Genomic DNA, 69,239 nt, shown 5'->3' on the forward strand with positions numbered 1-69,239 from the left:
TTTGTTTCTGATGCGGTCTTTTCGCTTTTTATGTCCAGTTTGGCTACGGTAAGGTGTGTCGTGAAGATGGCCAATATTAAGGCTCCAAAGGAAGGCAGTGGAAACCCATCTGCACACAGTCCCTGGATCCTCCTGATCACAGCCTGGCAGCCTCACCACTTTGTCTTTTCGGTTCTTCCATTTTTGTTTCATTATTTTGCCTGCGTTCGTGGGGCTCTGGCTACGAGTTCTAAGCCGAGGTGTGTGAGTGAGAGAGAGAGAGAGAAAGGATAAAACAGAAGGCCCTGAGATGAAGGGAAAGTAGAAGAAAGGGGGTAATTACTGCCTCTTTATCATGGCAATAGTAATGAAGTGGGAGAAAGGCCCGGAGACAATGGGCTTCAGGCAGGTGGACTATGGCTGTGTAAACTGCTTCCTGTCAGGGGCCATTCAGGCCTCACTTTTACTGACTAACAAGCCACCTCAATCCTGACAACAAAGGCTCCTCCATCAATCAAACCCCGAGTGTCCGCTGGGCCCAGACGGCCTTTTCCCAGGCTGGAAAGGGCAGCCAGAGCCGGACAACGACCCGGGACACCTCTCGCTCCCAAACTGCCTGGCACCCATCGGCTTTGGCCCTCAGCGGCCTTGGTGCCCAGTCTCCACGCTACCCACTGTCAAGACAGCTCCCAGGTGGTCCCTGTACGGTCAAGGCTCTAAGCTGGCTCCTAAGGCGAAGGACATTAACGTACATTAAGCAGCCGTTTGCTATTCCTGCCACTGGTCTGAGGAAGTTAAAAGCTCAGCAGTGTGAGTATCTGATCAGCAGAATCGCTGCAGCACATACAATCATGTATTATCAACCCACAGGACATGCAGTACATAACAACCGTAAAATGTGGGTAATGGCATAAAAATCATAATGAATGCATTCACCCAGACACTACTTGTTAAATTATTTATTCCTGGTAAATGTTGTAGTAGCCCTCATCCTATCCTGGAAGCAGCAGGGCACCAAATGAAATTATACCCTGGTCTGTGATGCCGGTCCATTGCAGGGTACTCACAGACACACAATATTTACAACCAGGGTTGAGAGCCCCGAGCTTATTCTTAGTTAATATAGAATTCTTACTTTCATTTTGTGTGTTATCTAGTGTGCCAGCGAACATCATATACAACAGAAATAAGGATGGATAGATAAGTGTAGAGGTTAGAGTGGTGGTGGTCATTAGCATTTGAGCTTCAAAGAAAAAAAAAGAAACAGGTTAATTTCATCCTGAGAATGAAAAGTGTGGAATTAACCTCAATTAAGAAATCTGCATCTGCATCTTTGAAATCATCCGTTATTTAAAGAAAGGCTTTACGGACAGAAATGTTGTGTTTAGTCTATTTCTCAGTGTGGAATCCACTTTTGCTAGATCATTTAAAGATTAATAGTTGTTTAAACAATTTATCAATGAAGCAACTGATATTTTAATGAAGGCGATGGTGATGGAGGGCAGACAGTCAGATTTTTGTACCAAATGGTCTCTAAATGACTTAATTGTACACACTGCCTGTTTAATTGATCACAGTTAAATTGTTCCAGGTCTTAAAGAATTGATGATTTACAAGGTACCCATACAGCCTGCTGGACTGGGATTTTGTGAGATCAGGGCTGGAGACCCCTGATTTAGAGACGCCAATTAATCTGGCTAACCTGTCTTTAGAAGATGACAGAAGGTATCTACACAGAAGGAATCCCATTCCAAAATCAAACTCAGGACCCAAGAAGTATGAGAACTATGAGCAGAGTAACCATATAGCCTACACAAATATATCACAAGATCAAATATGCACTTAATTCTGGGAATTTTTAGGAATTCTGCAGTTTTCTCACGGTGACTCAAAGTTAACACGAAAGACAATTTATCAAACGTTTAAATATAAATGTATACATTCATATACATTCATTTCCACAAAAGAGCTATGAGGAAGAGATGGCACATTAGTAAGGTCAAAATATTAAAGTGTTTTTATTCACTAATTTTTTAAAAATTAAAAATAACTGACATGCACTGCACTTATTTTACTTTAGAGACAAAATAATGCTCACACAGTTACTCATACTTCCCAGAATGTCCATATAGGATAGCACTAATAATAACGTTAGCTTCAAATGTAAATTCTCCTAGGTGTGAGGCTATGTACACATTAAATTTGTGTTTTTTGGTGCAATCACTAGTCTGTGTATAAATCTAATAAAAATATTGAACAGACAATTATTTTTTTAGACTTTAAATAATTTAAGAGATTTCAGTTTAGAATATGAAGCTGCCACAGAAGGTCTCTCTTTTTAGATTCTCAAGGCTGCTACAGTTTAGAGTCAGCCATACAGTACACATATAAATTGGAAATAAAGAGTCTTTAGGCAAACAGGAAAAACCAACAACAAAGCAGAGCAGTAAAAGTGTCTGTTTTCCATGTGCCACTCTGTAGTCTGCATTAACTGAAACGCCACTAGGGACAGTGTGGCTCACATGACTTCTTCAACCATGCAACACCAGGTTTCCAACAGAGCGGTGCAGTTCAACTGACCATTAAACTGAACACGTCCCATTAGCTAATCCTGTGTTACAAATGCGATTAGACTTTTTTTTCCCCACAAATCGGAAAAAAATGACAACATACTCACGCCTGGATTCTATTTCTCAATAAAAATAATTGGACAGCTCTTAGATCTAGATTTTTGACAAATAAAGTGACTTTAGGTCCCACTGCGAGTTACTAGCAAAAATACTTCTCCATGAATGAGGAAGAGCAGCAAGGCGATGCAGTGGTTAGCTTTGCTGCCTCGCAGTGCTAGGTGCTGGGTTCAATTCCTGACCTGGGGTGCTGTCTGTGTGGAGTTTGCATGTTCTCCCATGTTTGGGCAGGTTTCCTCCAGGTGCTCCAAATTTCCTCCAACAGTCTAAAGACACAGTGCGAAATTGGCCCCGTGTGAGTGTGTGTGTTTGTGTCTGTTCTCCCTGCCATGGACTGGCGTCCCGTCCAGGGTGTACCCTGCCTTGTGCCTGTTGCTTGCCTGGATAGGCTCCCACTTCCCTGTAACTCTGTATTGGACAAAGTGGTTAGAAAATGGATGGACGGGTGATTTAGGAATCCAGGCCCTAGCAGCGTGGACTCCAGCAGAGCCCATCTCGTGAAGAGGCTGCCTCACTGTCATGACCAGCGGCACACGGCTGGGCTCCGTGCACAAACAGCTCCACTGACACACGGTGAGTGACTGTGTGGTGCAGGGGGAGCGCAGATTTGGCTAAAGGGGCCTTGGAGAGGAGGGGGCCAGATTGCCAGGGGGATATATATTTATTGTCCTTTAATGAGAGTCTTTGATCTGACACTGTGGTTTAGTGTTTGTGCACCTGGGGGAGCAGGGCAGCTTTGCTGACTTGCTAGTGAAGGCAGGATCTCAGTTCTTCAGGTAACACTTGTCAATGAGCCGCCAGAGGCGTGGGAATGTTGTAAAAAACAAAACAGAAAGGGGGTCTTTTAAAACCCTTTTATTTACTGTCCACTACCCCAAGGTCCAAACACAAAACCACATGAGAAAGATATACTGTGTTTTTCTGAGGACACTGAGCCTCTTGAACAATGCCTATAAACACCCATGGCAAGAATGGACCAACTTAACAACAGAAGAAACAAATGTACAAAATGGCATGTCAATTTTTATTTTTTAAATTAGAAACTAACTGTTTTATGAAAAAAGTCCTATGCAAATGTTTGTTTGCTTTGTCCTTAACAAATGCAGTAATAATACATTTATGAAAATGCTAAATGTAAACCCAAAACACCAAAAACGTTTTAAACAATAAGAGAGCCCTGAGATCACACAAATGTATATAATCAGTTTGGATTAAATCTAGATTAAAGTTATTACTCTTTTCAAAAATGCATTTTAAAAGTTGGATGTAAATAAGATGGGTTGTGTCATCAATAGGTTGACTAGAAACATTATGCTAGGTAGGCTACACAAGTTACATCTTGGCTCTTGTCATAATTTAGTTTTTGTGGACTTTCGGTCATGAGTCAAATCTGGGTCACCCAACACCTTGACTTGTGCCCTCTTCACAGGGGCTCCAGGATTTTTGTATTTACAGGGAGGAGAGCCATCAGAAGAATTGTCACTGTACAGTTCAGTGTTCTGCTGCCAGTGATACTTAGAAACGCCAGACTTGTGCTATACATACCAGAGACTGAAGCTGAGTGAAAAAGGAGCTTGGCTCTTGACTTCCAGAACCTTGGATTCATTTAGAATAATTAGGAAGATATGCGCAGATGTGTCAGAGCGTCCTCCCTTGGGACTGCCCATCTTTGAATAGTTAACCGATCCCCCTGTCTTTTCACATGCCTGTGGCACCTCCAGCAGCCCCACTCCACACTATGTGTCGTCCCCCTTTTGCAGTATAATCAGTCCCTGGGTCTCACCTCTCACAGTCTTGACTTCAAAAGGGCAGTTACAGCCTGATGACTCACAGGTTTCAGGAAAACACATCTGCCTCTGGGCAGCTGAGACGGGCTTCAGTGCAGAGTAGATTTCTCCCACTCATCAGAAGCTGAGCGCTGAATGAGTTTGGTAGGTAGGACAGGGCCCTACTCTACTGCAGTACCTATACCAGCCTGTTGTTATAGTAGTGGGGTAGTAGCAATAAAACGATTTATTTATAAGCACTCTACAGCAACACACAGATAAGATACATAACAGAAGGTAAAAGCAATTAAACAGTAAAGTGATCAAATAAAAGTGAAAGTAGAACTATATACAGTATTTAAAACAAACTCTTAAAAATGTCAGTCTTAAAGATGCCAAATCTCTAACAGATCTGGGCACAAGAGAAGGCTATGTCACCCCCTGTGAGCCTGGATTTGGAAGATCTCAATGAGCAGATCTCAGCAGTTTAACTCTTCTCAATCAAACTGGTGTAGGAGGAGGATCTGATAGCTTAAAGACTATCCTTACAGGACACCCGATGTTCTTCAGAAGCCTGTAGACGACTAGTAAATGACTTTGAATCTTGTTTTTCAATTAAGAGTCCTAACCCTTGTGAATAACGAGGTTTCACTGTGCAGTAAGTGTGAACCGTGCACAATCCAGTGAATCTGTGATGCAGGGGTGGGTCAGTTTCTGTCCTTCCCCTGTCAAACAAAGACACCAGCAACACACAAAAGCAAAGCGGCAGCAGGCCCAGTAAAATGCCATCCCTGGACTGAGGATGTCCCTTTCCCCGTGAGCAGATCGCTGCCTTTGTCTGTTCCTCCACTGTATCCTGGCTCTGAGGATGTCCTCCAGAGACACAGCACCGAAGCCCAGTAGGCATTGTCCCGGACCAGGGGTGTCCAGTCCTGCGGCTGAAGGGCAGGTGTGTTCCTGCGGTCTGCAGGTGTTCTGGGATGAGCTGGTGAGCTGGGAGATGCTCTTGAAGTGGTTCAGTGAAGCCAGTGACCAGCTGGTTTAGCTCGTTAACAGCTGAGTGAGAATAAATAAATAAACTCAGACTCCTAAATTTCATTGAATCATCCTTAATCCACAGTTCAGAACACTGCAGAATGCTTGTTCATTGACAAGCAACATAGTGCTCAGCCTTGCTGCCTGATGTGTCTCTTCACACTGCTAACATAAGCCTACTGCATCAATGTGTGATTATAGCATTTGCAGAATTTAAATTCCCACAACCTGGGACACCAATCATCCCAGGGCAGAAAATGAAAGGGAGTCATGTGGAAGTAGTGCTGTGACTCTCCTCAGTGCATTCACACATGCAACATCTTCCACACAGTACCACCTTCATATGTAAAAAATGCAACGTCTGCCAATGTTAAACAGCAGTATTGTCAAACATTCGTGTTGTCTAGTGAAAAAGCAAAGCCTTCATTCTTGTGTCTCTCACTAGGCTGTGGACAAATCTCTATTTTAACAGCTAGAAAGTCTTGCCCCCAAATATTGTAGGCACGCATGTACACTTAAATATTAATAAAGCCTTCTTCTTTATTGTCTGTGAAAAACAGACACACTGCTGAACGGGTGACTCATAAATTTGTCCCCAATCCTAACTTCGAGCACCAAAAATCAAGCATCACAGAGAATGTCTGATTAAATAAACAAACAAAACAAAAAACTAAATTCCATCACAAGCACCGTCCCACACGTTTGTTTGTTTTTCTGTTTTCAGGAAGCTAGGAGCTGGGATGGAAGAAGCTGTGCCTGTTCTGACTGGACTTTTTCCTCACCTGCTGGGATCTGCTCACCTTTGCTGTGGAAAACCCACACCGACTGACAAAACAAAAGCGTGAGAACACACAGCCCCCGAGGAACAAAAATTACATCAGAGAGAGAAACTCAAGGAAGAAGGGCTATTACAGTACTTTATGCATGGCCTAGCATCCCCTCAGCTATGAACATAAAAACCAATTCAGGCTCTAATGCTACCCTGGTCAATCTCAAAGGTATGGTGTCTTAAGCAGTTTGCGTGATGTAGTTGTCTTTTGTGTAACATCCTGTGGGTGTGAAGGCAAATTTGCCTATCGAAAGTGCCAGGACTCGTTACAACAGTGAAAATGACTGAACACCTCAGGCCCACCTGTTGGTGGCTTTTCCAGGTTTCTGTTTTTCTTTGTTTTGCTGTTACCATGGTTTCTGCAGCACTCTTGACCACAGGGAGGCCTTGATTAACGTTTTGAAGCCTGTTAAATGTTAGAGCTATGTACGAGGGACACACCCACCCTGTTTTCAATAACAAATCAATCAACGATCGATGGTGAACTTCGTCTGAAAGTGCGGCACAAGACTGAGCCCTAATAAAGTTCTTCTGGGCAGCTGGGTTTCAAGCAAGTGACTTTAACACTGAAACAAAACATGGTGTGCATCAAGATTTACAAGCTATAAATTAAAATGTTGATCTGAAACTACAGGTGATATTACACTAATGTCTCCAGATATTATTGGATGCTTAAAATATAAACAAGGTCTTGATGTGTTTACAAACTGAGGAAAGGAAAGGAAAATTTTGAATTTTTAGTTTATAAAGAAAACTATAGTAACAAATTGTATAATTACTTCATTGTAAATTAAAATACAACAAACTTGTGCAAAGAAACGCTAAACTATTCCGTTACTATGCAACAATATGTAAATACAACTTGAGGCAATCTCCTCCTGCAGATCACACCTTGAGCCGTGTGAACGAACAACACAACCTGAGGAAAATTCTGGCAATCCCTTTCTGCTCAAGTTAAGACGTTTATTGTCAACAAATAAACATAGTTAAAGAGCAGAAAGGTTTTCTGAGACGTTTTCGTGGTCCTGTTCTCCAGCAGAAAGCTAGGCAAAAATGATTTTTTTTAAATGTCTTGTAATGCAGGATACCTTTCCTGTTTAGATGGACGCATCAGAACAAGCATCCTAAAACATGAAGTCAATCGAACAATTCACTAGGTCACTGAACATAATAATCATACTTTTCGGACCTATGCCCTTGCCTTGTAAAGAAATGTACTGTTAACAGAAATAACCCAACATTTTATTTCCCATTAGCAAAATAGGGAGTGACAATTATGGGGGGTATTTAGTTCATTTATTTTGAGCCCAGAGAATTGTGTAAGAATTGAGGTACAGTTCTCAGAAACGTTTCAAACACCTGATGACTCTGGCGGTCTCCTGTAAAAAAAACACCTAATTGAAACAAGCCAGTGTGTCATTCCACCTAGTTAAAAACATCATAGGCTTAGAGAAGGTCTCTGTCTCTCTTTCCCTCAGACTATTAAATGTTTAACAGCCATAAAGAGATACGAACTCGCCGGCTTCCCCGCTCTGGATATAAAATCTCTTGCCACCCATGCTGAGAAAACTCCTGTAATCCGGCCACTGTGCAACAGGGCCTAGCTCCTCTGTATCGATCTCCTGATACTAGAGGATTAGCCTCTTCTCTGGCCACCCTCCTGCTCTCGTTCCAGGATAAAGTTAATCATAACTTCCCAGCGCCAAAGTGCTTTGAGAATTAGCATGCCAAAAGGCTTCTTGCTCCATTGTGAGGCAGGGAACTACAAGGGGAAATGTTTGTCCCAGGACAATTAAAGTCGCTGCTAATTCTTTTTATCCCTTTCAAAGGTGCGGGTGATTAGAAAGGAAAGTTTGGATTTCCTGAACTTGAAATGGAAACACAAAAGTGACAGACGTCTCTGGGGGCCTCAATCCACATTGGGAGGAAGCCTGCTCTCCTGGTCTGGAGGCGACACACTGCTGCATTTCCCATAAGAAAGATTTTAAGGATGTAAGACAGGTTCCAGACGAAAGGAGGCCTCTTAGCCCCATGTAGCTCATTTAAACAAGCAGGAACTCCTTCAGGACTGAGGAGCTGTGGGTCTGTTTAATTTGATAACCAGAAGATGTTTAGTATAATCCTCCAGAATGCAAATGTTCATCAGAATGTTCATCTGAAACTAAATTCTTCAAAACCCAAATAGTGCCCAAATTTATGGCATTTTTCTAAGAGCCAAATTTGCTGTTGATTTACAATCCACGAGCTTCACAACCTGCATCAGAAAGAAGAAATGTTGATTGCATTAGAACATATTTAATTTATAATCCTGGTGGTGTAGATTTAAGCTTTACTGTCCCATTTTGAGCAGAAATGAAGAAGAAAAAAAAACAGTAGCAGCCCATGTTCAGAAAGGCGTCTCCCTGTGATGATTTGCTGTGCTCTGCAGTCAAGGGGCTCAGAGCTGCAGTCACAGGCTGTAGTTACCACCACTAAAGGACTGCCTGGGAGATAACATTAGCCACATAAAGATAAGCACAAGTCAGAATTTTATGATGCAAATGTTGAAGGTTTTTATCTTTAATTGCCTCTCCGAGGAACCACAGGGGCTCAAGAAAGTCATTAAACAAATTGCACATGACGCATGAGTTTGGATTTGGTCATGAAGAAAAGATAAGTAGGATGACCATGCAACTACAGTAAATCTATCGGGGCAGCTCTGTGGAAAAATCCTAAGGAAAATAAAACCTTAAAAGTGCTGAATATGTTTTATTTTGTAGTACACTTCTGTGCAGGTACATTTACAAAGCTTTCGCTAATTTCTAAAGAGTTTGAAGTGTATAGCTGAAGGATAGGACTGGGATAGCCCTTGGTTTAGTATGAAGAATGTTGTCAAGAAGGGACAAAAAGAATGTAAGATCGCTTACAAACGAGAGGAGCCTCAGGGACCATCAAGTCTGTTCAGCAGTTAGTAGTGTTTGATGGATCCACGGATCTCCTGTCGATATTTGTTGAAAGAAGCCAGAATATCGGCTTCAAAAACTTCAACAGGGAACTTGACTGAACAAGAAATTGTGCTTTTCTTCTAGAATGAATAGAATTAAAGTAAAATTTCATCATGGCGTAAGACATTCTAAGTGAACCTTGACAAAGAAAGTCATGATCACCAAAGTCTCGTGTTTTTTTTTTGCCCATAGCTATGAACCTTCGTATATATCTAACATAACGCATGACACCTTTGCCAAAGCACATTTCTCCAAGAGTACAGCAGGCTGGGCTCCTGTGGCCACAGAACTATTTAGTGACTCCAGCAAACCTGCTCCCAGATCACCCAGAATATGTCATGGCAAGTCATTTCCAAAAAACAGCCAGCAGTACTCAGCCCCCAAAGAATGTGGCCTGAGCTCAGCTCGGTTAATGTGCTGTAATGCACTGTAAGGACAAGATCAGCCTTTATCGGACATAGCAGGGGAGGCTGCGAAGACAGCCGAGGGAAATTCATACCATAAGGACGGCACAGGCATAACCTGCGTTTTCCGTGAGAAAGTGCTGAGACGGATTCGGCTGCCTTCCACCTTTTCCGTTTCAGAATGTTGAAACATTCTACTTTTTCTGTGGCCCTTCTCTCTGAGCTGATTGATTCATTCTCTTCTGCTTGTTTACTTCTTTAGGCCACAGGGATAGTCCTGTGGAAAATATGTAACGTCTTATAACTGTTTCCATTGTGAAATACCAGGGCTCTGCAGTATTTCACACCTAAGTGAGCGTATGCTGCTTCAGTAGGTGGGGTTTCTTAACTCTTAACCTCACGGACAGCATCTACAGAGAGCCCTCTCAAACAGCTGTCCACATAGTCGCACCCCCCCTTCATTTCCAGAGCGAAACCAATCTACTTGTTTCAAGTTACAAACTAGGGATCCCTTCATAATGCTGTTTTAGGAATAAATTACATGCAGTCAGATTTTCTTTATAGAAGTCTAGTATAATAACTGATTATAGAAAACTGATTGTCCAATTGCAATTGCAATAGGCACAGGCTAGTGGGGGCACAACATAGGATACACCCTGGACGGGACACCAGTCCATCTCAGGGCAGACACACACACTCACACACGCCAGGGCCAGCTGTCCCAGAAGTCAGTTAAACTACAAGTGGGCATTTTTATTGTGGCAGTAAACTCTAGAGCACCCAGAGGAAACCGACACAAACACTGGGAGAACATTCGATCCTCAACTTATCATGTGGATCGTTAGTTTTCTGACTAATAGAACATAAAATGTATTTAATAATGGGCTGGTGTCTGACCTTGTTTGTACTTCTACTGGTTCACCACAAGGCTGCGCTCTTTCTCCCCTCCTCTTAATCTTATATACTGATGACTGCCGGAGCAAGGGTAAATCATTCTATCATCACGTTTGCTGAGCACAGTGAATTAGTCTCTCTTTTCTAAAAGCGTGGACAAACACTTGGACCATATCTGGACAGACAAAGTGGTCAACTGGTGTGATACTTCTTACCTTGAGAAGAATGTGTCAAAAACAAAAGAAATGATTGTTGATTTTTAAAAAAACCCAAAACAATATAGTTTCTGCAACAATCCACAGTGAGTCTGATGGTTCACAGTAACAGATTTCTGGACACTGTGATGATAAGTTTAAATTCACTGAGAACACGGATGTCATTGTGAAGAAATTCCAGCAATGCTTTCATGGTCTGAGTTCTTGCGGAGTCCAAAAAAGAATTCTATCCACATGTTATAGGTCTTCTATCGGAAGTATTTGAACTTTTTCTATTTTCTGTGGGTTCACTTCACTCAAAGAGAGGAAATCCGCTTTTAAAATGTGGAAAACCTCCGCTCTAAAATCACAGGTGAGCCTTTAAGACCCCTGGCACAGCTGTATGTCCAGCAGATCCTGTGAAGACCCAGCTGATATCCCTCACCAGTCTTTTGAACTCTTGCCTTCAGGAAGATGGTTTTGCTGTCCACAGGGCAAGACAGATAGAAGAATATTTAGCTGTGCTCCAACAGCCTACAGGCTCTTAAACAATGAATGCAAAAAATGTTACCACTATGATGTCTATTAGATAGAGCCCATACTAAGGACATGCATGTACTTTACTCATGAATATTGCACACTGTTACTTTCATAATCATTTTATAGTCTGTTTGCTGTCTTTATGTGTATATATTGTCTTGGTAATGTTGTTTTACTTGGAAGGAGTTGTATCTTGTACAACTTGCTGCTTAAATTGCCCCCTTGGGGAAGTATATATGATTTTTCATTGAATTGGATACAAACTAAACACAGAAAGCACCCCAGTACTTAAACCCAGGGCCCCACCGCCACAAGGCAGCCATGCTACCACTGTTCCACTGTGCCACCCCAAATGGATGTCCCTTCAATCAAAAATAAACATACTGTGTGGCGTTTTTGTGTCATTCGAACAGGTAGAAATATAGACATATATAGTACAGCCATACGCCGGGCTCACTAGAGTGTTGCTGTTAGTTAGCCACTATCGGTCAAGGTACTGCTGTGTTTTGAAAATGTACATTAATTTAAATTATTTTCTCCCCTGGCAGAGTTTTTTTTTTTTAATTGAACTACAGGAAAGAAAAATGAAACTTCCTCAACCTATGTCAGAATTTCCGCGTGTTAACACTGTTTTCGGATGTGACTGTCCGACCCCTTGCTAACAGAGGAATATTACGCAGTAAGAGCTCTTGTAAGCACGCAGCAGGGTCTCTATAACTGGAGCACTTCGGCATCCATGCTGGCACTTTGTTTCATTTTTTTACCTCTTCACGCCTGGAAGTCTTCGGAGTGGCAAGGTTTAAGTATTGGAAGGGAGGGAAAAAAAACCCAACTCTTGGGATTATTGCCGATTGAAACGCTGTGGAAAACAGAGTCCTAAAGCAGCCGAATGTGCTCAGCTTCAAAAAGGGCCTACGTCCCACATAAAAACAGGAGGCTAGCCAGGGATGCCAAGGTGCGAGACCTCCTCTGCTTTGATTACCATGCAGCTGAACCGCAGGAAGTCTGGCTGTAAAGTGAGTCACGCTCCACAGCCCACACTCAAAACCAGGCTCAGCAAAGGGAGGAAAGACCAAACAGCCCCAAGAGTCCTGCACCCCAGAAAACCCAGCCCATTCCTGGCCAGCTCTCTGCAGTCCGCAGTAAAACGTAAAGACAAGTTCACATCTCTCCCCCCTCTCTGAAGGCACCCATGAATGAAGGCAATCATTTTCTGTACATGCTTTTAGAGGGCTGTTTCTTCTGGTTTTGAGCGCTGGGGGGATTATGATACAACAAGGCTCAGTAAAATAACACGGAAAGGATTAGAGAGTTCACAGGCAAATGAATCGAACATTCCAGTAAACAATTATTTAAATTACAGCACAATTATATACAATGTATTTAGAAACCGCAGCATGGTTTAAACACTGTGGAGAACTACAGTACAGTTCTTTATTGTGTTACATATGACGCGTAGCTGGGAGCACATTTTTTTCCAGTTAAATGCAGCAAGTTGAAAAATTGAGCTCTAGTAAAAAATTTAGATTAAAAAAAAAACCATGAATGCAGACGCTCGTTAGATCTTCCGTTTTGTTAGTTTCATGTCGGTTTTTCCTGGTGCACCTGCGAGAAGTTGCGCCACATCGGAGAAACGGACTTGAGGAAAACAAATTCTCGGTTTTCCAGCAAAGCGGGGCGCAGGTGGTTTCTCCGCCTCGATCGATCCAGGCAGACGTTCCTGCTCAGGAGAGGGAAAACGGCCCGGGCTAAATTAAATGATCAAAAAGAGTTTTAACGACCGTAAGGTCATTCGTCAAAAAAAATAAAGACGCACCGAGGCGTCCCCCCCCCGCAAAAATCGCATTAAGCTGCGAATCACTTGCTCAATAATTCTCCCGAGGAGGATGTGGAATTAATATAACAGAGGGCCCCATTAACGCAATTCACTTCACACTTGCTTCTTGTCAGGCACAGGAAAAGGGCGCTTCAGCCGCCGCTACATAATTGGGCTCCAGTAAACAGTAGATTTGTCACATGTGTATTTTGTACAACAAAAGATAAGTGATATTCGCAAATACACAACCGAGTTCAAAGGCGGCGCATACTTACGGAACTAGCTGCAGGGTTGTCGTTCATCCGCTTTAAAAGTTAAAATAACTACAACACTTTACCATATAAATGTTTCTAGGATTTTGCACGAAACACACTATTTTCAGCGCCCGAAGAAATCGAAAATGTCAGCCAAGTCAAAACGGTTTCTCTGTAACACCACTGATCTGCAAAAAAAGTGAAACTTTTAAAGCTTGTATTAAGATTTAAGTCTGGGAAAAAAAACCGAGAATGTGTCAGAGCGGAGCGAGCAGTTTAAAAGTGAAAAATAAACGAGTATTTTTTATACATTACAATACGTACATGTGACAATTAAAACACACTTCATTAATAATGCACTAATCCTACTTGGAATTGGATATTGTTCAAAATTCAAAAGTGCCGGTGCTGGAGTGTGAGCAACCGTCTTGAGAAAACAGTCTTGGGAATCGCAGAAGAAAATATAGTTTAGTTTCTTTTGCTATCGTGTTAGGAAATCTTTTCAGGGGGGAAAAAAAATATCATTTCTTGAAATGTCATTTGTTGAGTTCAAGGTGATTTTTTTTGTGTGTGTAGAACTAGTTTGGCAACGCGAGCAACGCCAAGGCCGACAGCACGAAATGAGAACTAAGCCGGGTGCCGTTCATACGTCTACGTCACAGAGGGGGATACAAGAGGACCCCCGTCGGCGTTCTTTGAGGCTGCTGTCTGAAGAGCCGACAGCCGACACCCGGCGGCCAGGGGGCGGCGACAGGACCGGACAGCCACACCCACATTTAGCGCGCACACCTTGATGGGCTTTAAAAATCGTGGCCTGTAAGGCCGGGCTGTCAGACTTCGCAGCCAAGAATCTGGAATCAGCCGGGGGGGAAAAAAAATAAAACCAACCAAACAAAAAAATACTTTGTGTGGTCTTCCAAGGAACTTTGTTCAGGGGTCTCTCGCCTCCCTCGGGAAATTATGACTTCCAGCAGCACAGACCAGCGCCTGGACCATCTCCTGAGCGCCGTGGAGAGCGAGTTCCAGAAGGGCAGCGAGAAAGGGGACGCTTCGGAGACGGATATAAAAGTCGGGTTGGAAGATGTGGATCTCTGGGCGAAGTTCAAGGAGCTGACGAACGAAATGATCGTAACCAAGACGGGAAGGTCGGCCGATTATTTGTTAACTTACCTAATTAACCTAATCGGATGAACCTGCCTGCGGGACTCTAGGTGTTGCTGTTCACTGAGACAACATACAAGACGCAGAATACGTGTATGCACGAAAAGGAAAACGGCAATGCATACATGTCCTCTGTAGAATGAAACTTCTCTAACGTTGGAAGGCTTATTTTTTGTTATCGCAGGGCTAACGTGTTAACATTACAATTTTATAAATATGTGCTCAGGCGTTTCACAGATCTAATATGATTTTGAAATGTGTATATAAAACAGTTTTGGTAGAGTGCAATTTTCAGATTGATAATAGTTCTCCAAAGAATGCAATATGTATTATTAAATGGGCATTAAATCCATATTAATATCTCGTGCGAAAGTTTTTAAATACCCATTCAATAGGACCTCGTAATTTATTAATAACTCAGGTGGGTAGCTGCGTCAGCATGCGTAGGCTGCAAAGGAACAAGTAATAGGTTTATTCCATGCTGAAAAAAAGAAGAAAGAACACAACGTTTCGGCCGTGGAGCCTTCTTCAGGTGTCAGACCTGAAGAAGTGCCAGAAGAACTTTCCTTCTTCAGTGCCACACCTGAAGAAGGCTCCACGGCCGAAACGTTGTGTTCTCTTTCTTCTTTTTTTTCAGCATGGAATAAACCTATTACTTGTTCATTTATTAATAACGTTCAAGTCACTCATTGAAGTACCCGTGCAAAGGTCTAATGTCGCAAGTTATGAATGCGAGGAGCGTCGGCGCACTTCAACAAAGATCGTTGTTATTCACATTCTACCTTATAAAAGACGACTAAAATAGGGCCTTCTTTTCCTGGAAAAACAGATCCAGCTGAAATATCTCTCAAGCCGTCTGCCGTGGGTTTCACGGCCATGTTAATAAGTGTTAAGTGTTTCTATTGTACCATGGAAACTAATTGCGTACAGGCTTTCCAACTGAAGTTTTAATCAATAATCAATACAGTTAAAACGGTCTTAGAGGGTTCCGTGTATTTTTCATAGCTACAGCAGCGGTCCTAAAGTCCAGTTCTGTTCGTGTTTCAGGAGAATGTTCCCAGTGCTCCGAGTCAACGTGGCGGGACTGGATCCCAACGCGATGTACTCCGTGCTGCTGGACTTTGTGGCGGCCGACAACAACCGGTGGAAGTACGTTAACGGAGAGTGGGTGCCCGGGGGCAAACCGGAGCCCCAGAGTCCCAGCTGCGTCTACATTCACCCGGACTCGCCCAATTTCGGGGCCCACTGGATGAAAGCGCCAGTATCCTTCAGCAAGGTGAAGCTGTCCAATAAACTCAACGGCGGGGGGCAGGTAAGACGCTCGGCTTAACCTTGTGCTTGTGGCACGAAATGCGTTTTAAACCCGTTTCTTTGCGATTCTCCGTAATGGGGTAACGTTTCTGCCCGTGTCCCTAATCAATCGGTTTTGCTCACGATGCCCTTTGCCGTTACTCGCTACCTAAACGTTATGCGAGTTTACAGATAAGCAGAGGACACCAACAGTAAAGACCTATGTAGTTTCTATAGCTGGCAATAGATAAATGATTCAGATCAATGCATGTTTTTTTTTTTAATCTTGACCATTAATAAACTGGACGCCGTGCGATTAATCTTTTTCCCCACTCGATGGCACCATTTAAAAGTTGAAAGACGGGGTCAGTTCAAAGAGTTCTATCTGTATCGCCACAGATCATGCTGAACTCGCTCCACAAATACGAGCCCCGGATTCACATCGTGAAGGTCGGAGGGGTTCAGAAGATGATCAGCAGCCAGTCGTTCCCGGAGACGCAGTTCATCGCCGTGACCGCGTACCAGAACGAGGAGGTAAACCGCATGCAGCTCTTTTTGTTTTTAAAGAAAAGCTGATTTAACGAGATCAAATCAATCCCGACAAAACTCTCAATTGCACTTTGGCTCGGAAAATACCGAATTATACGACAGCTAGCCGGGTAACTCCAGACCAAGGATCCTGTTATTTCTAAACGCCTCTTCTCGTTTGTATTTGATAAAGACTTGAGGAACCACTTGAAAGTTCCCCCTGTTCGATTTCCATATCGTTAACTGTAGGGCCTCGCTATGGCTTACTGCGACTTCGCTTTGGTCTGCTAATTTTTACCATCTCGTTTTGATGTCGTGGGTCGCCTCGTTTCTCTGCTGAATTTTGGCAAGGAGCACTATTAAGTGCCATTGACGGCCTACGGGGCTGGAGGTCATTTGGCTTCAGAGGAATTCAAAGCCAACTGCGAGTATTCGCCGTAAAAAAACGAATTCTCTTTTCCCCCCCCCCTAGATCACTGCACTCAAGATAAAACACAACCCATTTGCCAAAGCATTTCTTGATGCAAAGGAGAGGTAAGTAAATATGGGCATGATCCACCAATATATAAAGTACAATCTCCATCTTGTCCATATATAAATACTTCTTGAGCAGTGCATCTCTGTTTTAAACATCAGGCTTACTTGTGCAGCATCCTACATATACATAGTTCTGTGACATGTTTTCAAAAGTCCAGTGTTATTTATTGTTGAACTAGGACATTTCTGATTTTGCTGGCCTTTAATAAGTAATGATTAAAAAAAAAAGAGTTAAACTAAACTGTCAATGAGCCACAGGGGCCAAAAAAGTTCCTCATTTGTAACCTTTATGTTCTCTTATGCTTAAAGCTTAAAAATAAGACAACTAGGGCTCTTTCCCAGCTTCTAATTTTGTTCTGTCCGATGCTCAACAGGAGTGACCACAAGGACCTGCCAGACCCTTCAGGAGAAACCCAGCAACCTGGTTACTCGCAAAGTAAGAAATCTAAAATCTCCGTCGGCAGTTAGGTTGTAGTTTCACTACACCCAACTTGACTCGCTGATTTTTTTGTAATGCTTTACAATTTAAACCTCGACCTTTACAATATTATACTCCGCGCAAGGTATGTATATTGATATAGCCTCAAAATAAGAAAGGGCTTACTTTATGTAACTGCCTCTGCAATTGGAGAACGCTGCATTACTGCTGAAGAGCTGCACAAGAAATGCTGTGAGGACACCAAATTTCAGCATCCAGGCTGTGTGTGCTGTCAACCTCATTCTTGGTCTCTTCTCGACAGTTGGTGGCTGGTTTCTGCCCGGCAACGGCTCCATCTGCCCCAGCACCAGCCCTCCTCAGTTCAGCGGAAACCCTGGCCTCTCCTCGGGCTCGTACTGCGAGAGATACTCGGGGCTGAGGGCACACAGGGCTGCCCCCTACCCCAGCCCCTACCCACACCGCAATGCCAGCACAAGTAAGAACCCTGATTTTTTTTTTTCCCCTGGGGGGGACAGTGCAGCAGGATCATTTTCGCCTTGATGCAGGCTGAGCTGTAAGCGGTTAAGATGTAGGATTCCACTCCGCTCCACCTCTCTGTGGAATGGAGGAGTCTGTATCTCTTGGGCCACTTCTTTTGAGCTCCCCCTTGTGCCTTCCTGTTGGCAATACAATACAGTCCCCTGCTGCTCTTAAAGTCGCTGAGGTGCTCTCTCTGGAGATGTGGCTGCCAGCTCGGCTCCATTCCTTAACAGCCTCCAGCCCACCAAAAGCTGCAGGTATATTTAAATGAATGTGGAACAGCCCGTGAAGAGCTCCCCTCTGTAATCGGGGACTCGGATCAGATAACAGAAGGAATGGCTACCACTGAGCTGGAGCCAGGACATCTCCATACTTGATAGAAGCAGATTACTCCCAGCAGGGGGCTCTGAAAAGGCACGGAGCTTCGGCTGCTATAATGCTAATGAAGCAGATGGATGATCACTTCACTCATGTCGAAGCCTAAATCTTCTGTTACCTGGGTTTGAAAGACCCCAAATCCTTCAGGCTTAAGTACTCATTGAAGACTGAGGTAGAGACCTGGGTGGGGGGGGGGCGTGTCGCTCTGAGCAGTGGCTGCCTGTCCTGCAGAGCTCCTGTTGCTGTTGGACCTTAGACGTAGCTAATCCAGAGGTCTACAGTCCTGGTTCTGCAGAGCGGTGGTGTAGTTCGACTTTTACTTGGTTCTTCAAATTGTCAACACCTTTGTGTTATTGATGAATTAAGCCCCTCTGTTCAATTACGAGTTCTGGTCCTTCAGAATTCAAAAGTACCTGATTTTGGTTACAAATTACAAATCAATCAATGGAAAGTGTTCCAAATCTTTCTAAATTTAAAGGTGACGTGTGTAACCTGCAGGACTGGGTAGGATGATATTTTCAGTGCATTTTTCCCCTTTCTAACATAGGAGATAATCTTCTCCTTATCCTTTCAGACACGTACATGGATACCTCCTCCCCCAGCCTGCCTGCTCACGACAGCTGGACCTCCCTGCAGATCCCCAACTCCAATGGGATGCCCTCTCTCTCGCATACCACCAACACGGTCTCTAACCCAAGGTAGGAAAACCACACAGTTGCTGTTCTAAATAATATTGATGGTTTTGTTTCAAAAGCTGAGAATCTTAACTACTTTTGCTAGGTCTAAGACCTGTATAAATCATTAAGCACCTCCTTTAGAATGATAGATTTGACTTAAAACACAAATCTCCATGAATAGCTTTAAAACTACTCTGTATGCAAGGTCTGCTTAAATGTTTTTCACAAAAATTGGGGAAAGCTACATTTCAGATATGTATAGCAACCACATGAAAAGTATTTTAAAAGGCACTGTCCTAATCCAGACATGGAAAATTCCAGCAAGTCCATGCAAACTGTATTGTACCGTGGTGCCATTTAGTGATTTCAGATCATGCTCAGTGCATTCATTACCATTGCTTTTCTGAACTTTATCCACTCCCTCTCTTTCCCTGCTGCAGCCAGTACCCGAACCTGTGGTCAGTTGCTGGCACACCCCTGAACCCTGGGTCTCCATCGGGGTCCATCGCGGGCGGCCTGACGTCCCAGTTCCTCCGCAGCTCCTCCGTCTCCTATTCGGGGCTGACCTCCTCTATCCCAGCATCCTCGGGCTCCCCCATGTATGACAACAGCCTGGGCGAAGTGGGCAACGGCGAGGCCCAGTTTGAGAGCTCCATCGCCAGACTGGCGGCCTCCTGGGCACCAGTGGCCCAGACCTACTGAGCGCTACCACCTGGACAAGCAGATGTTTTGACCCCTGCCACAAGGAAAGAGAGAGGACCACACCAGGTTTTGGAACAAATAATAGGTTCAGCACAGGAGGACCCCTGAGGAACTTCAGTATCGACCTTCTACCTCGGTGAAATCTCTTCGTGCAACTGTGGGACAGACGCAGGCTCTTCCTTCCAAAGTAACAATCAAGACAGTGAAGGCCCACTGCCAGGCGCTTCCCAATCGGTCTGATGTGAAGGCCAGTTGACTCTGATGCTGCATGAAGCTAGATCAGATCCTGTACAAATGTTTTTGATGCATTTCCTATGGAATTCTGTCACCGGGTTGAACTCGGATGCAGTGGCATAATGGGATGAACATAGTTTTGCAGAATTGAGGTATTGGTTTAGCCCTGCAGTTTGTAAATGTGTTCATACCATCTTATTTAAAAAGGGGTTCTAGATGAGGGGAAGAAAAAAAACAGGATGTAGTCTTGAGAATAATGCTAGGTTTTGTCATTCACTGCAACATCCATCTTAGTCTTAAATCCAGCATCACCACAAAAACAATGAGGTATATCACGGGTGTCAACAAACACTACCTTCATTGATAACAGTGTGGGTCAATTTTAAAAAGTTATATAAAACATCAAAAGTAAAAAATATGAATGATCAGTTTTGTTATTCAAGCTATTTTTAATATAAATGTGCAGCTGATCTCCAGATATAAAGAATGCCTTAATTAGGACCCCTCTCTATAACACCTTTGTACAAGCTCCTCAAGAAAAGGAAAGCCTTTTCCATGCACAATTCCTTTGGTTTTAAAAAGACTTGGGGATGGGGGACACTTGTTTCAGCCTGCTGGGAGGGAAGTCATTCTTGTCACGTCAAATGTCCGTTTAAATGTCTGTCAGCCCTTCCTTCCACCTGTGCCTTTGTGAGATGTCCTCATAACATACTGTATATATTTTGTTTATTTGTACGTGCTGAACATGGTGATTTTTATTTATGTAATTTTAAAAGTAAATTAATTTGCTTGTTTTCAAGAACATCGTACTTGCAAGCAGTATGTAGTTTTTAATCTTGCACACTCTTGCCTGAATATATCCATTCACACAAACCTGCTCCTGCCACTTTCTTTAGTAATGAAGTCTGCAGTGGTCTAGGGTGATTGTAGCAGGACACCAAGTCCACAACTGGCCTAGCCAGAGGACCAGTAGCTCCTCCTGCAGTCTAGCTATACAGTGTCATATTTAACCAAACACTTCTCCCTCTTCTGTATGCGCTTGTCGGGAAGTGGCATAGATCCTGGCTCGAGTAGAAATGAGACATGCATTTCAGAGCTCTGGCAGTAGCCATCTAAACTCACTGCAAGGTCCACAGTGGCTGAGGGGTGGGAGCAGCACCCTGTCACTGACATCACCGTATGCCTACAGCCACGGCCAGGAGCTGTTCCTTCAAGCTATTCCTGCAGGACTGTCCCATAACCCATGCTGGAACCTGATCCTGATCACAGAGCCCAACGTGCACTCAATCTTTTCCTTTTCTTTTAATTATATAGCTCTTTTCTGGACACTCCACTCAAAGTGCTTTACAGGTAATGGGGATTGATGATGCAACAGCAGCCACTGGCATAGCGTGCCACTACTCTCACCACACACCAGCTCTCAGTGGGGAGGAGAACAGAGTGATGAAGCCAATTTATAGATGGGGATTATTAGCAGGCCTTGAATGGTAAAAGCCGGGGGGAGGGAATTTGGCCAGGACACCAGGGATTACGCCTTGGGATTTTTAATGACCACAGAGTCAGGATCTGTTTTCCATCTCATCTAAAGGATGGCACCTTTTTGCGGTATAGTGTCCCCATAACTACTGGGGCATTAGGACCCACACAGACTGCAGCGTGAGCGCCCCCTACTGGTCCCCACTCACTTTTCTCCCACCAGCAACCTTAGCTTCTCCAGGAGTCTCCCATCCAGGTACTGGCCAGGCTCACACCTGCTGACCTTGAGTGGGTTGCTAGATGTGAACTGCAGAGTGTTGTATCTGTAGCCTTTTAATAATACGCTACATCATCACAATGTTCTCCTCCACCTTTTACATTTGCAGCCAAACATTTAACAGCCTATCAAAAATTAAGTTCTGCCTTTCACCTGCAAACCTCATGCTGAATTCTGACCTTAAAAAAGAAGAGAAATACAAAAGAACTACCCATCATACTATTTCAGCAATAATCCCCAAAGATACAAAATCCTTCACTCAACATCAGTTACGGACTTACGAAAAGAATTTAGAGATCGACTCCTATGTATAAATGAACATTCTCACCTGCTCTGAGGCCACATCAGACAGGTGGCATCAAGCCTAAGTACTTCTGTGACTGGTAGTGTGGATCTGCCCCAGGATGAGAGAGGAAAAAGTCCAGCACCAGCAGAAGCTGTCTGGGACAGGTGAGCATGGGCTAGAATAAGATGCAGCTGAGGGAAACATTCCAAACTACCTGTTGCCACCTTCTTTAACTTTTCACGCATTATAAGACTTTTTTGGTGTAGGAGCATTCTCCTGTCTTGAATGGGACAAGGGAGCAACTTCTTACATTCAGACTCCTTAATTTTTCCCAGCTACATGGAATTCTCCCCCGTGCTTTTCTTTCAGAGGAGAAGACCTGTGAATGAATCACTCCTTGCCTGTCTTGGAATTTAAAAACAATCCAATATACAGATAATAGTTTTGAAATAGAAAATGATGGTCAATGTTTCACCTCCCACAACAATCTACTATACAGACAGCAGTATTGACTTCAGCATATCCTGCTAAAATGGAGAATAAGCAGAGGTATATTGTAAAAATCTTTAACGCATTATATCATTTGGTTTACTGAAAAAAACAACAGTAAACAAATGTAATATCACCTGACATCTTCAGGATGGAACTTTAATCAGTAGCGATTCAGTTAAATTTGTTGAGCAAACTGTGCATTTCCTACAGCCCGTGCCAGAAATAAATTTGCTAAAAAATAAATACATTTTTTTTCCTCTACTGTTGAGTCACTTCAATGATTTTTAAAACACTATTGTACATCTATGAAAGCACATTTTAAATGGTGGAATTGTTGTCTTTGCTACCTCTAAATTAATCATTGGGATTCTTTGATGAAGATTACATTAATAGGCAATTGAGAGAGGGTTTGACTTGGGCTCTTATGTTCAATAACACAGCATACAAATGCATGAGATATAAAACAAGAATGTAGTTCAATCATATGGGCTTACTAAAAGGTTTATGTGATGCACTTGATGTGCTGTTACTTGATTATGGCCCAGGTCATAATTAAGCCATTTCAATCCATTGTGCTAAGGTCACAATTGTTTTCTTTCAAACTTTCAATATCGTCATTAAAAACATGTCAACAACACTGTTTCGTTTTTACACGCTCTAAAAGGTCCAGTTAAATAATTGACAAAATCCAGGGGTCTTTTACAAAGCCAGCAACACCCCCAAAGACCCAGGAACGCAAGTGGCAATCTATTTTAGGAGCATTCAGATGAAAAAAAAAATCCCACAAGCTTATTTATATAGAGATAAGGAATTGAAGGAATCTGAAACCGACCCCCGAGCCATGCTGTTGAACCCAACTCTGGGGTTCTTAAAAAACATCTTCAGGGAATTCTTGGATCATTAAGCTACCAGCCAACTAAATAACCAACATGGACCAAATCACCTTCTCCTCTTTGTAACATTCCACATGCTCTTCACAAGTTCTGAATCTGGCTTTTTTTATCCTGAAAGCCTTCCTATCGTATCTGTGCTACCCGCCCATTAAAGTATTCAATCAGTGACGGTAATAACTCAGAGTGAGGTTGTGCTGGTGAGGGCAACGTTGCTATCCCGGTATGAGTCAGTGAAGTGACAGCCCTCAGCATGATTAAGTATCCCGCACAGGGACTCAAATGAACACTGGAGAGGTACAACTGCTGCCCTGGCACTAATGAGAGAGCAATCTTGCAGCCTGTTGTCATACTCACATTAACTCGGACGGTAACGGTATGAGCAATGCTCTACAGAGAACTCGGAGACAGTCCTAAAATATTTCCATCGCAAGGGTGATTTATATCACTATATTCCAGTATTCAACAGTCATGTTAAGCAGCTCTCATGTCCACTTCTACACAAACAGTAACCAAACACAACACAACATTTTGTCATGAATGCTTTACAGATAACAAAGCTGACCGATAACTGCTACCATTTTTGAGAAAAATTCAGAAAATAAAATATTAATCAGTGTGATTATTAAAGTCTGTATTTCCAATTGCCAGGATTAATGCACAATTTTATTGATTTCTTAACTTGTAGAAATGTGTACAAATACATAAGGGTACCCAGAAACCGTAAAAGAGATTATATAAATTAAAACATCATTTTCTTAAGTACATCACGGCTCAGCTCTATCGAAAAAAAAAAAACAAGACATGAGGAGTCAATGGGAAACAGGATTCTGGATGTGGACAAAACAAAAGAGTACATATACACTGAAATAGCAGAAGAAAAGAAAAATGTGATTTTGCAGTACTTTGATTTTCAAGTCTGAGAACAAAACTGGTTTATTGGTCTCATACAGCTTTATTACAATAACTGCAAACCTTAATATCTGTCAGCTGTAAGAGTCTATAGGTATTACAGTGCACTAGAAACACAAAGCTCTCTACTGACTTCATGTACTCCATTCCCTGTGGAGTCACAGACTAGGGATCAGTACAGCTTTCATATTCTATGTTTTTTTGCTTCCTAAAAATGAATATTTAAGCTTGCATTACATTACTAATGATTCTCCCTCCCAAACGGTTACGCTTTTTAAAACAGAATGTCAATTAAGCTTGTGCACACACATATCCTTTAAAGACCCTTCTCAAATGCAGTGTTTAAGCTTTAAGCCAGGAAGGACACTGGGATTCATTAACACATGGCATCATTTAGAGCAGCAAACAACAGCACACTGGGCTTCTGTCTGCAGAGCTGTCCAAACAGAACCCGAAGCACACTTGCAGGAGCTGGGTTTTGCTAGACCTGCTGTCAGTGTTTGTCCTCGTTAATTGAGCTCCGAGATTTGAGTTTACGGATGAGCTTCACTCCAGGAAGGGGGCAAATCAAGGACTCTTTAAAGATGGTACTATAGAGTCAGAAGGCAGGCATGGTTTCCTTATATCCCATTTCCCTGTGGGGTGAAACAGAATGGATCCCTTGCCGATGAAAAATAAACTAGTGGACTCTTAGTTTAGACCCTTGTTGAAGAATTGTTTTTGTGTGTCTGGATTTCCAAGAAGACTTTGAGAACCCAGCTCTATAAAGAGATCCTCAGCAAATACTGGGCACATGCCTGCAATCCTTCAATGCACCGTTATTTATTGGAGAGCCGAGGTATAAACAAGTTAATGTATCTCACACCGCTCCAGCACATTCGCAACGTGTTTGCCGAGCGCACAGCAGCCCCCAGCCGGCCCTGTGATCTCTGTACGGCATCGCTAATGAAGAAAATTTTCAGACCCCAGTGAGACATTGCTCTCAGCTGAGCACACTGGCCACCCACCCTCCAGGCCTGGTAAACGGGCCCTCTGGGTCTCACCGTCCACCGGCTTCCACAAAACAAACTCACCTCCTGTCTATAATTATACAGTCCTATACATCTTTAACTGCAGCTGATGAACTCAGAGAAATTCTTAAGGAGGAATATGGGGTCGTTTGGAGGTATAGATCTAAATGCACTGCACTAGTTAACGCATTCTTAGGACTGGAATTCAGACAACTGCTGGGTAATATTGTGAATTCACCATATTCTCTAAAATATGCATAACTCCTCTGCATTTACATAGGGTACTGTAGCGGAAAAAACACGAAGCTTGTCAGCACACATCCTGCTACGGTGAATTGTTCCAGGCTAGAACAAAACACAGCACCAGCTATCATAGAGTTTACTGACTGCAGTGGCATTAAAACCACAAACCTTGTTACATTCCATGTCTTGAACAGCTAGAGAGGGGCAAAGTGCTATGAAAGGAAGGCATCTCTCCATTTTCACCATTATAAAAGGAGCATTAGTCCAGGTAACAATTTGTACACACTGGTTAACACATGCTCGATATTGTCACCCACAAAGCAATGCGAAGTTTTTCAACCAATGTCAAGCACATTAGAAAAGAAATTTAGAGGTCATTGCTACATTCTGCCCAAAACAAGGCTAAATACAACAAGCTGCATGACGACCTGAATGAACAATATCTGATTGAAATTGATTTCTCCTGTTAGCTAATTATGACAGATTGTGTCGAGCAAATTCTTCAGTCTGATACATTCAAACTGCACGTCAGCTATGCTGTTTCTCTGGAAAGCTGCTCTTCTGCTAGCTTGTGACTGAAGGATGAAATGTTCTGTGCCCGTTTGTTTTCTGAAACGTTTCTTGCTGGAAATGATCAGTCGACAACGTACGTCGGAGTTAACCCCGACGGGATCTGTCCTTGAACCCAACCGTGAAAAACTGTTGCTTATATTAACAGGAATACATTGTGCACCTGTCGCAGACGAATACTGATCTTGGAATGGCATTCTGCCAAAAGACGGAAGCAAGCAAACAGTGTTGGTGCCAATCAATTTCATTAAGATGCTTAATTATTCCCGTTTTCTTAATATTAAATATTTCATCATTAAGTTACAATGTAGTTGAGACCACAAACAGGTTAACTAATGGCCATTCTGCTGCCAGTTTCATTACTGTATATGGGATAATAAAGGTCTTCTGAGAGCACCACACAGTGAGTCCAGGGAAAACCATGGCTTCTGCACCACTTGGTCTCCTGCGTATATTTCGACTCAATGCAGTTCTAAGCCCAATATTAAATGCTCAGTCAGTCTACACAACAACTGAATTTGTAGTAGAAATGTTTAATCAAACTGACCGAAATCCAGAGGCTGTGAACTGCTGCTTGGCCAGCAAAATTGCCATTTGCTTCTACTGCATACATGGTATCTAACGCCACCTGGTGCTTTTTTATAGGAATGAAAAAGCTAGAGACTAAAAGACTTTAAACCCAGGAAGGATAGCAAGGCTGCAATTGATAAAGGTTTGGTGTATTTTGTAAGAACTAAGAGAAGATAGTGTCCATTACAACTCTGTGGCAGCACATAAACTGCGTCCAACACTTTATTAACCTCTAAATTAACCCCTGAACGTTCAACTTTGATGATTACAGAAACTTTTAATAAGCGGACATAAATAATACCTTTGCAGCACTTACAATTTGCTCTGCATCAGAGATATATTTTTTACTATCTAAACTTTGCAGTCGTGAAGGAGATCAACAGGACCCAGCAGTACAAATCTTCCTCCTTATTGGCACATCTCATTACCTAAGAGATTTTGAGGAAGGACAACACAAGGGCCCTTAGGTAGAGAAAGCCATTTAGACTTAATCGTGGAAAGTCACAGTAAACCCTGAGCACAGATCTAACACCTACAGCACAGCAAGGTGATGGGAGGAGTATAATCAAATTGCCAAAGCACTGCCATGGCACACAACTAAAGACATTCATTTAAATTATTTTTATTAAAAATCAAAAGAAGAGAAATGTGAAGAAACAAAAAAGACCTGGCAAAGTCCTAAGTAAAATCCTGCAGCTGCCTTATTCTGTTCAAAGTTCTGCAAGGCTGAGAGCTGAAACACTGCTTCCGTTCTTGTGCTCTGGTTCACTCATGATGTCAGCTCACCCCTGTGTGCCACCGGGACTAACTATAGAATTGAAGTCCAGGTGCTACTTCAAGGTTACAGGCATTAGGCACTGCTGTATCCGAAGCTCGTCTCCCTGGGCTACAAATCCCTCCTGTCCTGCGTGAAAGTGGCCAGGCTGTATTGACACATGGGCAGCATGCCACGATCTCACCACCATATTTATATCACACGTGCAGAATGGTCTGCCCTAACCGTGCTATAGGTCTATAGTGTTGAACAGAAGATATAACAAAACAAACCGTGCTGAAAAAGCACAGTCATGTTACTAATTATTCACCTAGAACTATCTCAGCAGCTGTGCACTGAACATGGTATCTACACATGGATGCTGGCAGGGTAGGGCTGTAACTGGGCAGGACAGCTCCAGCTGGGGTGTGACTGTGGGCGACCTGAGACAGCTGCAGACGCCAGGGCGGATCAGGTGTGAGAGTGGGTATCCAGCTGCCAGCTACAAGTCCATCACCTCTGCCTCCACAGTTTTGCTGCCAGGCTGCACATACTTCTCCTGCACGGCCAAGCTCCTGAGACTGGGGTTAAAGAAACACAGACAACAGACGGCAACAGAGCATGAAACACCACAGGGAGACCACAATCCAACCCTCCATACTTCACTTTGCTCATGGGCTTTGAATAAGGAAAGCATCAACAGGATTTGCACAGACCGATACTACACCTCTGCTGTGTAAATCGCCTTTTGCCTTAATAATTTGTCAGAGTTTTCATTTTGTACCCCCTCAGCTGAGAATACCCGGTTGTTGCTTTCAACACCATCTATGCTGCACAGGAAGTTGAGGAAGGATGGATGGGCTCTTCCATCTTGCCCGCCGATCAAAGCTTTCCCTTCCCGGCACGCTGCAAGCTCCACAGCGCCCGACAGGAGAGTGAGCGCCACCCGCAGGAGCAGCAGATCTCTCGCCGACGTCTCTGCAAGCCCGCTCTGCACCCGGGCAGCCGCAGGGGCGATTGTAAGGCCGAGAGAGCCCCGGACTGATTAATCTCAACCTCATTCCCCGCGCCGCTCTGCCAACAGTGTGCTACTGCTGGGAAAGCCCTGCCTCAAGCCGACGGTGAACCTGCCACCTGCCTGCGTCCAGCTGACGTGATTCTTCATCACGCAAACAAAAGAGACGCTAATCTACCCTGAAGCAACTAGGCGAATGAGAAAGGAGCTGAAAGAGCATGACAGACAAGGATACGAATTGAAGTGAAAATCAGCCCCCACAGCTGCAGACATCATAGCCGCCAGGCTCCTCTGCTCCAGATCTCCAAAGCAGTAGCCATTGGCCTTGTCCACCTGCCGAATCACCTGCACCATGCTCTCCTTGTCCTGGGGAGAGTAGAAACAGGACATTCAATAAGCTTCGTATCACATATACCTACTTACTAAGAATTAGAAGCCACTACAAAAGATCTGAGTGTAGCAATATCCTTTGTTGCCAGCTCTACCTTCTGGACTCAACAAAAAACCGAGTTATGTCACACACTCTGTTCCAGCCATGCACAATGACTCATGGGATCAACTTGGTAACATTGTGGTCAAACCACCTGGCTGCAAGCCGAGGGGTGGACACCGGTGGTCTTTCAAACTCAGCTTTTTATTTTTTTTTTAATCACCGAGACACAGAGAAACACCCTTGGTGATTTAGTACTCTGTAACATAAAAGAACCAACAAGAAATAAAACAGTAAAAGCTTCTCAAGTGATTCCACGGTATCCACAGATTGGCCAGAGCTTCCCATGTCCAATTAAAAGAAAGCCTACCCTGCTAAGGGAAGGAGCGCCTACCTGAATGTTCAAAGGCACAAAGGAGACCAGGCTGTAGTCCTCGATGACCTCCACCAGCTTCTCATTCAGGTGCTTGAATCTTTTGAAAAAAGGATCCTCAGCCAGGTGCTCCAATAAATATGACAAGTCCAAAACCTCAGTGTAATAGTCCAGATTAAACGCTATTGCAAAGAGACAAAGATCTGGAATGAACACTCTTCCAATATGAGCAATTATAATTATCCTACAAATCATCATCAGTGGCAGCCAGGCCAAAAATCCTGAAAGTCCCAGGGAGAGTTAGGGATTCTTCCCGACAAAACAGGGCTTTCAGAGAATGCTGAGGTGCATCAGCAATGGCAGAGAGCTGTCAGAATCACAGTGGCTCATCTATCACACACACACAGATTGGAATCGAACACAAGGGTAAAGGGTTTACTCCCACCCTACACAAACAGTAATAGCGGCACTGCGACAAAATGGAATTCATTTAGGAAATCAGGTTTTCCTGCGACATAGTGAAAGTTCTATGACCAAAAGGTGCAGATGCAACTATTTCTAAATTTCTCGAAGAGGACAAAAGTGCTCCTTGTGTCTTACCCAGTTTCCCAAACTGCTCGACGAGATCCATTTTGGAGAGGACATTGACATGGGGCAACTCCACATTTAGCATGGTGGACAGCGAGGTGCACAGCACGGAGATGAACTTGGCAGGGTCAGCACAGTAATGGGAGTCTACCAGGTGCACAGCGGTCAGCTGCAAGACAGACAAAGAGCAACTCTGTTACACAAGTGCAGTCCAAACTCCCAGCAGTATAAACAGAATAAAACCTAGAGAAAGGAGACCTGGTCCTATAGTACTAATGCCTCTTACTTTTCACAATAAACTATCCCTGTAAAAGAAATACACACGTCCAGAATAGTAACGTGCATCTATGCTCAATGTATAGGGATCTTAAACCGAATGAGACCCATAGGACGTTAGTGAAGATCTACGTTTAAGTAGTCATTAGCTCTTAAAAGGACTGCAGATAACCTTTCACCAGATTTCACTTCACTTTAGAAGACCACATTGGAGCAAACGCTTTCAGAATTAGCTGACAAAGCTTTTCTCTGAACTAGAAAATCAAAATCCGTCCTTGACAAAAGCTACACCACCTATTTCACGGTGGTCAGAGCCCCTTCAGCTTTTGTAACCTGCATGCCTTTGCCCTTAAAATAACTTCAGATGCTGGAAATCCCCCCATGGTAGGAAATATGCGGGGATAGAGGCTTGTATAATAATATGAGCAATATGGAGATGTATTTGACCCCCCTTTCAATAATCTTGATCAGTGGTAGCACCCTGGGACACTTGAAAAGAAATCGACCTGCAGGGGAATGTTTATCTCAATTCCCCCTTTCGTGATCCACCGACCACGAGCGAGCGACCGTCAAGGACAAACGGCAAGCAGGAGGAGACGAACCCTGAAGCTCCACTGGGCCAGCCGGGCGAAGATGTTCTTGACCGAGCTCTGGTGGGTGTACAACTCCACCTGGCCCGGGCAGTCGAACAGGAAGTAGCAGTCCCGGTGCTTCGCCACCTTCTCCTCCAGCCAGTCCAGGTTGGCCTCCAGGTACTCCATGCAGTAAACGAGGCCGCCGTTGGGCCCCAGCTTGAGGCCCTCCATCACGTCATCCAGAGTGATCAGCTCGGCGATGTCCACTGCGCAGGGGTAGGGCAGGCCCTCGTTAGCGGGGTCCAGGTTGACCACCACCACCTTGCGCCCCAGCTGGGTGAGGAACTCCTGCATGCCCTGGCAGTACGTGGTCTTCCCCGAGCCAGGGGGCCCAATCACCACCTGGCCAAAACGCAGGGAGGGCACTTTGGTCTGGGCGGCCATGACAGGTCACTGATTCACCAATTCATAACACAGCTGCGTCAGGACCAAGGCACGACGGGCTCTGTGAACAGAGATTCGTGCGTGAAGATCAGGGGAACTGACAAGGAAAACCATATTCTTCCTGATCGCACTATTCAGTAATAACACAGGAGGAACACAGAGAGAGACACTTGTGAAAAAAAATGACCAAATTTCCCAGGAAAACATCAGAAGCTGTAAAAGACATCTCTACACACACAAAGACCTAAGTGTAAAACAAAGTATAAAGCAAATGCTCTGTGCACGTACTTCTAAAAAAAGAAATAGTCCAATTTAAAACAAGCTGGAAGTGTACATTAATCAGACGAGTCTTTCATTTTCAGGCAGAGTAGTGCCTCTTAATAATAGTCCATAGAATCTGCGTTTTCACGCGAGCAAATACGACATAGATCTAAACACTCAAAACCCGATCGCTCCCAAGTTTTTAGCCACTGAAAGCTTCTAACCTACGTTTCTACAAACATGTCATACTATGACCACTGCATACGGAAATTAACGTCCTATGAACGTAAACAAACATAAATATAGTGGTGGTTTCATATTTACCAAAAAATGTCGTTCAAAGTCCCTCCAACAAATTAGTAAAACACAGCTCGGCAGATAGTGACTTTTAACATATCACGTCTCCCGTGTTTGATCTAGAGAACGTTTTCGTCATGTTTAGCTACGATTTCTAGAATTCATTACAGGCATAACACCAGAAAACATTACTAGAAAGTAGTAACTCGACACAGGCATTCCTTTGTTAAAAATAACTCACAATTGTCCAATATACTGCTTCTTATTACTTAGATTGAAAAATCCTTTACTTCCACCTACCTGCTCAGCTCTTGCTTTCAAACACTGCACAACAAATCCGAAAACGGAAATTAGTGCACGCTTCATATTCGTCCTGAACGGAAACACAGAATATAAATATTTGGTTCCCCGGCATCTAAATTTAACAAAAGCCAAAAATTATTTAAGGGATATACTTATACAAACTTCTTATCAGTCCGTTTAAAGTAACTGTCTGATGATCTGATTTATCTGTCAATTTTTTATCTCCAATAAAATGTTCAGAAACAGTGCTGCTGTTTTCCTCGTTGTAAGATTAAGATCAAGATCTTTAAGAGAAATTATATACATATATTTACAGTAAATTGCAAGGGATAAATATAAACAAGGATTATACACAACACAAAAAGCTTCTGTAATAAAATATTTATTACAAACATTTTACATGCCAAAATCCCCAGCTTATTAAAAAGTTAAACATACAAAGGACACTGTAACATACAGTAAATTCAAGAAACACTGTAAATGTTTTACAGTCTGTTACTATAAAACCCATTACATATGATCAGGATATAATATTAATAACAACAATAGTAATGAAGGAAATAATCCTGCAAAATGTGACATAGCTTTCATGTTAGAATCTGCAGCCGAAACTCATGACAGCTATGGAGCGAAAAGTTATTATCCTGAACACATTTCCTGAGAAGTCCATGATTAAATCATGGAATGTTAAAGACGAAATAAGGCTAATAAATATAATACAAAAGTCCAAAGGAGATCCAACATTTAGCACTCGGAATTGTTTCCCAGGAGCTATCTGTGCGTCTCACTGCTGCCCCCTGGCTGCCACTGTCTGTACTTCAAGCTGGTGGTGGGTTGCCGACGCAGCAGGCTGTCACCGCAGTCCGTGTCTTTAGGCTGGTCATAGACGGTGGATATGAGGAAAGTTGGCCGTGGCTTCTTCACGGGTGGAAAAGTGCTGATCTTCTCTCCATGGTAACTGTGAGGCAGCGCAAACAATCAGTGGCTGGACTCAGCTGATTCCAAGGCTGGTTCACAATGCTCCACTAAAAACTATCAAATGTTTCTCACATGAAACATCGTGTAACATAAAATCACATAATGTATGGAAGAATCTGACATTATATTGCACCTGGTGCACGTTTTTCTTAATTTAAAAAACATCTATGGATGTATAGAAACTAGCCTCCTCCTAAACCTACTAAGGTCACACTTAAGCGTGTGGTTGAATCCACAGAATCTTCTGTTCTCTCGGCGGTGGGAGAGAAGCTACAGTACCAGACCTCTTCCATTGAACTGCCAGGGGAAATGCATACTCACCCAAACCCCCTCTTGCACCTGGGGTGCTGCCCCTCACTCTCCAGGGCCTCTGCCATCCCAGGCTGGCTGTGCCCCAGCCCCTCTCCATCTCTCCAGCCCTGGCGCTCCATCACCCTCCTGCCCACGCCCTGCGGAGCAAGCACAGCGGTCAAGCGGTCAGGAGCGCTGGACCTGCTGCTTCACTCACGACCAGCTAGCACCGAGCACGGAGACCACTGCTCCTGTCGGCCATCCCTGCACCTGCTACCTGCTCTGCACACGTAAAGGACACCAACCCGTCCATTCCTGCAGGGATCTCTTAGCTACAACACCGGGGATCAGAAACACAAAGAAGACTGCTAGTGCTCTATTAGAAACTACAGGCTTAGCTCTACTAAACCTGGACAGTTTATACGGGAGGAAAATCACTTGTCTCTTATGAAAATAGTTAAAAATCTAAGGGAAAATGAAGTTAAAGCCCAAATTTCAACATATTACTTGAAAACAATATGCAACTGAGGTTGCATTTGGTTTTATTGTATTTAACATCCAAGGTGGCATGAGTCAACAATGAAATCAGTCTTCCAGCTGTGCCACAAACTCCCAGGCTAAGTATCACATGCCAAGGGTGAGACCCAGTAAGAGGCTGTGACAGGACCACTGCTCTGTGCTTTTACTCCCACTTTTCCATACCTTTGTGAACTTCTCAAAACTGCCGATCGGACGACACTGCGTCGACCCCTCCTCCAGCCCCTCTCTCAGTCTGCGTTCATATCTCATGCGGACATAATCACGGGCGTCCTTATCACCTCCGTCTGGAGACAGGGAGAGAGGGAGGCTGTGAGGACACCAGCTGGTAGCGAAAGACACCTTCCGATCCCTTTGAGCTCGCTGGGACAGTCACTCATCAAAACATAACACTCAAACATAAAATATCTACTCAGAAACATCAGCAATTAGGTACTCGGGCTGTATTTGACAAAAACGTTTCAATCCACTCGGATATTTATACAGTACTGCAGTGACACATGACGTCTGAATCTAAATGGACAGCGTACCTTTGTCATAGTAGACGCTCATGTCCACATCCCAGTCATCAGCCGTTTGCTCGTCGAAATCTGCCAGCGACAAGAAGGATCAAAGGAAAAATCACCAGGAAAGAATCCATCTGCTTGTCTGTAAATACTGTTTGACTGACCAGCTTCATAACATGTTGAAACCAATTATTACCGTATATTAAAACAAGGATGACCAGATCCCGGAAAATTATAATGCATGTCAATACTGCTCTTCAGCTGAAGTCCCCCACTGAACTGGACATGCACCTAATCTGATTGCTTTAGGACTACAGTGCAGCTCGTGGTCAGAGGTAGAGGGAAAACTACTAAGAGTGCAAATGAGATGAAGCTAATGCAATAGTTCCTACAGAACACTTTGTGCCATATTTCCGTTTGTGACCATTATCTTTAAATGGAGGTGTGGTGAGAGGTTTTGATAAAAAAAAAAATTTTAATGGTGCACGCAGATGACCTTGGACTTTAGATAAACACGCTGCTGTTCTGCAACAATTCAGAAGATGCCAAGTAAGAAAAGCAACATTGGCAGGAACCCTCCTTTATCGATCTCCTAGCTTGTTTTGTCAACAAGTGTTATCATGATCAGCATTTAAAGGGAGATTTGTAATAAATAACACGATGGGACAATCAAGCACACACCCCAGTGCGTACCTACTCAGAACATATGAGTGGTTACAAACAGGAGGCCATTCAGCCCATTTAGGCTACTGTTTGTGTGGTAGTTAGTATTTCACTGATTCAGCCGTTTCTTAAAAGAAGTCAAGAAGTCAAGATATCGTCTGCAACAATGTGTCTGGCTGCTTGTTCCACTCCCCCACAACCCTTAGGGTAAAGATGCGCCTCCAGCTTGATATGCCCTGCTCAGGCAGCGCCTCACCGCCTTCCTCCTCCTTCCAGTACTGCGCGTCGGTGTAGAACACCAGGCCCGAGCCGCCCTTCTCCCACTTCAGCTCGATCTCGTCCTCGAACAGCCTCTCCTCGGCCCGCTCCTGCCGCGTCACGTCTTCGTGCAGGGCCTCGTGGCGCTCCCACTCCTCGCAGGCGTCCGCGTCCTGGCAGACACACGCAGGACACACAAAAGCCCGCTCACTTGTGCTCGCCACGAATACCACACAAGGAGGCAATTCAGCAATCCAGCTGTTGTTTGAAAGACGTCAGGGTATCGGATTCAGGAGCATGACTGGGTAGCTTGTTCCACACTCCCGCAACCCTCTGGGTAAGACCATGCAGTACAATCGATTACTGACCATGACTGGAAGTACCTGTGCTGATACTGTATGTTCTTGGATGACTATTCCAAAACTGTTTCAACTGGCTGCAGAAAAAACAGGATCTGATCATGACTGGATTATACCCATTAATAACCACAACTCATCTTCCCTGTCTTAAACCACTTGTGCAAACTTTCCAAGTTGCAAATGTTAAGATTAAAAATGATGAACATCCTAGAGCTTCTTGAATTTTCACTAGCAGCAGCACTGTCAAGAACAGACGAGCCATGTTTCCACATCACTGTCTCCTCCCATGTGGTCTCCCTGCAGCGGAACACAGCGCAGTGCTGTCAGGGAGGAGGGAGGAGCGAAACCACATTCATTGGAACTGACTGGCGCTGGGGCCGAGCCCTGAGAGACACAGGTGCAAGTAGCGAAAATTATTTGTAATTTCTTGGAAAGATAAAGGAACAGCACAGTGTCGCAGAGGTGAGCACTGGTGCCTCGCAGCGCTGGGGCCCTGGGTTCTACTCCTGGGGTGCTGACTGTGTGGAGTTTATATATTCTCCCCACCCCCCTGTTTGCATGGATTTCCTGACGGTGTGTCTGTGACCTACTTTGACAGACACTGCTAGCAGCCATATCACCCTGGCAACCCACTGAAGCTCAGCAGGTGTGAGCCTGGTCAGTACCTGGCTGGGAGACCGGGGAAAGCTAAGGGCGGTATACAAGTATCAGGAATTATTATTATTGTGATTATACTGGTAGATGAATGGGCTTCTGGGAAACCTGGCCCTGGTGTAAGTGTGTGTACCCTGCCTTGTGCCCGTTGCTTGCTAGGCTCTGGCTCCCTGCGAGCCTGTCCTGGATGAAGCACTTAGAAAACGCCTGGGTGGAAGCTAAGATAAAGGTTAGGATCTTATGGGGATAGCTGTTAAAATAAAGACAATTCCACATGGAAGGAACTCAAAAGCCAAACTCGACTTCTCAGGCTGACTCACATCCTCCGAGTCCGACTGCGGCCCGTCCTCGCCCCCCCCGGGCACGGCGCTCTCCCGAGCGGGCTCCTCGCCCCCCCGCCCCCCCGGCCCGGAGAGCTCGGCGCCCCCGGCCGTGTAGACGCTCTCCTCCGGCGGCGCCACCGTCTGCGTGTCGCGGTACTCGAAGGGCACGTTGCCGTAGCGGCGGCCGGAGGCCGTGCGGGGGAAGCTGAGCCCCAGTTTGCGGATGAGGCGGGGGGGCAGCCGGCAGGCCTGGATCAGCTGCAGGAAGACGGTGACGGGGGTGCCCACGTTGCCCCGGGGCATCAGGGCCGGGGGGTTCATCTCGGGCAGGGTCCTCAGGTCCTCCTCGGTGAAGCGCTCGCTCAGGGCCACGCGGCGGCGCAGCTCCGGCCTGGTCCGGTACGGGAACTCGCTCCGGTCTAAACGGACGGAAAAACGTTTTTTTTAAAAAAAAACTGGCAGTGCGGTGGCTCTGTGGCTCAGGATCTGCGCCTGTGGCTGGAAGGGTGCCGGTTTGTATCCTGCGAGCCAGCAGAGGAATCTTACTCCGCTGGGCCCCTGAGCAAGGCCCTTCACCCCAACCGCTCCAGGGGTGCTGTATAAATGGCTGATTCTGCGCTCTGACCCCAAGCTTCTCTCTCCCTGTCTGTGTGTCTCATGGAGAGCAAGCTGGGGTATGTGAAAAGACAAATTCCTAATACAAGAAATTGTATTTACCTCTGACAGCGTATTGTTTTATGTTTTTTTTGGTTAAGTTATTTTTTCTGCCTATATAGATCACCCTGCAGCTCACAGCTGGCAGCCCCACTGAAGCTCAGCAGGTGTGAGCCTGGTCAGTACCTGGAGGGGAGACTCCTGGGAAAAACTAAGGTTGCTGCTGGAAGAGGTGTTAGTGGGGCCAGCAGGGGGCGCTCACCCTGTGGTCCATGTGGGTCCTAATGCCCCAGTATAGCGACGGGGACACTCTACTGTAAAAAGGTGCCGTCCTTCGGATGAGACATAAAACAAAGGTCCTGACTCTCTGTGGTTATTAAAAATCCCAGGGCGTTTCTCGAAAAGAGTAGGGTAAGAGTATCCTTGTCAAACTTCCCCACCGGCCTTTACCAATTATAGCCTCCTAATAATCCCCATCTATGAATTGGCTTCATCACTCTGTTCTCATCCCCACTGATAGCTGGTGTGTGGTGAGTGTGCAGGAGCACTATGGCTGCCGTCGCATCACACGGGTGGTGGGGGAGGAGATCCCCATTACCTGTAAAGTGCTTTGAGTACAGCATCCAGAAAAGTTCTAGGTAAGCATAAGGAATATTTATTTAATTATGAGCAAGTGCGACCCGTGGATTATATGCAGACAAGGGATTACTGTGTATTTATATGGGTTTGGTGTTATTGTGAGCAGAGTAAATTTACAGGGTTCTGGTGCAGCCGTTAGGTTATGTGTGAAAGGATATCCTATGGGCCAGTGTCTGTTATGTAATATAATGTGTACTTGTACTGTTTGTATGTTTTTCTACGTTTTTGTGTATGTACAACATAGCTGCTTTGATGTAAGACAGATGTCTGAGAAACACAGAAATGAAGTATTATCGTATGATATGGGAAAGACAGGAAAGTGCAATGAAGACCAAGAATTGCAAACAATTCTTGCGATATATGTCATATTGAAGATGGCTCTTTCAAGGTCGGACTACATTTTCTACATTGTTAAATAATCGCGCTGTACTAACATGCTCTTATTATGTCAGGGGTTTCACACGGCTGCAGGAAGTAAAGAACCAGACTATGTATTTAACCCTTCTGACTCGGTTTTCTTCGTGGGTACACACTGACTGCAGGCAATATACTGAAAGGGTTTAAAACAGTAGAGACTGCATTATAATCCACCGTACCTGACTGGGCAGACACTTTTATTCGTCGGATCACACAGCGGCGACCGAGCCAGCTCCCCTCCGAGTCAATCCACTGCTGTCCGGCATACATCTTCACGAATTTAGCAGCTTCTTGGGCGTGAACCGAGACCACACAACAGCAGCTCGTTTTGCCCTTCGTAGCGGCGACCCCCTTGGCACTGACCGCCGACGCGGAGCTGCCCTCCCCCGGGTCACTGCTCCCCGGACACTCCGGCGTCTCATCGGATCTCTCCGGCTCCTGATTCCCACCAGACACGACCGGATCCTTCAGGACTTCGGGTCGGTGCCGGTAGTGGAAACACACGAACCCCCCGCTTTCGATAAACTGGCTGAAGTAGTTTCGCAGATCCGCCGATCGAAATTTTGCCGGAATGTTACTAACAACAACATACACAACACCAGAGTCGGCCATGTTTCAATCACAAACTGTTCATGTAACGCAGGCAGTGACGTCATACTCCATTTGTATGAACTTTATTGTTCACAGAAAGACCAGCAACAACACATTCAGCCACTAGGTGGCGAGCGCGTCTCTTTTTAGTTTGCCCCTGGACTTGCATGGACACAGACCTACGTTCATCGTGTGTTATATACTTTTTTTGCTTAATTTGTGAGACACATGGGCCTATACTATTGGCTTTCGTTTCGTTTCTTCCATCTTTCATTTTAGCTTAGCTCTTTTAGTTTATGGTGCATATTGAAATGAGGCTAAACTGAATTCGTATATCTTTCGTAATTCGTGAATTGAAGAATAACTTCAGGACGGGAAGCGTGTGGTTTAATTACACTGTATTGTGGGAAAACACACATTTTAAAAAATGTATGTCTATGGGTTATTAAAGACAATCTACAGTTTATCTGTATACGTTCAGATAATTAACTGTATGGAACATAACCTAAAACCAAGCACTGTTTCTTGTCGTTTCATGTTTTTGGAGATGCAATATTTTAAATAAAACATCTTGGAAAGCAGTCTTGACCGGAATGCAGTATGAGAAAACAATTTCATTTCTTCTAAGCCAGGAGAGCTCCAGTCCAGCAGTTTTTTTTAGACTTGGCCTTTTAAATCGTAAGTTTCTAAAGGTCTGGATCAATTTAACTTTGATCCATTAAAGAGGTGGAGTGCTCAATTAAATCATTCTGACATAAAGTGGAAGAAAATATCTTACAGCTCTCAATCACCAGCGTCCCCTTGACTAAAACATTACTGGCTTAATTGATTAAACAAGTGTTCCTTGTCTTGAAATAACAGGTGATTTAGGATGGCTTTTAAGAATAACTGGTTGGAGACCCCTGGATTAACTATTAATCAAACCAAATGATCAATTTTGGATTTATTCATGGAGTGTACTGTATGTACCACCATGCAGATGTTTCCAGATGGGGATTACTTGAGTTTTTCTCCATCACAGATGCACTGTATTCAGGGTGTGACTGGCACCTATTTATATATGTTGTAATGCAGCTCCTGTGGTTTTAGGTAACTGGTGTTTATCACAGCTAACTGCTCTGACTACGCCAATAAGTCTCAGGACTGATACTTTTTACATACAGCTTCTTTTTTTGATGAGTCTTACCCAAAAATCAATCTGGAGGGGCTGACTGGAGACCTTTAAATTATATGATTGTATACTTTTGTGTATGTTATTGGCTTGGTGAGAGTGCAGCTAAATTCCATTATTCAGCTTCAAGAACCGTTTCAGCTTGGCTAAAGTCTACTTCCTAATTTACATTTCTTTAAAAAAAGCTCCCTTTATTTTTCTTCTTTCTCTTTCTTCTAGTTTTGATGTGAGCTTCACTTCTTTTTCTTATGATCTGATCGGTTTGTGTTATGTAGCAATCTAGTTTCCTACACATGTCGTTCACAAAAAATGGTCTCGCACTTCGAGATTGTGTCCCGAAGTTTTCACAGGCGTGACCATGACTTATGAATGTCCAAAGTTCCTCAGACAATGGCAACGTGTAAGATTAATTCCTGCTGGATTTTTATCTGAAAATCTCACGATTTTAGTTGTCTCCAACATGTTCAGCTTATTGCATTTGATTAGGATTTAAGACTTATGAAATTAAAAACATAATGCCCCAAAGATAGTTTCTAACAGTAAAAATAGAAAGTGTTTAATTTATTATATAAAGTGTTTATACCAAGACAATATTCAGACATACTGTATCTAGTACCGGATTAGGTATCAATGAACAGTGCAAGCTAGTCTAGTGTTCTTTTTTCTTCTGTAAAAGTGAATAACCCTACAGAAATACTGTATAAACAAAAGAAGGAAGTCAAAAATCCTGAGGGTGCCTTCAGTAAATATATGACACCGACATCATAAGCAAACTTTTTTGCGAAAACAGCAGCCAATTTCATAGCGGCTGAACTCTGTCCACAGGTCAGCTGTCATCCCAGCTACGCCTGGCGTCCCTGACCGTGTTTTTCACAAGTCCCGACGCAGGACAGCAGATTTTGAGATCTGGCACCGTCATACGGTAGTGCTGCTCATTCTTCGAAATGCAAAAACAATGAATCCCCTCATCGTTGTCAAATGATTTGAGTTGTTTTGGGCTTTTTTTTTTCAGATCATGTCACGAATGTGTATGAAATCACACATTTTGAGCGATTCTAGGGAAGATTTATTTCATATGCAAGGGTAGGCAGCACCGACCTGGACTCCCAAAACGCAGCAAAATACTAGAACATTGAAGACCCCATGACAAGACACAAACGCCTTCAAAATAATTAACTACATTTAATGAAGAAAAATTCCCTACTGCAGGGGTCTTCAGACAGGAGGTGGGCGTGGGGGGGAGATCAGGGACCCCAGGATCCTCAGAAACCATTTAGGGGGTACCCAATAATGAGGAAAACGTCTCAACACAAGCCTGGCAGAATGTAAGATCAACACTTTTTACTCAGTGGACCCCTCTGACAGTGCCGTCATTGATCAATGAATGTGTGGTGCAGTTGTTAATGCTCATTAATCCACATTACAAACTTCAGTCTGGTAAACTGGAACTTATGGAGAGAGATATATTGAGTAGGGGGGTTTAGAAAGCCAGAAATGTATGAAAGCTGCTCTCTAATGCAAAAGGAAACCTGCAGTAATTGATTTCGTGCTAAGCCAGACAAAAATATAAAGCTATGGTCTAGAAAGGTCTACCTATTTGGTTAATTTTTGTTTATGGTCTGGGATTGCATAAGCCAAAATAAGGTTATACAGTTTTTAACACTGAAGTATACTATAGGAATTTGCACTCTAATGACAGCTCCTTTTTACGATTTCTCCAAGTTAAAAATTGAGTAAAAAAATTTCAAATAAAATGTGGAAAATGACCCAAGGTCCTTGAGTTCCTTTTTGAGTAGGCTTGAAAACGCTGTGACACAATGTGACAGTCAACAACCCAGAGAAACTTCACCTGTTTCCCTGGCCTTCAACTTGCTTTTATGAGGCTACTTTTTTTTTGGTTTTACAGAAAGGGAAGTGATAAAAACGAGGCTACCTTGACAAAGCCTCTGTTCCAACCACAAAACTGTGCAACAAAAATGAGATCATGTCAGCTACGGTTTGAAAACTTTATTAAAAAAATTGTCTCCATAACATCAAGTCAGCAATACGCAAATGGTGAAATGAGCAGCTGTGACAGTGTGGGGCCAGTTAAATAGAGGTACAGAACGACCCACGGGGCAGTCTGCATAAAAGAAAAAAAACCTGCTATTTGGATGCAATTTTCCTAGTGGGCTTTTAACAACCATTGAAACCGCTTCCGAGAGATTCTCTCCGACACGCGCTCAGCTGAACTTTGCCTTTGAGAAATCCATTTCTGGGTGCTGTGCCATGAACCTGCAAAGACAGACAATGGGAAAAAGTCAGATATTAAAAGCAGAGACAGACTTTTTTTTTTAGAAAGAAAAGGTTCAGTCAAGAGTTGGTACTCTTTTATCATCTTTCTCAATTCTCAAATTGCTTATTTTTCCTTTGACGGAGCATACCAGTAAAGCTCGCTCACGTCAATGACATCAGGTGTGTGCGTCTCATTAATTATTAATTGATAAAAGGTAAAGGAACACACAGACGTATTCTGCAACAGAAATGCATTGATTAGTCAAAGTAAACTGGGGAGTTTGCACGTACACACCTAAAACAATCAAGAAAAATACTGTTTTTTTCTCCTGTGATTAGAAAAAAGCTTTAGGAAATATTTTGTTTACATTTAACAATGTTAATCATCCCTAACTAAACAAGTGACTGCTGGAACAGAAAGCTTACGCACTTAGTGTCCTCTAATACAGGAATAATTTCACAAAACCTTTTAACAATTAAAGTATATAATGCCGAGCAAAAGTAAATCATACACAATGAGGTAATATTTTGGAGCACATATCCTACAAAATAAGCTATAGTCTCAAAACAGTTTCCCCAATGCTTGGATACAATATTTTAATTTTCTGAAAGGAGCAGATGTCTGTCAGTGCCATAGCAATAGATATTTGTTGGCACACCTGTTAGTAGATTCAGATCTAAGCTAATTATTATGTGTCTATGGGTAGCAAAATGACTTTTGGTTACATCTTTACATATTTATAACATTAAAAGAAATTTAATATATGGCAAATTTCAATCTTCTCATACAATAGTGATTCTCAAGATGAGATCTGATTAGAACTTATCTGATCATTACAAGACACGAAAATTAACCGTTTTAGTTAAATGTATTGTTTTCTTCAGGTCTCCTTAAAGCATATCTATGTTTGTTTCATTCATTATAGTTCTCCACTGACATTTCATATCAGCTTTTCCCCCATACTAAATACTTGGCAATTAATTTTAGTCATTATGTTCAATACAAAAAAGTTACTAATTTGCTTGCATGAATCTGTGCCCATCTATTTCCTTACTTTTTGTGACTATTCTTCAAATAATGCAGCCACCAGTACATGAACTGTAGTGACACTTATGATGAAAAAGATCTTTCTAGGCTTGCAATACATTTTATAAAGTGAACCTGCCTACAAAAGTCAGTCACGGACATAGGTTTACAGCTTACCACAGATAAGCTGCTGCCATTCGTGTCTGTCTCAACCTGTCCTTACCTTGATAAATGTAGCCCTTATCAGACAAGTTATAGTTTTGTAAAATTTACTGGGAGGAAAATATTACAGCATTGCTTTCACAGTCAACCACCAACAACACTGAAGGTTAACCGGGTCCTTCGATAACCTTTAGTGCCTCCATAACTCCACATCTCTGCGCAGCACAACCCTCTGAATCCTAAATCCACCTCTTCTTGCACCTGTGTGGGAATTACTGTATCTATTCTTTGTAATTTGATTTGTTTTAACTTTAACTAAAACAATTAACATTGGTTAACATTTCTGCCTAGCATCCCTGGGGCCTTGGTTTCAATTCCTTGGTTTGTTCATGTGGGTTTCTGAAGGGTGTTCTGGTTTCCTCAAGTCCAGAGACATACTGGTTGGTTAACTGGCCTCTGGGAAATCTGGCCCTGGTGTGAGTGTGTGCGTGCTTGTGTCTGCGTCTGCCCTGCAATGGACTGGCGTCCTGTCCAGGGTGTCCCCTGCCGTGCGCCCTTTTCTTGACAGAATAGCCTGTGGCTCCCCTGGGACCGTGAATTGGCTAAAGCAGTTAGAAAATGGATGGATGGTGCTGTCCATTCAGGTTAGAATGGTGTGAGGGTAGTCCCAGTATATCCCCATCATACATGCAGCTATTTTCCATCGTGATCTATTCTTATTTCAAAAGAGTACACTGGTGCAGTGGCACATCAGCACAAAATGTATCACGAGGACATTCAAATAATTCACCTTCAATTACTTTTGTATAATGTAGCCTTGGTTAAGATGTCGCAAATAAAATGTTTAGTTTATGGAATTTTCCTTAAAGGCAGGATATTTTCACACAGCGTTATGATTCTTAAATCCATCTATTTCCATCTGAGGCAGCTGAAAGGGAGTTGGTCTGACAGGACAGGCCACAGGTAGATAAGGGTAAGAACTCTCAGACACCTTTTGTTCTCAAAATTGTAACCATCTTCACTTGAGAAAAAATGGAAATGAGTTAAAGTATTTATTTATAAAAAAAACAACATGGAAATGGCCGTTTTAGTTCAGAGAACCTGGAAACATGTTGAGGCCTGACTTGAGCCATGGGATTGCCTGACTGGGGGTACTTTTAGAAATAAAAGGTTATCAAAGGTAATGAATTAAACAGTTCAGGATACAATCACTAAAAAGTGAAATGGGAGGAAAGCAGACGCAACAGTAACAAGGTGCATACAGTTTTTACAGACACGTGTCTAGAAAAATTAGACAAAAAGTTCAATCTAGCAAATGACAGTGAACTCCACATGCATGGTGAGTGAGTGGAAGCCAGTCTGGACCTAGCGTACACAGCTGTCAATAGTGCACAATCCTGATGAAGGTCAACTTCGGGCATTTGGTGAGCTTCCACTAGCTGGTACAGTAAACACTTAATCACTTTATTGGAACAATATACCTTGTTAGCCTGACCTTGACTGCGTAACTGTAGGAACTACTGCCGAGCCTTAAAGGATATGATTTTATATATATATTTGGCCTTTACCCAGACCCGTAAAACTGTAAATGATCCAACGTCTAACAGCTACCAGGATTCAGTAGTTATAAAAACCAAACCATAAAATAAAACTAAAAACTTAATCACCTATCACGTTAGACATAAAATCTCTTTTCTCCTGTACATTCTGTGGAACCATCTGCTTGGGTGTAATATAAGCAGATCCAGATTGTTTCTGGAAATATGTGTTGCATATAAAGACAGCATATAAAAATAAATCTTCAAACCATGATAAAAATGTATGTCTAGGTAAGCACATATTAAGAAAAATAATTAACCTTTCACAAATGAAAGAGTAAAGATTAGAGACAATAACTCAGGAAATTACCCAGTCACACTAGCAAAAGGGTCACCGGGCCCATGCACAAATTTCCACATAGTTGCAGCAATGTAAGCAGACTTACTTTTTCAGGATGTCCTGTTTCTTCTGTTCGTCTGAGGTTGGCAGACCCATAGACTTCTGCCTCTGGTCATACATCATCTTCTCCACCATGCTGCGCGTCTCCCCATCTAGGTCAGACAGCTGTGCACAGTGACCAACAAAGGGATCTATATTATCAGAGGCATCACTTACGTTTTCATGCATTCACAGCTCCTATAAAATAATCTCATGATGACTCAATTTGCCTGAACTTTGGAGTAGAAACAGACAGAGGTCATGGTCATATCAGATTAGCCAACTGCATAGAGAAAAAAGGTCAAATCTGAAATTAGATAAAAGCAAATTAGGTTTTTTTCTTCATTTGAATGCCTTATCATGCTCCTCAGTCAGAAGAAAAGCCCCCCTCCCCATATTACCTTGGAATTCTCTGGACATATTTTTTTTGTGTTGAGTTCTGGGTCTGTTGTCACAATCTTGCTCCACCACTCCATTTTGTTAATCTGAAAGAGAAGACAGCGATTTGAGGCCACCTGGGTCTCGTGTTGTCAGAACTGCAAAACGCAAAGCAATGAACACAAGGTAAAGGTGTTACGTTAAAACTGGTAAAAAAAACAGTTACGTTGCACACTCAACACTGTTTTAATAAACACTTACTGTAAGTAAATGGCACAAAACAGAAAACAAAAACCTTTAACATGCAGTGTTACTAAGAAAATGACAGTCACTGGGTAACATTTCGAAAAGGAAATGAGTGAAGGATTTCTGTTCTTCATTTACGCAACACAGAACAGTGTATACAAGAGATTCCATCAGAAGTCATGAGAAACAAATCTGAAAGAATGTAGAAATCACAATTCAGAACTATCTGCACTAATACCTGTATACATACATACTAGTTTTATAAGCCTGACATGCAGAGAGCAACACTACAGTCTGCAGATTATCACTGGAAGAGCAACTACAGTTAGGTCTACAGAGGACGAAGCATTCGACAAACTCTCTCTCTCGTCTTTCAGAAGGCAGGCTTGTCAGCAATGAGATCGCGTTGTGGGGGTGTGTGAGTGGAGGCTACCAGCGCTGCAGGTCTCGCTCCCTACCTTCTCCAGATGGACAGTGACGATCTTCCCATCCTCGATGAGCCAGGAGCTCTCCTCCACCTTCACCTCATTGTACAAGTCAGCGTCAATCACTGGCGGATGCCCCTTCAGGCCCACCTTGAGGTGCCGCCTCTGGATGTCCACTACCAAATCCTTCCCCTTCAGGCGGAACTTAACATCAAATGGCACTAGGAGCTGGGGGTGAATAAAAGAGGGCATACATTGACAAAATGACACTTATTTTCAGCAGAAGGGAACAAGTAAAATGCATGAAAAGGGAGGTTGTTTGGCTAGATTTAAAAAAAACTGTTTATGCCATATATAACTTAGAGCCCGAGAATTTGGAAGACCTTCATTGACATCACCACCACTACTTTTATTATGATTATAAATAATGGCACAGTAGTTTTTGCATATTTAGATCAACTTTATTCATCAGCTCACAGACTATTCTATTACAATCCATAACTGTAGCATTGTCCCATGTATAATGATCTCATCAAATATCAGAAGCTATATAAGGCTTTGCCTACTCACTAATAGAACAGGAGAACTCCAAGAAAACCGAGCTTGGTGCTTTAAGTGAACATTTTTAAACAATGCCCCAGTAAGCTGAAAGAGAACACCGTACCGTAGGCAAGAAAGCCTTGTGGATAATGTTTAATCAGGTTCCTGACTCACATATCATTAAAGAGCCCAAGGCACTGTTAGAATGAGTAGGATTGTTAAATCACTCCCTAAACTCTCCTCTTAACTGAATTAGAAAATCAATTATTTACTTTGCATAATAACTACCGTGTGACATCCAGATGGGTGCTGCCTGCACTTCACAGGAAGATTGAATGTGCCCATCCTATTTGTAACGTGTTTTGAGATCCAATGGAATGAAAATCACTATATAAATTCAAGGAATTAAAAATCCAAAGCACCGCTAAGGTGCTTAGCTGCGTGGCATATTCGTACAAATGGTCTGCTGAGTTTTCCTCACAATGAACAGAGTGTGTAGTACGCAAAGCAGGGCTCGATGCTTCAATACATCCACTCACATCCACTTCTGAAAGGGTCTGTGTCCACCTGTAGTTGGGCAGATCAGCTCCATTGCCAGAGTTAGGCTTCAGCTTTCCTTTGTCCTTCTCGTCTTCCTCGCCTTCTGAGTCAGACTGGAAAGAAGAAAAAAAAGCATTTTCTTTATTATGAAAAAAACATTTGCATGAGCGACCCTTTTCACTGCTTCAGCATTCGCAATCATTCCTATCTTGTGCTTTTCCCAACCCTATCCTTAATTTAGTTTTATTTGACAATTTTAAATAAGTTAATTGAGGCTTAGGTATTACAAGACAGTCAAGGCACACTGACTGATCTTACCCCTTTGTCCTCCACTTTGTCAGACGAGTTCTCTGCGTCATTCTTGGGAGCACTTTCCTGCTTTTTTGCCTCTTCTTTTTTCTTGTAATGAGAAACAAGAGATGCCATTTATGAATGGACAGCACTTTTCTGGAAACAAAGAGAACAGAAGCTTGCATATACTGTACATGTGCTCACCCAGTGTGCTGGTTCACCTCCATGAACCAGACAACACAAGTTCAAGCCTGGGTCACTAGCTGTCTCTGGGACTAATGTGCTAGTGTCACTAGCTGTCCGTGATTGGAGGTTCCCTGAACGACATCACACAACTAGCAGAATGGTTAGGTATAAAATGAAAAACAAAAATGAATTCGGAGACGTTCACCCTTCATGAAGGGAAGAAGAGGGATGGCATATGTTTTAGGTCATCATCTAGACTGTGGGAGATTGTGGGAGTTTAAGCAATAAATATTTTCTTAGTATGCATGCTTGATCTCTACTCCTGTACTGAATTACTTAAATTCAAACCATTTTGTAAAGATACACAGTAGGCATACAGAACTGAAGGGAATAAATGGATACCTGATGCATCCGCACACCCATCCAAGTGCTTTCTTGCACAAAAGTGTCTTACTGTTCAGTGTTATACCATCTTCTGTCTGTATCTGGCTCTGTGTGCACTGCCATCTTCCTGTAGATCAGGGTCATTCACCTGGTCGATCTCCGACTGCAGCTGTGCCGCCTCCTCGTCCGTCAGCTCCTTGATCTTTGGCTCGTTCTGCTCTCCGGTCTTCTTCTCCTCCTCCTCCTCCTCCTCTGCCAGCCTGGCAGCTCTCTCTGCCTTCTCCCGCCGCTCCTTCTCCTGCTTTGCACGCTTTTCCCGCTGAGCCTTCTGCGCCAGCTGATTGTGATGTGCGAAGGCTTCCTTCACCAGCTAGCCGGGGGATGGGGGGGGGGAGGGAGGAAGGGAACTTCGGTCAAGGCTTACTGTGTTTGCCAACTGAGGTCAAACATGGCCAAAAAGCGATGACAGTGATGCCCTTTATACTAACTATACTAACCCATGCAAAAACTGCATTTTTCTCATTTCAAATATACCCCAGCAAAGGTCCCAAGGTATAAATATAACAAGAAGCATTAAGATCACCATAAATTAATAGTTGAATGAACAGCATTTGCTGGATTTTAATACCTTTCAGTAGAGATTTCATGCGTTTCTGTGATGTCTCACAAAATATATACAGTGCAGTTATGTGAAAAAATCAAGACATTCAGCAATATGCTATTGCTTTTGCCGTGTTTTTCCTCTTCTATGGAGAATCACGATGCCTTGGCTATCTTCTACTGAACTTGGAGCCATGTTGTTTTAAGCTAACAGTTAGATCTGTACAGTAAGTATAAAAAAACAACTTTTTAGCATTAGTGATGTGTGCAGAGGAGCAAATAATGCTTGAGGGAGAATCTGACAATGAGGCAGACAGACTTCTGTGGCAAATAGCTTCTGTGGATTAGCTACTTCAACACTTAATATTTACTACTCAATAGTTGTTGTAACTAAACCTTTTGAAGATTCATTAGAACATGTTAAAAATAACAGGGGGCTCCTCTAGTACATTTTGTACTTAGTAACTAATTGATCAACACATATTAAAGATCATTTGATTTCAAGGTTGATTTATTCTAATTCAATTAAGGCTGTACTGTTAATTAAATCTGTTAAAATTGTAGAAATCTAGTGGAAGTCCGAATAACAAGGAATACATTGTGCTCTCCAGAAAACAAAATCAGCAAAAAATGTTAAATGTTTTATCACATTTTTTGTCTTATCACTAGCGTCTATCAATAAAACTTGAATATAATAAAATGCTACTGCTTTCTGACTGCTGAGGGAGAAACAGCTGTCTCAGATTCTGAACTACAACTGCAGAGTGTAGAAACAGAACTCCTACCCAGTAAGGTCAATTTATTGGGGTTAAAAATACCTACCTACTTAAATTTGGTATTCATAATAAATGAAAGAAAATAAGGACTAATCCAAAATCTAAAATACCTGTGCACAGTTGAAGCGCAATAATTCATTAAAATGAATTCAGGTTTTTACTGTATACCTGTTATAATAACCCACTGTCTGATGCCTGATTTACAGATACAAGACAACAGTTCAATGTGCAGCTCTCAGCAGATCCTGGAAAAACATGTTTTCATCCCTGAGCCTTCCCTTGCATCACAATGTCTGACCCCTGAAGTATTTTTTGGACACTTTCACACTGTGAAGTAACAGGAAGATATTGAAGGTCAACAAACCAGACTTTGTACTACTTCAGCAGAGACAAACAAATGAACTTGCCAACTGGGAGAAGCTATGAACTGCATAACAGCAAGGACAGGAGCATGACCCTGTCCTGGACCTTCCATACAGAAGTGATTTTAAAAAATAGTAATAATAAGAAGAAGGTCTGCATATTTATGAAGAGTCATATTTGAAAACAAAAAAGCAGCATGTTAATTCAAAATTACACTCATTAGTTTCAAAAACATACAAATGTTTTTGGATCACTCCAAATCCAAAAACATACTCTGATAATTCTAAAAGTCAATTGGAAGACTAAAAACCAGACTAATTCCAGCTCTCTTCAGCTGCATTAACACAAGTGTGAAACAGGAGTAAAACAGATGACAGCCCACTGGCCTAAACCATCTTTGCTTTAAAACACTTTCTTGAAATTATCCTAGAAGTAACTCAAATGAAACATAAAAGACCACTGTGTCCCAGATCCTGATTCTCCCCGAGATCTTAAGCATGTGACAAGAGATGAAGGTAAAGATGCAAGTGCAAGGACACCAGGACAGGAGTAATGTGATCACTTGCACAGGATCACTTGAATAAAAATCAGAAGATGGTTACCTTCTCTGGTGCCCCTGGTTCTCCACCTGTGAAAAAGTCTGTTTTGCGCCTCAGAAAGCTGAAGAATGTGTTCACCAGCTACAAAATATAGAACGCAAATAATTAACCCATTATGGCATGATGGTATTTACAGTACATAGAGTAAATTACACCGTTCAACTCTGCCACTGGAATCAGTTTCAGTCTACACTGGGTTTCACATCAACACCATTCACAGCATCCATCCTCATACAAAACCACAAATGAAACAAAAGTGATTTGACAGGTTCAAGACATCTGTACTGGGAAGATAAATAATGGAAGGAGGTATTGCTCAAGTTAAAACTGTGCTGCTATGCAACTCCTCCAGCATGCTTTAAGTTTTAAAATGCCAGACCAATTCCAAAAATCCCTTCTTTTCAGATTAACTAAAAGTAACCTGTATATACATTTGTTAATTCAAGATATGAATGGTAACATGCATTCATGCATTTAAAATGAATGTATTTCACTAATCTAATACTATATATTATTAGGAGTTAAATGGACTGAATAGCCCTTTCATTTGTAAGGTTTCTAACCTTTCTTGTGTAGTGCTATAAGATACCTTTTCAGTGTTAGTTTTGATCTTAATCATTGTATTTTAACGTGTGGGGTGTGAGAGCTGCAGATTGTGCTGCTAATGACAGTTCTTTGTTTTACTGAGTGCGAACACAAATCGGCAAAGAACAGGATTTTTTTTACATCAAGAACAAGGCCTGTAAGAAGAGATGAAGAAATGTCTTGCCTTTCCACACAACGCTATGAATCGACTTTATATGGGCTTCAGAGCACTGCGCTAAACTTTTCATCCATCTCAGTGTATTGTTTTTTTTGCAATTGGCACCAATATTTAGTTTCAGGCCCTATTTCAGTGACAGGTAATATATTTATATAGTCGGAGATTAGGCTACATCAGAATATTAGGGAGTTTAGATACAAAAGGCCAATACATGGAAATGCTGATAACTTATGTTCGTCCAATTACGGGTGAAGATACGCACGGGAAGGTTTATTTTCTCCTGTATTTTGTTTAATATTTTAAAGATAAAGAACATAGGTTACTTTGAATAAATCCACTGAAACCCAGCGCAATAAAACGATTCCCAAGACTAATAAACCGTTTTACTTTACTTATTTACTCAAAGCTTTGTAATAGCTTGCGGAATTGCAGATAATGTTTGACCATACAGCAACTAGAGAAAGGGACTGCAACGGAAATTCTTTAAGCGTTTTTGAGAGCAGTTCCCCATCCCCCATAACAATGTAACATCCACGAGTTTGTTATTATTACCTCCTGCACTCCACCATCATGCTGTTGAGCCATAGCCAACAGCATACCGTCAAACCTCTCCTCTTCTTCTGCCATGGTTTATCTAATAAATAAATTTTAATTTAATGTTAGAACGTTTGTTACAGCAACAGTCGCAAACGCAATGAATGTCTTGTCACGCTCCCCGCAGCCCTGCCACCATTCACTTCCTGGAAACAAGCACCGCCTCCGTTACAACCGAAAAAAATCAACTCTCACCCAATCGAATGTTTAATTTATAACTGGCAGGTCCTGTTGACCAATCAACTATCAGCAGTGTTCCTGAGAGGGCTGGTTCAGAGCGTTCCGACTGTTAAATCGCGCCGACTAGGAACAGAGTCGCGGGTAGTGTGAGGAATGTTCTGGAAGGTGAAAGAAAATGCATCACGGTGTTTGTGGCTCTAGGGGAAGTGTAGAGTGGCACCATTGTAATGCTATAATGCAAACATTTAATGTAATAAATATGATATTATATGCTGCCTTTTAAAAGTATGTCTTGACTTTGGTTTGTTTTGGCAAACGGTTTGCAGATTTAAAGATACTGCAAAATGAACAGTGAATTAACCGTCTTCGACTTCATGTCTTCAGCATAAGGAAATCTGCTTGCCTACATTTGCCAACAGCTAGTACAGTATTTGCCTACATTTTTGCAGCAGCTCCCTTTTCCCGGTTATACTCTGTTCTGAATAAATCTAGCAGGTTGGAGTACAGAAGACCAACCCATATCACGCTTAAAAATTTTAATAAGTAAAAAGAATATGATGAACTTTGAGGGATTTTAGACATTTTTTAAGGAACGTAGAAAACATACATAGGCCTGTATAAAGTGTTGACTTTCTGTTTTTTTATTTAATAAATTCAGTCAGTTGCGAAGTAGTCATTTATTTGGCTAACACTTACAGATTTTTACTCATTTGTATGGCTGGGTATGTTAGTGGAACAATACAGTAGAAACATCTTGCCCAAGGGAACATCAGCAGAGCCTCACCTGAGATTTGAAATCACAGCCTTGCAGTGGTAAGTCTAGATTCCTGACCAGTCCTACCCAAAGAACAGGTGATCACATTTGAGAACAAATTACCATTTATAATGATGACCCATTTTAGAGGGCATTTATTGCGGTGTGCTGAGTGAAGTACCTTGCTCAAAGTTACAACAGCAACATCCAACCTGGAAGCAGTACCCATAACCCTCTGGTTTACAGTCCAGAGCACTGCTACTCCATACTACTACCTGAATATTACATACAAGTTACAAAGTCATGGGTGGCACAGAGACTAGCATTGCTCTCTTGCAGTGTTGGAGCCCTGAGTTCAATTCTGGGCCTGGAGTTCTTTCTGTGTGGAGTTTATTATGTCTTCTCCTGATGTTCTTATGGGTTTCCTCTCACAGTCCAAAAAACGTACTGGTAGGTTAACTAGGAAAACTGGCCCTGGTGTGAGTGTGTCTGTGTGTCTATCTTGTGATGGACTGCATCCTGTCCAGGGTGTATCCTGCCTTGAGCTCTTTGATTGCTGGGATAGACTCCTGCTCCCCCCTGTGATCCTCAGCTGGAGGAAGTGGTTAGAAGATAGATGGAAGTTACTAAGTGATTCCCATTATCCTGATTTATTTGACTTTGAGTTATGTGAATGTTTGTCTTTCAGTATGTTGTTTCTGCTTGAAAATGCTGTTTCCAGGACTAAGAAACGTGCCTGGAAGCGATAAAGAAAGGTGAAGCAGCTTAAATATGAGGAATTGAGGTTGGTAAAATATGTTGACACACCTCGTCAATTATGGATGTGAATACTCTGTAGAAGCCCAGGAAATAATTGTTGTTAACTATATTTTCTAATGGTTATGCAAGTTTTACTGAGATATGTCTTTTAATGTCTTGTAATACTGATGACATATTACATACTGTAAAACATATCTCTGATTACTCTCTGTCCTGAAAAATATTAATGGGAGAGGCATAATATATAGAGTATAGCTTGTTGTGGGACTGTAATTTAGCGATTCGATGATCTAGATGAAAGGAGGCTTGTCCTGTGAAGTTTGCAGTGCTGATGTTTTCAGTGCATTGTCCTGGCACTACTTACTAGTCAGCTGACAGTGAGACAGACCTGTTTATTCTGACGGTATGTTGCACAGTTAATCCAGTCAGTGTGCAGAGTCCTGTGATAACCTGGATGTCACTTGGTAAACAGGTCTGTGTGCTTTCTGCACTGAGGTTGACTTCATTGATTTCTCCCACCTGTTTTGTATGAAGCACTGGTCAAAGTCCATGCTATATTTAGCACAAATCAGGCAGGCTTAAAGTTAGAAAGCATTCTGTTCAATTGCCTGCTTTCCACCAATGGACATTTGTGATATGTGCCCCCTAAAACTTCTTAATGTACCTGATAACATAGCCACATTAGCTTAAAATTATTATTCTAGGTAAAGGCGTAAATAGAGTCACTACATCAGCAATAATATACTCACATTGAGTTAATAGAACTACCAAATAACTTCATTTTAATAAAATTTAGAAAACAATTTTATGACAAGAGCCTCTCATCTCCATCCAGGATGACTACTTCCCTATGCAGTAACTGATTTTGTCACATATTGATATTCAATGCATTAATCTTCAAGATATAAGAGACTTATGCAACAAAAAACAATGCACCTAATGGTAAGCTACTGTGATGCATTCTGTAGTTGCCCACTTCATTTTCTACTGTAAATGTACAGGTTTTTGTTCTTGATGACATGTTAGTTTATTCTGTCTTGGTAAAAGAAAGATATGCTGGCTAAGGTTGGAATGAAATCTGCACCAGATATACTGTACATACGTATTAATAGCTGTAGTATTGGAGAGTTAGTTAATGCTCCTAAAAATAATATCATTGCATGTGACCAATGTCAAAAAAATAAATATATTTTTGTTCCCCAAAAGTAAAAAGTGACTCTAAGAAACAATGACCGTGGTAATGAGTTCTTGTGTTTTTTTAATACGCTGTAGTTGGTCAACATCAGGATACAGAGAACAAAGTAATGACAGTAAAATCAATGTACACGAATGTTAGCAAGTGAATTTAAATATCTTTTTTTAAATGTTTTGGTTTTCAGAACAACATATCTGCATTTTCCCAGATGGAATGGAACCCTGGTGAAAGGCCAGTGCAGGCACTATGTTGCTGCAATTCCTGAGTTTTGTTCCTCCCCAATAAATCAATTGCCTTATCAGGAAAAGAGCTCTGTGCTAGGCACCACTGAGATTAAAAAAGGGATACTTTACTGCTTTGTCTCTGATTCAGAGCCTTGCTTCTGGGATGATGGCTGTTTGCATTAGCTCACTTTTATTGACCATACCATCAGGAAATGGTAATCTGATTATGAATGGCATTCAGTCAGGAGTGCTCAGCAGGAGAATTGGCGCCAGGAGTTGTGTTAATCCACAGGTGCAGCATTCTTGGAAAACCAAGGGATGGGACAAGAGAATAATTCTTTATTTCTGTTGGTCTCACTCTTCACCCACTGAACCTCCTAAAACGTTCAGAAGACAGCAATAGTTTTATGCCCAAAATGTGCATAATGTAACTGCATTAATAACTATGCTGAAAAGAGAAGAAAGAAAACACAATGTTTCGGCTGTGGAGCCTTCTTCGAGTGTCACACCCAAGGGAGGCTCCGCAGTCGAAACGTTGTGTTCTCTTTCTTCTCTTTTCAGCATGGAATAAACCTATCACTTGTTCCTTTGTAGACTACGCATGCTGACGCAGCTGCCCACCTGAACTGCATTAATAACTGCTTCACATTTACCTTCTTCCCTGCAGTTTCTTTTATGGAGTTTTCATTTTTTAAATACAAAAGAAAAAGAATATAAAAAAAGAAAGAAAGATCCCACACTAAGAGAAAATAGTAAGCAGGCCAATGTGCCATGTTTTTCAGACAAGCAAAATCATCTGAACGTGCTGTCTTAGTTCTTCAATTAGAAACAAGTAATCTGACTGTAATCTAGTAACCTTACAGTACATTTTACAATAAGCCAGTTTCTCTGAACAAAAATCTAACAGTGGTTCTTTCAAGTGAAGCCCATTCACCAAGATGTTTCACACCAAGGATGAGATCTAAAATTCAACTGCCATGTAAGAATTGTGCTGTACTTCTCTTTCATTTTGAAAAAGACGCTCCGCTGGTTAGTACATCACACCAGTCAAGTGTGATTATTAATACAACACTCCCTAAAACCCCTTAGTGTATAAAGGTACGAGTTTTTAGAAAAACAAATTGCTTGGACTAGTTGAAACAGAATAATTCACCATTTATTAGTGGTCTCAGACTCAGTCAAGAAAAATGATGACGCAACCTTAATTTCTGCTGATTAGTTAAGCAGTTGATAAATACAAATGACCTTCAGTTCAGTGTCTATTCCTGACCCAGATATAATATCTGCAAAATACAAGTGTATTAGTAATCAATGCCCTTTGTGGTTTGTATACTGGACTGCCTATAGCAAGGTTCTGAACAGTTTATTTCACACATATATTGTACTGAATGTGTTGATATATGCTGTTCACAGAATGACTTGCATTGAACAGGGATGGAGGTACAAGCTTTATTTTAAATTTACAAAATTGCAGCAATGATTTTTATTTTTGGTCTTGCATATGGGCAGAAACAAGATGAATAAAAATAATGTATTTTATCAGATTAAAACGGGGGAGTTGTCAGTACGGAATATTATATAGTATAGCATTATTATTAACCTAATATAATTATTCCCATAACAAACTATATTTAGAATTTTCACTTCAGAATTTCCTGTTTTTCCTACAAAACACGTCGTTTGGTGTTCTATTATACAATTATAAATCCTTACAATTTCTTACGTTGTTAAGCTTTCAGAAGTAATCCATCTATCCATTTCAGGGTGTTCCTTTTTCCTATTAATTTTTCTGTAAATCGCGAATATCTTGCATTATCAACAGTATCACTTATGCATTGTAGCTCTTCAAAACGTCTACCTATCCCCTTGGTTTGAAGTCAATGGATGTGACGTACTGAAGTCTCCTATTCTTGAAACCAAAATCTCTATCGCTCCGTATTTTATACTCGAAGGAAAACAGTTCCAGTTTTAAGTTCGTATTCAGCACCTTTTAAGGTTGCCGAAAAGGGGTTGAAATGAATAATTTCGCATCTGCGATAGGCGATATACTATTCAAGGACGCATCAGACAGCTCTTTACATGCGTAATATCTTAACTGTTTGTACTGGCTGGCTTCCAGCTCATTAGGTGTTAGCTGGCAGCGATAGTGGCCATATACTGTCTGCTTGATTACTCCCACAGTCCTTGGTAGCTTGGTACAGGCTGGGTTAATGGCTGAAGTAAATAAGATAAGTGACCTACTCCCAACCACCCCAACGTCGCCTTGTACCATCAACCCGCCGATCTTCATTGAGAAAACCTTATCTTCTCCACGTGGAGCGAACCTACCTGAGCCAAGCAGTCCAGGGTCATGTTGTTTTTCAGTGAGCAAATGTTATTCAGCTAGGGTCAAGGCTGGCTTGTTGTACCTTAGGGGGAAGCCTCTATAAATAGGTCTGGGAGAGCAGAGCTGGAGACAGGCGTACGCGCGGCGGACAGAGCATTGTAAGAGCGTTCTGATCCAAAGCATTTAAACCAGCTGCGCGGCCAAGTGTTACAGCGCGCAAAGGCGATTTACAGGCTACCTGCGCGTTCACCATACCAATTTCTTTTTAGCCTCGTCTAGTTTAAAAGATTAAGTAAACGATGTCTTGCCTCGAAGAGCCCAGCGACAGATGCCAGTGTTCCAGCTTCAGTGTTCGGCAGTCCAACGCCATCCTTTACAATATTCTGAGCCGCAAGGACAGCGACCACCTCGCCCACAGCTACATCACGTCTCCGCACAGCTGCCACTGCGAGATGCGGCGGACTGTTGGCCTCAAGAACCCGGACGAGACGTGCCAGGTAGCTTCCGGCGTGCTGGTCAAAACGATCCACTTCATGAAGAACCTGCCTTCCTTCTACCAGCTCCCACTCAAGGACCAGCTGGCTCTGCTGCAGAGCGGCTGGGCGCCGCTGTTCATCCTGGGGCTGGCGCAGGAAGGGGTGGCCTTCGACGTGACGGACACGCCGGCCGCCAGCTTGCTGAAGAGAATCCTGCTCAAGGACCAGGACCAGGACCAAACCCGGCTCGGGCACTCGGACAGGGCGCAGCCCACGCTGGACGCAGTACAGAAGCTGAAGTCTTGCGTCAATAAGTTCTGGAGCCTGGATATGAGTCCAAAAGAATACGCCTATTTGAAAGGAGCCATTCTTTTTAACCCCGGTAAGTATACTAGCGAATTATTATCACTGTGCTTATTGATCTTCTTGTACCAACAGGTTAAATAAAGTAATAAGTGTCAATTCCCGAATAGTTTTCTCACACAATTGTTGGTAGATGGATTAGTCAGTAAGGAATCCACACTAAGTATTTTAATTGGAATGTATGAGTGGATGAATGCTCTGCTTATTAATGTATTTTGACGGACAAAATAGCTTGTTGACATGGCGTAAGAAAAGGCTGTTTCGAAAATTATACATTGATGGACAGTGGCCCAAATTTTCATCCTTCGTTTACTACTATAAATCTTCTGCCCAAAAGAGTCCCATTTCCCCCCCAAAAAGAAATCCTACCTAATTAGGTCTACAAGCCACATTCATTACTTGTCCACTGAGATAAAGTGCAGAATTGGCTTATTTCTCTTGAAGGGGGGAAAGTTAAAATAGGAAATAAAAAATAAGCATGGTAAAGTGGCACAGAATTACTTCGCAAGAATCTGACCAACGCGTTTGCAGTCGTTGTTTCCAAGCTGTCAAAAAGGCCACCGTTTCCTTAACACAGTTCATCACGCAGCCCCCAGCGGGGAAAGTCTGTTATGAAGGGGTTTGTACCACATTTTCAAACTGCTGACACTGTGGGTATTACAGCACACGTCCGTAACGGGTGTTGGCATAATTTGCCATTACTTGCTCGCAAAAGGATAAACTACACATGTGAAACCTTCTGTTCATACGTGTAGTAGTTAGGAGAAACACTTAATTGAGTTGATTGATTTTCCCCGCTTCGGTAAAGAGATTAGTGCGTTCTCGGTGGATCTAATCATCACAGTTTTGCAAGCCCATAATTCGAATTAAGGCTGGCTGTGTGTAGACGTTTAAAAACGCCTTCAATTCGGTTATTTTTCAGATGTCCCGGGCTTGAAAGCGTCTCTGTTCATTGAGAGCATGCAGCAGGAGGCCCAGAGAGCTCTTCGCGAGGTGCTGCTCCCTCTCCACCCGGGAGACCGCGGCCGCTTCGCCCGCATCCTCCTCACCGCCTCTGCGCTCAAGACCATCACGCCCAGTCTCATCACCGAGCTCTTTTTCAGACCTGTCATCGGCCAGGCGGACCTCATAGAACTACTCGCCGAAATGCTTTTCGCCAGATAAACGAGGATACAGGAGCTCAGGTTGCTTAAACTTAAAAACACCCGTCGCGGAGCCGCTGTTCTGAGGGGACAGTGTTACAGAGAGCTTGGCGCACTCTAGCTGGGAACACATAAGTCATGTACTGCTATTAAAACTGTCATGCTATGGTCTAAAACTTGGGCAAAAAGGTCCTCTAAAATCATGCGAAGTGAGCAAAGAGACATTCTCGCCTTGCGCGTTTCAAACGGCGAAGATACGCAGAAAATCGCTTGAGAGGAACAGCCTGCCTGTATTACAGAGGGGACTCGCTACTAGATCATTTCGGTGTGTGAATTTGGCGTATCTCTCATACGCTGTGCCAAACTTTCAATGTTATGATTTAGATTTAGATCTTTCAGCTGAAAGGGCAAACCTGGTTTTGTTGGCTTAACAGAATCTTCTTGGAGAAAAACGTCACTTTATTGATCCGAATCACTATTTTATGTTTTTTTTAAAACTCCTTTAACACGTCTGTAAAAAAAAAAACATTCCGTGTGCATGAGTGTATGTGAATAAATTATATATTTTTTTAAAAAAGTTTCTGTAACACGTCATGAAAAACGTGTTTAATAAAAATGTGTTGATATACCCCTTTGTCTTTTTATAGCGGCAAAAAAAAAAACTGAACACGGCCGATTTAAAAGAGTCGGGAGTGGAGAACCGTACAAAATCTGGACTAAAGCGAAATTTGAACGAGCCCGAAAGAAAAATGCGATGACTTATCTGAACACACTCCGCGTCTACCTGTCGAGCAATCTCAACCTCGACCTGTCGAGGAATTCAGTTTCCGCCGTGAATGATCGTTTCGAATAAATCGAGGGCGGTGACGCGATTTCACACCCCGCCGTCCAGTATCCGGAAGGTTTTGGTTCAACGGTGCCACCAAAACAGATGATTTTTTTTAGAAATATCGCGGTATAGACCATTTCTGGCGCGTATGACTTGTACTGTTTACGTTGAGCATGTCGGGAGAGGCCCATTGCCAGAGACGGCTCTTGGGCAATACCAGCGCAACCAAGCGAGGCGTGGGGCTGGGACTGTAGATACCGGTTCCTTAGCACGTGTGCTTGTGGCCTGGTGACAGGAAGCCTCCGCCCCGTGGTTCCGCGCAGTAAAGCAGAGGTCAATGACACACAGGTTAAGGAGCAGGTTCAGGTACGCTCCTTCTCCTCCCTCTGTAAGGCGGGCGTTTGTGTGGGATTCCTTGCCGTCACCGTCGGAGCTCCAAGTGGGGGGGGGGAACAGAATGCAGAACGGGATTTGAGCTGGGGAAGGACTTCATCTCTTAGATAACATTCGTCTGCCATGCGGTGTATCTGGGTAGCAAAGGAACAAGTAAAAAGCTGAAAGACGAAACGCGGCGTTTGGGCTGTCGAGAATTCTCCAGGTGTGTGTGTGTGTGAGAGAGAGAGTTTTTAGAAATATGCGGGGAATTAAGTTTTACTCGTTCCCTCTGTAGCGTACACACGCTGACGCCACTGCCCATCGGCCCATCTGAGCGAAAAAAAATTACGTTACAGGGCCAGCGTAATAAATAAATGATGGGTTACGTCAGTGAAACAAGGTTTTATTGCCTCCAATAAAAACGATACATTGCTAAGATCCGAGAGTCCAGGTAAACAACGGTAACCTTCCTCCGGACAGACGGGGCGGTGGTTCGATATGCGGTGCCCTCCCTTAAATCGTCAGCAAATAACAATAAACCAATTTAGACTTCAGTGCTATAGTAATATAGGCAGTTTTTATTACCAGTGTTCGATGCTGAATGCTCGATTCATACATGCATCTATAAGACCAAGGCTTGATTTCTGCTGCTCTTGACTCTATGGGCTCCCTGACACTCTCCTCAATTCCAATGTGTTCAACACCCTACAGCTGGACTTCTAGCTCACACCAGACCCTGGCAGCACATCACTCCTACACGTGAGTCTCTACACTGGTTGCCTGTAAAGTCACGTATTCAATATAAGATCTGGTTAGTGACCCTTAAAGCTCTTAATAGCCCGTCTCCCTCCCATGTCTCTGAACTGCTCCATTACACCCTCTCCTGTAGGCTCGTCAGCTGAGGCCCGTCCTTTGATCACTGGATCAGGGACTAAATCTCGTGACCGTGCTCTTCCCCCGCCTCTTCCAGACAAACTAATACCTTGACACTTATTTTGCTGGTTTAAACTCACCTTTTCACTCGAGTTTAATTGTTTTTAGCTTTTTATTGTAAGACCTCACAACTGAAGAAAGCTTCACAGCCGAAACGTTGTGTTTTCTCTTCTCTTTTCAGCATGGAATAAACCTATTACTTGTTCCTTTGCAGACTACGCATGCTGACGCAGCTGCCCACCTGAACTACTTAGAAAATAAAAGTTGTTATCATCATTATAATCGCATGCGGTTATCTAAAAGCACTTTTTTCATATTGTTAAATATTCGAATGGAATGGAACATCATTCCGGATGTTCTTGTCTTTGAATTTCTGCAAATGCGTTACATTACCAGATTATTCCCTTCCCCGTGATTTAAATCTTTATTTCGATAGCGCCCCTTTAATAATACCTCTTCAGTTAAAAAGAGGGAGAGCAGACAGCAGCACATATTAGGAAATTAGGACTACTAATTTCTGTCCGACCGAAGAAACACAATATTAAAGCGCATTTTGGGTTTAGATAATTATCCAGAACTGAAATGAACAGTACAATGCGAGTCTTGAAAGTGTTCTGTTCAATTTGCCATATAAAGGTTATAATATTTACGTATTCCCTGACATTTGAACTCACAAGCAGTCACTCAACGTAATGAAAGGAGTCACGTGTACAGTATCATAATGTTAGAGATCGGTATACGAGCGCGATTGATGAGCAATCTAGCTGTACGCTGTCGCCCCCTTGTGGTAGAATATAAAATGATATTTAACGTTCCGTCCTACGTAAAAACTCAAAAAAAGAGCCGAGAAATAATTTCTTCCGACTACTGGGAAGCTGACCAGTGGTTAGCGGGAAGAGTGGGTGGATAACGCGTGACTCCAAAGAGAAGCAGATAAAGCAGAAATTAGTATTTTAATTAAAAATATGTTCAGTGGCGTATGCAACCAAGGTGTCATGTCTGAATGACTACCGCCCGGTTGCACTCACCTCAGTAGTCATGAAGTGCGTGGAGAAACTGGTGATGGGACACATCAACAGTATTGTCCCGGACCCCCTGGACCCCCTGCAGTTTGCTTATAGGATTAATAGGTCAGTGGACGAAGCTGTCTGGCCCTTCACACCACTCTTGAGCACCGGGACAAGAGGAACACCTGTGCCAGGATGTTATTTATTGACTTCAGCTCAGCCTTCAACACAATTGTGCCAGGCAGGCTGGCGGTCAAGCTCAGGGGTCTGGGCCTCAGCAACTCCTTCTGCAAATGGGTCCTGGGCTTCCTGACAGGCAGACCCCAAGTGGTGAGGACTGGAAACAAAACCTCAGCTCCTCTGATCCTCAACACGCCCCCCCCCCCCCCCCCCCAGGGCTGCTGCCTGAGCCCACGGCTGTATTCTCCATTTATACATGACTGTGTGGCCAGATTTTACAGCAACCGAAGCATCAAGTGACACCACAGTAATCGGTCTTATTAGCAACATTGATGAAACCGCCTACAGGAGCGAGGTAGGAGAGCTGGTGGACTGGTGCCAGAACAACAACCTCACACGTAACAAAAGAAAAAGAGATTGTAGTGGACTTCAGGAGGCAGGGAGGACGTCAGACCCCCCTCATGCTCCAGTCGAAACTGTCAGCACCTTCAGGTTCCTCGGCCTTCAGATCGCTGAGAGGCTGAGCTGGTCGGAGAACACTGCTGCCATCCTCACTAAAGCCACCAGCGCCTTCACTTCCTGACACAGTCAAGGAAGTGAGGGATGAGCAAGACAACACTCAAGTTTTTTTTCCGTAATCCGATTGAGAGTGTTTTCACCCCTGGGATCCGGTAGGAGGGGTCGCAGTATCAGAACACTGACGAACAGATTCACAGTTTCTTCCCCCAAGCAGTCCGCATCTTAAAACAGCTCAAATTAGCACCTGCACTTTAAGGTACTGCACTGTTTGCACTATGTCCTGTCTTGGTTGTATTATAACGTATATTGTCTAAACTTATTGCCCATGTGTGTTTGTTATTTGTGCCTATGTTTGTTTCTCTAATGTTACTGGGTACAGCTGAACGAGTAAGCATTCCCATACACTTGTTGTATATGGCAAATAAAGAAATATTGAATCTTGCTTCGCTATTTTAGTACAGAATTGGCTACAGGTTAGGGAACCGCTCCAACCAAACGTGAATTTGTATTTGAAGGATATAAAATATAAAAACATTTAACTACTAATTGGTATTACTATAATTACTAACGAGGGTGCATACATCGTACACAATTTTCGGTTGTATCACACCGCATTGTGGGCAGACGCTGTCGGGAGATCGTGTAGCTACTTGGTAATTGGGGGGGGGGCTTTTATAGAACTGTTTAAACGGATAAGTGCTTGCCAGTACCGGAAACTGCGAAGCAGCCTAATTAAACAAGTAGGCTTATTCCATGCTGAAAACAAGAAAGAAAACACAATGTTTCTTGTGGAGCAAGGTTCCACGGCCAAAACATTTGTGTTTTCTTTCTTATTTTTTTTCCCACCATGGAATAAACCTATTACTTGTTCCTTTGCAGCCTACGCATGCTGACGCAGCTCCCCACCTGAGCTAACTGAACAAGTATTCCGCTTTGAAAGATGGCCCCCGTCACCCCGTGGTGTGCGAGCAGGTCGTGTGCCCGAGGTTTAAATCCCAACCCCCGGGGAACGCGCGCATGTGAACAATACGTCTTTTAAACAAACCGACCCGACAGGTCGGGCCTGAATTCTGCAAGACCTTCAGGTTAGATATTCGAGACCTGCTCAACCCCCCGGGGGTCCCTCCGAGGAGCAGGGCTGCTCGCCACAGAGCGTGTTCTTTGACATGCCCTGTTTTTCTGGTCTCGGAGCCTATTTAGGATTTGACCAAACAAGCAGCCTGATTAATGCAGGCCCCTCCTCTAAAGGATCGGGAAAACCTTGCTAAAAAGCCTAGAAAGAGGTTAAGAGACAAGTCCCCCTCTTAGAAGTAGTTACTCGGCGTACTGACCTGTTTAATCATTCCTCAGACGTCTTAATTTCCTGCAGATTTAAGTGTCATTTTGGTACATCGGAGGTTCCAGTTGGTGTCAGGGTATTGCCTGCTAACTTGTCATCCATTATCAGAAAGCTACAAATTCCTGGTAAGGGTCACAGGGCCCAGAGCCTATTCCACGATAGGGTAACTGGATCATTGGATACCAGTTCATCATAAGATAAACACAAACAATTGACACCCACTCTTGAATCACACCTGCATCTCTTAGGAAGGTGGGGGGAAACTAGAGCACCTGGCAGAAACTCAGCATGAACATAAGAACAGTTACAAATGAGGAGGCCATCTGACCTCTCTAATCTCCTCACTACTTAGTAACGTAGTGATCCAAGGATCTCATCCTGCTTTTCTAGAAGGAGGCCAGTGTATCAACTTCAGGAATAAGAGTGGGCTGCTTGTTCCACACCCCCACAACCCTTGGCGTAGATAAGCGTTTGGTCTGCACTTCCTCATAGTTTCCATGCGTGTTCTGTGGTTCACGCTGCACTGTGCCTTATAAAGACCGCTGGGCTGACTATATCAGTGCCTTTACCGATTGTGAATACTGATTTTAAAGCTCTCGTCTTCTCTGTTCAAGATTAAAAAGTAAAAAAAGGATCAGTTCTTCCAGCCAGTCACTGGAGGACATGAAAGTCCAGGAATTTATATTATTGCGCTTCTGCAGATGGATTCCAGAGCAGCAATTTTTCTTCTATAACGAGGGACTATAATTGGACATCGCATTTTAAATGAGGCCTTACTCGTGCATAATACAATTTTTACATAAAAGCCATAGATCTACATTCTACGCTGCTGACTATACATCCTAACAATATATCCTGACAACATGCAAACTCCACACAGATAGGATCAATCCCCAAGAGCTGTGGTGCACCAGCACGGCCTGCCTTGCATTCTCCATATACTGTAGTTCTACTAGAAAGACAAGTCCTACCTCAGGGCTGCTCAGCATGCATCCCTTGTCTCCTCCACTGGAGAATTCGAGAACAGAAAATGTCCCACTAACCCAAAAATCTTCTCATGCTGCTCCACAGCAAGAGACACATCATATTCCACACACCAGATAAGAACAGGTACTGGGAACCTTTATTCCTAATAGTGTCCCTACAGGGTGGAAAGCTTTTAGAGACAGAAAAGGATTTTATTTCCATTCTTTTGTCCAAACCAGACCAACGGGTTCTCCCTAAAGCAGCTGGAGGAAAAATGAGTCATCATTCACCAGGTGAGAGCAGAACAAGCGTGTTTTATTTATGCCCAATTCTATTTCACCACTGCATCAGGAAGATTTTCAGGGATATTGAACTAGGAGTGGGGTTTCTGTCAGGTTACTCCTCAGTTTTGTGTTCAGTCATCTCTTGGCTCAAAGCCCTGCACGTAAACTATACTTTCTTAATACATGTAAGGGCATTATATTACATCATGACAATGTCAAGTATTCCATTTGTATTCCATTAAAAAAATAAATAACAGATGAGTAAAGATCTTTCATTTTCAGTATTTTTTTGGACAGATCTCTTTGCGAAGTGGGTCATCACAATATCAAATTACCAATGAAGAAAAAACTGTACAGCGGTTGCTTCCAAGTCCTCATTCCAAGACCTAAGAAGAAATCAACACTTTTTTTTCAGCACTCTTATCTATCACAGCATCTGTAGTTAAGCCTCACTGGCAGAAAAAAAGTGGTTTAAAAGACAAAAATAACCCACACGTGGCATAATCGGTTTCCTCCATGTGTGTGGGTTTCTTCAATGGCTCTAGCTTCCTCCCACAGGTCAAAGACATGCGGGCTGGGTTAACTGGCGTCTCACCCCGCCCCCCCAGCGGGTGTCGATGCATTGCAATGAACCGGCGTCCTACCCACAGTGTCGTTCCCAGTGCCAGCCAGGCTGGATTCCAGCTTACCGCAATCCTCAAGAAACAGAGTGGGTCCAGCAAACAGATGCAGGAGGATTCTTGGATAGATTATCACCGTTTTTTCTTAGTATTCATTTCTGAAAAGGAAACTCTCCTGCAATGACAAGAACAACCAAACAACCCCCGTATGCACAGATAAAGCACAGCCTGCGAATGATAAAGGGTGTCTGAGAACCTTCCCATTTCGTTCAGGGTTTTTCCAAGCCTGTCTCCTGTCCTCAGAATGGTTCCAGTCAAGAGGAGACCATTTGGCGCATCTATCTTATTTAGTAGCTGGTGGCTCATTATTCTGACGATCTCATCGGCTGTTCCTGGAGAGGAGCCAGAGTATGGGCTTCAGCAACATGGCTAGGCAGCTTGTTCCAGACCCTCACAACCCTATGGGGCTGAAAGACGGAGTTCTTGCTCTTGATATTGAATGCACTTTTAGAACTGTCTAACATTCACTGTAGAAACTGTCAAATAAAAGCAGGAAAACAAGAGGACAATTTGAAAACCTGAGATTCTTTTTTATTAACCTCGAGGCAGGGGTGTCTAACCCTGATCCTGGAGAGTCCCTGTGCAACAGGTTTTACAGGTTAACTCTCAACCACCAAGTTACACTTGGGACAAACTCGAAGGACTCTGAAAAATTTCATCGTGATCAACTAAAGCAGTGAATTGATCAAAAAAAGACAAAGTGGCGATCACATGAGAACAGAGACTGCGTACACCTCAAGGTGCAGGATTTCTTGGTAGTAGGGCAGGCTATTGGCAGTCGGCCCGTCAGTACAGGACAACAGGGGAGGGGGAGGAGGAGGGTCTCCATGGCCTATAAATAGGTGCACTGGTAATTAGATTAGATCATGAGATTACTGGTAAGGGGTTGCGAATCTACATTCTCACATGGGTGGGTGTGTAAAGGGCTTTTCCAGTGTGGGTCAATGATTGGATGCTGGTAGGGGTTTGGAGAGGATGAGAGTCCTTTTGTTATTAAACCTGCAAAATCTCTGCAACCAAGCCTCCTGCACTGCACAGTTGTTGCAGTTGTGACTTTTCGTGTGCCGACATCTCTGGGTGGGGTCCAACAAGATCAGCAATAACTTCACAGGTCTTCTTAAGAAAGAGGTGATCAGTAAGGGTGGCTTGGGTTGGAGACTCCTGACCAAATTGCCAATGAAAAACTACCCAGGCATGGTTTTTCTTCCTCCCTCTCATTAGGAATCCTGTCTTTTTCAGTGCTCGATGTTACCAACCCTAAGTATAAGGCAGGGCTTACAGATTGGGCAACAATCTATGCTTTGCGCACATCTTCATATTTACAGTGCATGTGTGACAAACGTCAGCCACAACCTTAGCAATGGCTATGCCAGGCACTCATTTCTGCTCTGCGCTAGAACTGAAGACTTGCTTCCCATTTCATGATCATGATTGCCTTTCCTGTACAACAGGACAAAAGGACAAAAGCACTTCACCAAGAACCTGCTAATTTCATAAAAAAAACATTCTGAAATCCCCCGGTGTCCATGTACTGCATTTTTCAGAGCCCTCAGCTCCTGCAATTCCTTTCAGGGCAGACTTCTCTGAGCAAAGTCCGGTCTCTGTAGAGGTCAGAGGAAGGGCAGGAGTCTGTCTGGCGGCCAGCCAAAGCAGGAGCTGCAAAGATCCCGCTGTGGCCGACCGCAGCTGTGAGCCGCCGCCGTGACCGGTATAGATCTCAGGGCTCCGCACCTCGCCCCGCTCTGCGCTCGGAGAACGAGCTGGGGCTCTCGGGATGTTTCTCCACACGCTTTCCTTAAGTACGGATGCAAAGCACGGACTTGTGCCACTTGATAAAAATAAAGCAAAGGGCATCAAAAAAATTAAAACTTTTTTTTTTAATTTTAGTATAAAATTCACTTTAAAAAATAACACATGGGGAATAAAAAGACCACAGGATCACCTGGCTTATTTACACTAGACTCGAGCAAAGGGCATGCCTGATATTCAGCAAAGATATTCCATTAATGGCATACTTAGTCACTGCCATTAAGAGAAGAAACAAGCCTGGTGCGGCTTGTTGCCGAAAGAGACGAGCATCACAGCAATTGACAGTATATAACACTGGTTCCTAAAATCTTATTGCCTAAGAAAAATAATATACCTATAGTATTCTCTCTCTGAGACATGACTTTCATCTTCAGAACATGCACCTTTTCTACTCTGGAAACCCGTTCTAAACGAATTGTGAAGAAGCAAATGCAGCCGTGTTGAAAAGTGCTTTTCTTCTCGGAGCTTAAAAATGTAAGATTAGTCCAATTCACAAGCAACTCGGTCACCTACATGTAGTGGTAAAAGCCCTCCTTTCGAGTGCATTCAGACTATTAACAACCGCAAGAACAGCAGTGACAAGTGTGCCTCAGAACCAGCAGTGCCTGAAGATCACCTCTCAAGTCCTTCAACGACAATCTCCATATGCACTGTGTACTGCACAATACACACGCAACACTGAAGACAAAAGAAAGGTGCTAACAGTCATGTAAAATGATGCATTTGTCGAGATATCCCCCCCGTTAAGCACATAAAAATTAACTGGACAGAGTTTGGACAAAATCCAATGCAATGTTAAAAAAGCTTTAAAGTTGGGCTTTAGACGGACTGCGGCAGTCACTTG

At 43.0% G+C, this 69,239-nt stretch overlaps 5 protein-coding genes across 5 annotated transcripts; 2 read left to right on the forward strand and 3 right to left on the reverse strand.

Annotated features, from left to right (window-relative positions):
• The first annotated feature begins 14,342 nt into the window (after positions 1–14,342).
• tbxta (T-box transcription factor Ta) lies at positions 14,343–19,613 on the forward strand. The gene is made up of 8 exons (XM_088932746.1): positions 14,343–14,527; positions 15,591–15,855; positions 16,233–16,367; positions 16,834–16,895; positions 17,273–17,334; positions 17,639–17,812; positions 18,809–18,932; positions 19,352–19,613. The coding sequence occupies exons 1-8, from the start codon at positions 14,343–14,345 to the stop codon at positions 19,611–19,613; spliced, it is 1,269 nt and encodes a 422-aa protein (XP_088788872.1).
• Positions 19,614–23,689: 4,076 nt separating this feature from the next.
• gpn2 (GPN-loop GTPase 2) lies at positions 23,690–31,934 on the reverse strand. Its single transcript, XM_088933306.1, has 6 exons — positions 31,887–31,934; positions 30,612–31,089; positions 29,746–29,902; positions 29,167–29,327; positions 28,578–28,708; positions 23,690–27,902 (listed from the first exon to the last, which is right to left on the reverse strand). Exons 2-6 carry the CDS (start codon positions 31,026–31,028, stop codon positions 27,830–27,832), a joined length of 939 nt encoding a protein of 312 aa, XP_088789432.1. The 5' UTR covers positions 31,029–31,089; positions 31,887–31,934; the 3' UTR covers positions 23,690–27,829.
• Positions 31,935–32,257: 323 nt separating this feature from the next.
• gpatch3 (G patch domain containing 3) lies at positions 32,258–38,806 on the reverse strand. The gene is made up of 7 exons (XM_088931502.1): positions 38,348–38,806; positions 36,456–36,877; positions 35,121–35,295; positions 34,226–34,285; positions 33,861–33,982; positions 33,189–33,316; positions 32,258–32,847 (listed from the first exon to the last, which is right to left on the reverse strand). Exons 1-7 carry the CDS (start codon positions 38,778–38,780, stop codon positions 32,661–32,663), a joined length of 1,527 nt encoding a protein of 508 aa, XP_088787628.1. The 5' UTR covers positions 38,781–38,806; the 3' UTR covers positions 32,258–32,660.
• A 3,116-nt stretch (positions 38,807–41,922) lies between these two features.
• On the reverse strand, positions 41,923–52,227 carry nudc (nudC nuclear distribution protein). The gene is made up of 9 exons (XM_088932819.1): positions 52,014–52,227; positions 50,702–50,779; positions 48,509–48,730; positions 47,818–47,898; positions 47,499–47,612; positions 46,453–46,647; positions 45,772–45,855; positions 45,378–45,496; positions 41,923–42,204 (listed from the first exon to the last, which is right to left on the reverse strand). Exons 1-9 carry the CDS (start codon positions 52,086–52,088, stop codon positions 42,153–42,155), a joined length of 1,020 nt encoding a protein of 339 aa, XP_088788945.1. The 5' UTR covers positions 52,089–52,227; the 3' UTR covers positions 41,923–42,152.
• Positions 52,228–57,639: 5,412 nt separating this feature from the next.
• Positions 57,640–60,103, forward strand: nr0b2a (nuclear receptor subfamily 0, group B, member 2a). Its single transcript, XM_088931537.1, has 2 exons — positions 57,640–58,351; positions 59,255–60,103. The coding sequence occupies exons 1-2, from the start codon at positions 57,793–57,795 to the stop codon at positions 59,494–59,496; spliced, it is 801 nt and encodes a 266-aa protein (XP_088787663.1). The 5' UTR covers positions 57,640–57,792; the 3' UTR covers positions 59,497–60,103.
• Positions 60,104–69,239: the final 9,136 nt, after the last annotated feature.

The sequence above is a fragment of the Atractosteus spatula genome, chromosome 14, assembly GCF_055471065.1.
Source record: "Atractosteus spatula isolate fAtrSpa1 chromosome 14, fAtrSpa1.hap1, whole genome shotgun sequence".
In the NCBI taxonomy this organism is placed as follows: Eukaryota; Metazoa; Chordata; class Actinopteri; order Semionotiformes; family Lepisosteidae; genus Atractosteus; species Atractosteus spatula.

What these genes read in the sequence shown, in the direction of transcription:
- tbxta (XM_088932746.1), top strand. Translation starts at nt 14,343, where the DNA reads ATGACTTCCAGCAGCACAGACCAGCGCCTGGACCATCTCCTGAGCGCC. An exon ending in AACTCAACGGCGGGGGGCAG is followed by an intron (nt 15,856 to 16,232) that starts GTAAGACGCTCG and finishes GTATCGCCACAG; the next exon opens with ATCATGCTGAACTCGCTCCA. An exon ending in GCAACCTGGTTACTCGCAAA is followed by an intron (nt 17,335 to 17,638) that starts GTAAGAAATCTA and finishes TCTTCTCGACAG; the next exon opens with TTGGTGGCTGGTTTCTGCCC.
- gpn2 (XM_088933306.1), bottom strand. Translation starts at nt 31,028, where the DNA reads ATGGCCGCCCAGACCAAAGTGCCCTCCCTGCGTTTTGGCCAGGTGGTG. An exon ending in CGAGCAGTTTGGGAAACTGG is followed by an intron (nt 29,328 to 29,745) that starts GTAAGACACAAG and finishes TCTTTGCAATAG; the next exon opens with CGTTTAATCTGGACTATTAC. An exon ending in TTGTGCCTTTGAACATTCAG is followed by an intron (nt 28,709 to 29,166) that starts GTAGGCGCTCCT and finishes TACTCTCCCCAG; the next exon opens with GACAAGGAGAGCATGGTGCA.
- nudc (XM_088932819.1), bottom strand. Translation starts at nt 52,088, where the DNA reads ATGGCAGAAGAAGAGGAGAGGTTTGACGGTATGCTGTTGGCTATGGCT. An exon ending in ATGATGGTGGAGTGCAGGAG is followed by an intron (nt 50,780 to 52,013) that starts GTAATAATAACA and finishes TATATTTTGTAG; the next exon opens with CTGGTGAACACATTCTTCAG. An exon ending in TGCAGTCGGAGATCGACCAG is followed by an intron (nt 47,899 to 48,508) that starts GTGAATGACCCT and finishes TCTCATTACAAG; the next exon opens with AAAAAAGAAGAGGCAAAAAA.
- gpatch3 (XM_088931502.1), bottom strand. Translation starts at nt 38,780, where the DNA reads ATGGCCGACTCTGGTGTTGTGTATGTTGTTGTTAGTAACATTCCGGCA. An exon ending in CGCAGTCGGACTCGGAGGAT is followed by an intron (nt 35,296 to 36,455) that starts GTGAGTCAGCCT and finishes TGTGTCTGCCAG; the next exon opens with GACGCGGACGCCTGCGAGGA. An exon ending in GTTTTGAGAAGTTCACAAAG is followed by an intron (nt 33,317 to 33,860) that starts GTATGGAAAAGT and finishes CTTGCTCCGCAG; the next exon opens with GGCGTGGGCAGGAGGGTGAT.
- nr0b2a (XM_088931537.1), top strand. Translation starts at nt 57,793, where the DNA reads ATGTCTTGCCTCGAAGAGCCCAGCGACAGATGCCAGTGTTCCAGCTTC. An exon ending in AGCCATTCTTTTTAACCCCG is followed by an intron (nt 58,352 to 59,254) that starts GTAAGTATACTA and finishes GTTATTTTTCAG; the next exon opens with ATGTCCCGGGCTTGAAAGCG.